This window comes from Ranitomeya variabilis, chromosome 6 (assembly GCF_051348905.1).
Source record: "Ranitomeya variabilis isolate aRanVar5 chromosome 6, aRanVar5.hap1, whole genome shotgun sequence".
NCBI lineage: Eukaryota > Metazoa > Chordata > Amphibia > Anura > Dendrobatidae > Ranitomeya > Ranitomeya variabilis.
In genome coordinates this window covers 571137304-571198251 of record NC_135237.1, presented here as the reverse complement: position 1 = coordinate 571198251, position 60948 = coordinate 571137304, and the positions used below count along the sequence as shown (strand labels likewise).

Here is a 60948-nt window from a genome sequence, read left to right as displayed (position 1 = left end):
AGCAGCAATCCGGTACCACTCCTCCCAACCTTCCCGTATCCCTCTGGGGAGTCCCGATTTTGAGAGTGCCCCGCGGTCCCGCACTACAGAGCTGCATTCCTCCACCCGCAGAGAGCCGCACACCACATATATGGCTGTCGCTGCTCTGTGCGCATAGGACCTGTGATGAGGTCACAGGAAGGGAGGAGTCACATGATCAAGGGCCTCCGTGTATTGCAGGACTCTGCCGTGCTGTCATGGTACTGGATGAGGGTAAGCTTATGTGTGGGGTCAGCAGGGGTTTACAGTGTGGATGTAGCAGAGCCGGGTGTGTATGAGGTGCACGGAGCGGAGCCATGTGTGTGAGGTGTACGGAGCGGAGCCGTGTGTGTATGAGGTGTACGGAGCGGAGCGGGTGTCTAGGAGGTGTACGGAGCGGAGCTGTGCGTGTATGAGGTGTACGGAGCGGAGCCAGGTGTGTACAAAGTGTATGGAGTGGAGCCGTGTGTGCAAGATGCACGGAGCGGAGCCGGGTGTGTACGAGGTGCAAGGAGCGGAGGCATGTGTGCAAGGTGTACGGAGCGGAGCCGGGTGTGTACGAAGTGTACGAAGCAGAGCCGTGTGTGCAAGGTGTACCAAGCGGAACCGGGTTTGCGAGGTGTACGGCGCGGAACCGGGTGTGCACGAGGTGTATGGAACGGAGCCGTGTGTGCAAGGTGTACGGAGCGGAGCTGGGTGAGTACGAGGTGTACAGACTGGAGGTGTGTGTATGAGGTGTACGGAGCAGAGCCATGTGTGTACGAGGTGTGCAGAGCGGAGCTGTGTGTGTACGAGGTGTACGGAGTGGAGCCGGGTTGTGTATGATGTACAGAGCGGAGCCATGTGTGTACAAGGTGTACGGAGTGGAGCCGTGTGTGGAAGGTGTACGGAGTGGAGCCGTGTGTGGAAGGTGTACGGCGCGGAGCAGCGTGTGTAGGAGTGACTGTATGTGGCCATTATACTGTACGCAATATCATGTGTGGCCATTATACAGTATGGAGCATCATGTGGGGCCATTATACATTATTGAGCATTGTGTGGCCATTATACAGTATGGAGCATCATGTGGGGCCATCATACAGTATGGAGCACTGTGTGGCCATTATACAGTATTGAGCATCATGTGTGGCCATTATATAGTATGGAGCATCATGTGGGGACATTATACAGTATGCAGCATCATGTGGGCCCATTATACAGTATGCACCATCATGTGTGGCCATTATACAGTATGGAGCATCATGTGGGGACATTATACAGTATGGAGCATCATGTGGGGACATTATACAGTATGGAGCACTGTGTGGCCATATTTTTTGTTTATATTTGTTTATGAAACTGTGAACAGCAGTGCTAAATGGGTGTGGTTGGCATGTGGATATGGGTGTGACTAGTTGTGAAATGGGTGTGGTCAGAGGCGTGGCCTAAAATTTGCCGCAGCGTGCTATGCGCGCTGCAACCTTTGTCCCTCTTTCCCTTCTTCAAAACTTGGGAGGTATGGTTTTACTGCGCCCCTACTTGTATATGTTTGAGGAAAAGGAAAAAATTTGAATCCCACCCCTGCTGTACTTGGATGACATCCGATGTTCCACACGCACCCTGATCTGAAGATCGGAGCTGCTCGCAGCATGCCTAATGGGCACGAGAGAAAAGCTGCGATCGCCGGCACTGCCCCGTAGTGTGACACTGGTCCGAGCGCTGTCCGATAACACACACAGCACTCATCTGCTGATACACCATTGTGAACGCGCACCTAGGCCTCATTCAGACGTCAGGGACTCGGGTACATTTTCTGTCGGTGGTGTTTTTGATGGACAGAATGTGTCTTCATTATAATCCGTGGGGTGATGTCACATATCAGGGGGGTTTTTGTGATCCACACTAAATCATGGAGACATGTCCGATTCTGATCCAAGTCACACATGGAGGGGATCACTCACAATGTGTGGAGGCTTCTCATCCATGGTGGGGATCACTCACAATGTGCGGGGGCTTCTCATCCATGGAGGGGGTCACTCACAATGTGTGGGGGCTTCTCATCCATGGAGGGGATCACTCACAATGTGTGGGGGCTTCTCATCCATGGTGGGGATCACTCACAATGTGCGGGGGCTTCTCATCCATGGAGGGGATCACTCACAATGTGTGGAGGCTTCTCATACATGGAGGGGATCACTCACAATGTGCGGGGGCTTCTCATCCATGGAGGGGATCACTCACAATGTGTGCAGGCTTCTCATCCATGGAGGGGATCACTCACAATGTGTGGGGGCTTCTCATCCATGGTGGGGATCACTCACAATGTGCGGGGGCTTCTCATCCATGGAGGGATCACTCACAATGTGCGGGGGCTTCTCATCCATGGAGGGGATCACTCACAATGTGTGGGGGCTTCTCATCCATGGAGGGGTCACTCACAATGTGTGGGGGCTTCTCATCCATGGAGAGGGTCACTCACAGTGTGTGGAGGCTTCTCATCCATGGAGAGGGTCACTCACAGTGTGCGGGGGCTTCTCATCCATGGAGGGGATCACTCACAATGTGTGGAGGCTTCTCATCCATGGAGGGGATCACTCACAATGTGTGGGGTCTTCTCATCCATGGAGGGGATCATTCACAATGTGTGGGGTCTTCTCATCCATGGAGGGGATCACTCACAATGTGTGGGGGCTTCTCATCCATGGAGGGGGTCACTCACAATGTGTGGGGGCTTCTCATCCATGGAGGGGATCACTCACAATGTGTGGGGGCTTCTCATCCATGGAGGGGATCACTCACAATGTGTGGGGGCTTCTCATCCATGGAGGGGATCACTCACAATGTGTGGAGGCTTCTCATACATGGAGGGGCTCACTCACAATGTGTGGGGGCTTCTCATCCATGGAGGGGATCACTCACAATGTGCGGGGGCTTCTCATCCATGGAGGGGGTCACTCACAATGTGTGGAGGCTTCTCATCCATGGAGGGGGTCACTCACAATGTCTGGAGGCTTCTCATCCATGGAGGGGGTCACTCACAATGTGTGGAGGCTTCTCATCCATGGAGGGGGTCACTCACAGTGTGTGGGGGCTTCTCATCCATGGAGGGGTTACTCACAATGTGTGGGGGCTTCTCATCCATGGAGGGGGTCACTCACAGTGTGCGGGGGCTTCTCATCCATGGAGGGGATCACTCACAATGTGTGGACGCTTCTCATCCATGGAGGGGATCACTCACAATGTGTGGGGTCTTCTCATCCATGGAGGGGATCATTCACAATGTGTGGGGTCTTCTCATCCATGGAGGGGATCACTCACAATGTGTGGGGGCTTCTCATCCATGGAGGGGGTCACTCACAATGTGTGGGGGCTTCTCATCCATGGAGGGGATCACTCACAATGTGCGGGGGCTTCTCATCCATGGAGGGGGTCACTCACAATGTGTGGGGGCTTCTCATCCATGGAGGGGATCACTCACAATGTGTGGGGGCTTCTCATCCATGGAGGGGGTCACTCACAATGTGTGGGGGCTTCTCATCCATGGGGGGGTCACTCACAATGTGCGGGGGCTTCTCATCCATGGAGGGGATCACTCACAATGTGTGGGGGCTTCTCATCCATGGAGGGGATCACTCACAATGTGTGGGGGCTTCTCATCCATGGAGGGGTCACTCACAATGTGTGGGGGCTTCTCATCCATGGAGGGGATCACTCACAATGTGTGGGGGCTTCTCATCCATGGAGGGGATCACTCACAATGTGTGGGGGCTTTTCATCCATGGAGGGGTATCACTCACAATGTGTGGGGGCTTCTCATCCATGGAGGGGGTCACTCACAATGTGTGGGGGCTTCTCATCCATGGAGGGGATCACTGACAATGTGTGGGGGCTTCTCATCCATGGAGGGGATCACTCACAATGTGTATGGGCTTCTCATCCATGGAGGGGATCACTGACAATGTGTGGAGGCTTCTCATCCATGGAGGGGGTCACTCACAATGTGTGGGGGCTTCTCATCCATGGAGGGGGTCACTCACAATGTGTGGGGGCTTCTCATCCATGGAGGGGATCACTCACAATGTGTGGGGGCTTCTCATCCATGGAGGGGGTCACTCACAATGTGTGGGGGCTTCTCATCCATGGAGGGGGTCACTCACAATGTGTGGGGGCTTCTCATCCATGGAGGGGATCACTCACAATGTGTGGGGGCTTTTCATCCATGGAGGGGGTCACTCACAATGTGTGGGGGCTTCTCATCCATGGAGGGGATCACTCACAATGTGTGGGGGCTTCTCATCCATGGAGGGGATCACTGACAATGTGTGGGGTCTTCTCATCCATGGAGGGGATCACTCACAATGTGTGGGGGCTTCTCATCCATGGAGGGGATCACTGACAATGTGTGGGGGCTTCTCATCCATGGAGGGGATCACTGACAATGTGTGGAGGCTTCTCATCCATGGAGGGGGTCACTCACAATGTGTGGGGGCTTCTCATCCATGGAGGGGATCACTCACAATGTGTGGGGGCTTCTCATCCATGGAGGGGATCACTGACAATGTGTGGGGTCTTCTCATCCATGGAGGGGATCACTCACAATGTGTGGGGGCTTCTCATCCATGGAGGGGATCACTCACAATGTGTGGGGGCTTCTCATCCATGGAGGGGATCACTCACAATGTGCGGGGGCTTCTCATCCATGGAGGGGATCACTGACAATGTGTGGGGGCTTCTCATCCATGGAGGGGTCACTCACAATGTGTGGGGGCTTCTCATCCATGGAGGGGATCACTCACAATGTGCGGGGGCTTCTCATCCATGGAGGGGATCACTCACAATGTGTGGGGGCTTCTCATCCATGGAGGGGTCACTCACAATGTGTGGGGGCTTCTCATCCATGGAGGGGATCACTCACAATGTGTGGGGGCTTCTCATCCATGGAGGGGATCACTCACAATGTGTGGGGGCTTCTCATCCATGGAGGGGACCACTCACAATGTGTGGGGGCTTTTCATCCATGGAGGGGTATCACTCACAATGTGTGGGGGCTTCTCATCCATGGAGGGGGTCACTCACAATGTGTGGGGGCTTCTCATCCATGGAGGGGATCACTGACAATGTGTGGGGGCTTCTCATCCATGGAGGGGATCACTCACAATGTGTGGGGGCTTCTCATCCATGGAGGGGATCACTGACAATGTGTGGAGGCTTCTCATCCATGGAGGGGATCACTCACAATGTGTGGGGGCTTCTCATCCATGGAGGGGATCACTCACAATGTGTGGGGGCTTCTCATCCATGGAGGGGATCACTCACAATGTGTGGGGGCTTCTCATCCATGGAGGGGTCACTCACAATGTGTGGGGGCTTCTCATCCATGGAGGGGATCACTCACAATGTGTGGGGGCTTCTCATCCATGGAGGGGATCACTCACAATGTGTGGGGGCTTCTCATCCATGGAGGGGATCACTCACAATGTGTGGGGGCTTTTCATCCATGGAGGGGTATCACTCACAATGTGTGGGGGCTTCTCATCCATGGAGGGGGTCACTCACAATGTGTGGGGGCTTCTCATCCATGGAGGGGATCACTGACAATGTGTGGGGGCTTCTCATCCATGGAGGGGATCACTCACAATGTGTGGGGGCTTCTCATCCATGGAGGGGATCACTGACAATGTGTGGAGGCTTCTCATCCATGGAGGGGGTCACTCACAATGTGTGGGGGCTTCTCATCCATGGAGGGGATCACTCACAATGTGTGGGGGCTTCTCATCCATGGAGGGGGTCACTCACAATGTGTGGGGGCTTCTCATCCATGGAGGGGGTCACTCACAATGTGTGGGGGCTTCTCATCCATGGAGGGGGTCACTCACAATGTGTGGGGGCTTCTCATCCATGGAGGGGATCACTCACAATGTGTGGGGGCTTTTCATCCATGGAGGGGATCACTCACAATGTGTGGGGGCTTCTCATCCATGGAGGGGATCACTCACAATGTGTGGAGGCTTCTCATCCATGGAGGGGATCACTGACAATGTGTGGGGGCTTCTCATCCATGGAGGGGGTCACTCACAATGTGTGGGGGCTTCTCATCCATAGAGGGGATCACTCACAATGTGTGGGGGCTGGAGGGGATCACTCACAATGTGTGGGGGCTTCTCATCCATGGAGGGGATCACTCACAATGTGTGGGGGCTTCTCATCCATGGAGGGGATCACTCACAATGTGTGGGGGCTTCTCATCCATGGAGGGGTCACTCACAATGTGTGGGGGCTTCTCATCCATGGAGGGGATCACTCACAATGTGTGGGGGCTTCTCATCCATGGAGGGGATCACTCACAATGTGTGGGGGCTTCTCATCCATGGAGGGGATCACTCACAATGTGTGGGGGCTTTTCATCCATGGAGGGGTATCACTCACAATGTGTGGGGGCTTCTCATCCATGGAGGGGGTCACTCACAATGTGTGGGGGCTTCTCATCCATGGAGGGGATCACTGACAATGTGTGGGGGCTTCTCATCCATGGAGGGGATCACTCACAATGTGTGGGGGCTTCTCATCCATGGAGGGGATCACTGACAATGTGTGGAGGCTTCTCATCCATGGAGGGGGTCACTCACAATGTGTGGGGGCTTCTCATCCATGGAGGGGATCACTCACAATGTGTGGGGGCTTCTCATCCATGGAGGGGATCACTCACAATGTGTGGGGGCTTCTCATCCATGGAGGGGGTCACTCACAATGTGTGGGGGCTTCTCATCCATGGAGGGGGTCACTCACAATGTGTGGGGGCTTCTCATCCATGGAGGGGATCACTCACAATGTGTGGGGGCTTCTCATCCATGGAGGGGGTCACTCACAATGTGTGGAGGCTTCTCATCCATGGAGGGGATCACTCACAATGTGTGGGGGCTTCTCATCCATGGAGGGGATCACTCACAATGTGTGGGGGCTTCTCATCCATGGAGGGGATCACTCACAATGTGTGGGGGCTTCTCATCCATGGAGGGGACCACTCACAATGTGTGGGGGCTTTTCATCCATGGAGGGGTATCACTCACAATGTGTGGGGGCTTCTCATCCATGGAGGGGGTCACTCACAATGTGTGGGGGCTTCTCATCCATGGAGGGGATCACTCACAATGTGTGGAGGCTTCTCATCCATGGAGGGGGTCACTCACAATGTGTGGGGGCTTCTCATCCATGGAGGGGTATCACTGACAATGTGTGGAGGCTTCTCATCCATGGAGGGGATCACTCACAATGTGTGGGGGCTTCTCATCCATGGAGGGGATCACTCACAATGTGTGGGGGCTTCTCATCCATGGAGGGGATCACTCACAATGTGTGGGGGCTTCTCATCCATGGAGGGGTCACTCACAATGTGTGGGGGCTTCTCATCCATGGAGGGGATCACTCACAATGTGTGGGGGCTTCTCATCCATGGAGGGGATCACTGACAATGTGTGGGGGCTTCTCATCCATGGAGGGGATCACTCACAATGTGTGGGGGCTTCTCATCCATGGAGGGGATCACTGACAATGTGTGGAGGCTTCTCATCCATGGAGGGGGTCACTCACAATGTGTGGGGGCTTCTCATCCATGGAGGGGATCACTCACAATGTGTGGGGGCTTCTCATCCATGGAGGGGGTCACTCACAATGTGTGGAGGCTTCTCATCCATGGAGGGGATCACTCACAATGTGTGGGGGCTTCTCATCCATGGAGGGGGTCACTCACAATGTGCGGGGGCTTCTCATCCATGGAGGGGATCACTCACAATGTGTGGGGGCTTCTCATCCATGGAGGGGATCACTCACAATGTGTGGGGGCTTCTCATCCATGGAGGGGATCACTCACATTGTGTGGAGGCTTCTCATCCATGGAGGGGATCACTCACAATGTGTGGGGGCTTCTCATCCATGGAGGGGATCACTCACAATGTGCGGGGGCTTCTCATCCATGGAGGGGATCACTCACAATGTGTGGAGGCTTCTCATCCATGGAGGGGGTCACTCACAATGTGTGGAGGCTTCTCATCCATGGAGGGGATCACTCACAATGTGTGGGGGCTTCTCATCCATGGAGGGGATCACTCACAATGTGTGGGGGCTTCTCATCCATGGAGGGGGCCACTCACAATGTGTGGGGGCTTCTCATCCATGGAGGGGGTCACTCACAATGTGTGGGGGCTTCTCATCCATGGAGGGGATCACTCACAATGTGTGGGGGCTTCTCATCCATGGAGGGGATCACTCACAATGTGTGGGGGCTTCTCATCCATGGAGGGGGTCACTCACAATGTGTGGGGGCTTCTCATCCATGGAGGGGATCACTCACAATGTGTGGGGGCTTCTCATCCATGGAGGGGATCACTCACAATGTGTGGGGGCTTCTCATCCATGGAGGGGGTCACTCACAATGTGTGGAGGCTTCTCATCCATGGAGGGGATCACTCACAATGTGTGGGGGCTTCTCATCCATGGAGGGGATCACTCACAATGTGTGGGGGCTTCTCATCCATGGAGGGGGTCACTCACAATGTGTGGGGGCTTCTCATCCATGGAGGGGGTCACTCACAATGTGTGGGGGCTTCTCATCCATGGAGGGGATCACTCACAATGTGTGGGGGCTTCTCATCCATGGAGGGGTCACTCACAATGTGTGGGGGCTTCTCATCCATGGAGGGGGTCACTCACAATGTGTGGGGGCTTCTCATCCATGGAGGGGGTCACTCACTATGTGTGGGGGCTTCTCATCCCCTCTCCCATCATCTAGGACTTGGTGGTGATGACGCTTTTCCCATGGTGGAAACCAAGTCACAGGGGAAAACTGACCACCTGCCACAAAACCCAGAACTTGTGATGACTCCGCGCTCTGATCGGACAGGAACAAGCCGCTGTCCAGGCTGAAGTGAAGTGATGGTATTCAGCTCCCTCCTCCACCTCCTCTACTCCACAGCTGAGCTCCGCCCTCTCACATGACTGATCACGTGGTGATGACGTCATCACAGGTCCTTCAGCTCTTATATCAGAAGGGTAGTAGCGAAAAGAAATAGTCTAGAAGACAAAGGAAGAACACGTGACAGTCTGCAGTCACGTGATCCCGGCTGTGTACCAGGTCCTTCCTTCCAAAGAGAAACAGAGCGCCGGAGACCGGAGAGGAAAGGTAACGCCGGCCTGAGAGTGAGGAGAGACGGACACTGCGCAGCCGCGGGGGAACTTCCCTATCATCGCCCGCTCCTGTATATGCGTCCACACAGAGATATTCTCCTAGTGAAGCCCAATAGTACAGTATGGTACCGCTGTCATGGCCCCCATATTGTCACCGCGCACAGTATGATGCCCCCATATTGTCACCGCACACAGTATGATGCCCCCATATTGTCACCGCACACAGTATGATGCCCCCATATTGTCACCACACACAGTATGATGCCCCCATATTGTCACCGCGCACAGTATGATGCCCCCATATTGTCACCACACACAGTATGATGCCCCCATATTGTCACCGCACACAGTATGATGCCCCCATATTGTCACCACACACAGTATGATGCCCCCATATTGTCACCACACACAGTATGATGCCCCCATATTGTCACCACACACAGTATGATGCCCCCATATTGTCACCGCACACAGTATGATGCCCCCATATTGTCACCGCACACAGTATGATGCCCCCATATTGTCACCACACACAGTATGATGCCCCCATATTGTCACCGCACACAGTATGATGCCCCCATATTGTCACCGCGCACAGTATGATGCCCCCATATTGTCACCACGCACAGTATGATGCCCCCATATTGTCACCACACACAGTATGATGCCCCCATATTGTCACCGCACACAGTATGATGCCCCCATATTGTCACCGCACACAGTATGATGCCCCCATATTGTCACCACGCACAGTATGATGCCCCCATATTGTCACCACACACAGTATGATGCCCCCATATTGTCACCGTGCACAGTATGATGCCCCCATATTGTCACCGTACACAGTATGATGCCCCATATTGTCACCGTACACAGTATGATGCCCCCATATTGTCACCGCGCACAGTATGATGCCCCCATATTGTCACCGCGCACAGTATGATGCCACCATATTGGCTCCACACACGGTATGATGCCCCCATATTGTCACCGTACACAGTATGATGCCCCCATATTGTCACCGCACACAGTATGATGCCCCCATATTGTCACCGCGCACAGTATGATGCCCCCATATTGGCTCCACACACAGTATGATGCCCCTATATTGGCTCGCGCACATGACATGATGCCCCCATATTGTCACCGTACACAGTATGATGCCCCCATATTTGCACCGTACATAGTATGATGCCCCCATATTGTCACCGTACACAGTATAATGCCCCCATATTCTCACCGCACACAGTATGATGCCCCCATATTCTCACCGCACACAGTATAATGCCCCCATATTGTCACCGCACACAGTATGATGCCCCCATATTGTCACCGCACACAGTATGATGCCCCCATATTCTCACCGCGCACAGTATGATGCCCCCATATTGTCACCGCACACAGTATAATGCCCCCATATTCTCACCGCACACAGTATGATGCCCCCATATTCTCACCGCGCACAGTATGATGCCCCCATATTGTCACCGCACACAGTATAATGCCCCCATATTCTCACCGCACACAGTATGATGCCCCCATATTGTCACCGCACACAGTATAATGCCACCATATTGTCACCGTACACAGTATGATGCCCCCATATTGTGACCGCACACAGTATGATGCCCCCATATTCTCACCGCACACAGTATAATGCCCCCATATTGTCACCGCACACAGTATGATGCCCCCATATTTGCACCGCGCAGAGTATGATGCCCCCATATTGGCCTGCGCACACGGTATGATGCCCCCATATTTGCACTATACACAGTATGATGCCCCCATATTTGCACCGTACACAGTATGATGTCCTCATATTGGCCCATGCACATGACATAATGCCCCCATATTGTCACTGCACACAGTATGATGCCCCCATATTGTAACCGCACACAGTATGATGCCCCCATATTGTCACCGCACACAGTATGATGCCCCCATATTGGCCCGCGCAAACGGTATGATGCCCCCATATTTGCACTGTACACAGTATGATGCCCTCATATCTGCACCGTACACAGTATGATGCCCCCATATTGGCCCGCGCACACAGTATGATGTCCCCATATATGCACATGACATGATGCCCCCATATTTGCACCGTACATAGTATGATGCCCACATATTGTCACCGCGCACAGTATGATGCCCCCATATTGTCACCGTACACAGTATGATGCCCCCATATTTGCATCGTACATAGTATGATGCCCCCATATTGTCACCGTACACAGTATGATGCCCTCATATTTGCATCGTACATAGTATGATGCCCCCATATTGTCACCGTACACAGTATGATGCCCCCATATTTGCATCGTACATAGTATGATGCCCCCATATTGTCACCGCACACAGTATGATGCCCCCATATTCTCACCGCACACAGTATAATGCCCCATATTGTCACCGTACACAGTATGATGCCCCCATATTGGCCCGCGCACATGGCATGATGTGTTGATACTAGAGGAGGTCTGGACTCTGCAGTTATGGGGTCAGCAGAGCGATGGTGACTTTTCTGTGCTCTACTTCTCAGCCCCCTGCTCTATAATGTTACGGGGTCTCCAATTGGTGACTGGGTTGCTCCGGTTCCTTCTACTTCTCAATAATATCACTCACAGGAGATGGGGGAGATTCAGGGGGAAAGAAATGTCACAAAATGACTTGTCACAAACTCTCTGTACAACATGTAAGGAGCCGCCTTTCAGTCACGATGAGCTGGGAGGGCAGAATTTCCCAGGAAATCCCTTCTGAGTTCTTCATCCTACTCACATCATCAATGAGCAGCTATGAGATAGATGTTTTCTCTGAAAACCACATTGTGTCAGAGGGTTCACAATCACTACACTAATGGAGCAGGTCTCTGGCTCTCGCTGCCTGTGGTTTGTCGGGTTAGCTGTAACTAGCCTGCCCGTTAGAACACTTCCCCACAGTGCCGGGCCACCTTGTAATGATTTCCTCTGTAGAGTTTCCTCTCCGTGCCCCCTGTTTACTTGTGCAGGTTATTCCACCTCTTCTCTGGCCAGAACTCACCCGAATGCCTCCAGAGAACATCCATTTGTGTCCTGGCTGTCAGGTACCTGAGGACTTCTCCCCAGGAGCTGAACCAGACTGGTGTTATTAGATTATTTGCTTTCTCTACATTTTTCATGACTGTATTGGACCCACCTTTCTAGGTGTGAGGATAAATTGCCCTTTTTCGCTTTCGCTAGGATTATCATATTCTGTACATGTCAGAATCTAGGAACAAGACGTCCCGCTCCGTTTCAGTTGCTACGTCTTCTGCTTGTACTAACTACAATTCTATATTTCAGTATTCTCAATCTGATCCCCTCTGCTCTGCCTGTCCGGTTCAGGGACAAACATGTATGGAACTGCCTCCTCAGAACCTGTCCCCACACCCTGTGAACGTTGGACTAGATCTCCTCTTGCCTTACCGAAGTGTCCTGTGACATGATGGGACTTCTGTGCAATGTTCCAATTCCAAGCAGTATTCCTTTAGGTTGTCAATGTAACCTCAGTCTGAAGAACAATTATTATAGTAGGTGACAGACAACGTCCCAGACTGACGCTCCTCACCTTCACTGTCCACCTGACACAGTCATCTCTCCCTCATCCCCTCCATCCCTCTTACTCCAAGTCAGGTTGAGTTTTTTTCAGACTTTAAGATCTTTGATTTTGATTCTGACCTTGATACTGAGCAGATTTTCACATAGTTTCCATGGTAGATGGCCTTATCGTGACGGTCTGGCAACGCTCCCTATCGAGATCCTTGGACCATTCTCTAGCAGTAATGTCCTCTCTTTTCTTCGGATTTAAGAATCTCTCAAAGTCTTTCCTAATGATTCTGATTCCAAACAGTGGAAGCACCCTGACACTTCTCATACTCCAGCCTCCAAACTAGACTATTCATTTTTTAAGTTCTTCTACCAAATCATCATTTTTGTAGTTTGGCCATGAGGCCTGAATTGGCATCTACCTGGGTCAGAAAAGCGACCATTGAATGGACATGTTCTTTGCATAAGGGTTCCAGTATGCCCCAGAATAAACCTAAGCACTCATATCCTCCCAAGAAATGTAACCTTTAGCTTCAGTTTTTTTCAGGGTTTCTTTAGCCCCTGTCATGCAGGAAAACTAACTCAACAGGACACAGAGGGAACTGATGAAGCTTCAAGCCACATTTTTCTTGGCCTCCATATTATCAACCCCCCAAATATTAAAATTCACCCCTGTCTAAAGATTATTTCCTATCTAACATCTGCATGAAGTGGAAAAAGTCATGCGCATGTGTGGACCCCTCCACCCAGATGGTTGGCTGCCTTTTCTGGTGGTTTGGGGTATCTCAGTTAACCAAATAAATGCTGTCGCAGAGGTGTAGACAGCAGTTTTATTTGACGTTTATGTCATAGCTGGTGGATATATCATAAATCCTCTATGGAACATGCTCCTCTAATGCATGCGGTGAAGGCTCTGTAGTTCACAAATAATGCCAGAGCATCTCTTATTTCATAATCGCTAGGTCCCTTCAGGTCATTCACTTGTCTTATATATTCCCATCCAAAACAGTCCTGTTCCTGAATAACTCATGAACGATGGACAAGGACCGGAATGAGATTACCAGAAGAATATTAAGTGTCACCCTGGAGATCATCTACCTGTTGACTGGAGAGGTGAACGTCTCTATATTTCTATGGTTTTTATTGTATTGTTTTAATTTTAACCTATGAAAGGGAATATACGTAATATACAGTTAGGTCCATATATATTTGGACATACAACATTTTTCTAATTTTGGTTATAGACATTACCACAATGAATTTTAAACAAAACAATTCAGATGCAGTTGAAGTTCAGACTTTCAGCTTTCATTTGAGGGTATCCACATTAAAATTGGATGAAGGGTTTAGGAGTTTCAGCTCCTTAACGTGCCACCCTGTTTTTAAAGGGACCAAAAGTAATTGGACAGATTCAATAATTTAAAATAAAATGTTCATTTTTAGTGCTTGGTTGAAAACCCTTTGTTGGCAATGACGGCCTGAAGTCTTGAACTCATGGACATCACCAGACGCTGTGTTTCCTCCTTTTTGATGCTCGGCCAGGCCTTCACTGCGGTGGTTTTCATTTGCTGTTTGTTTGTGGCCTTTCTGTGTGAAGTTTAGTCTTTAACAAGTGAAATGCTGCTCAATTGGGTTGAGATCAGGTGACTGACTTGGCCATTCCAGAATATTCCACTTCTTTGCTTTAATAAACTCCTGAGTTGCTTTGGCTTCATGTTTTGGGTCATTGTCCTTCTGTAGTATGAAATGACGACCAATCAGTTTGGCGGCATTTGGCTGGATCTGAGCACACCGTATGGCGGCTCTGAAGACCTCAGAATTCATTCCTGTGTCACATCATCCATAAACACTAGTGACCCAGTGCCACTGGCAGCCATGCATGCCCAAGCCATCACACTGCCTCCGCCGTGTTTTACAGATGATGTGGTATGCTTTGGATCATGAGCTGTACCACGCCTTCGCCATACTTTTCTCTTTCCATCATTCTGGTAGAGGTTGATCTTGGTTTCATCTGTCCAAAGAATGTTCTTCCTGAACTGTGCCGGCTTTTTTAGATGTTTTTTAGCCTTTTTCTTCTTGATGCTTATGAGTGGCTGCACCGTGCAGTGATCCCTCTGTAGTTACTTTCATGCAGTCTTCTCTTTATGGTAGATTTGGATATTGATGCGCCGACCTCCTGGAGAGTGTTGGTCACTTGGTTGGCTGTTGTGAAGGGGTTTCTCTTCACCATGGAGATTATTCTGCGATCACCCACCACTGTTGTCTTCCGTGGGTGCCCAGGTCTTTTTGCATTGATGAGTTCACCAGTGCTTTCTTTCTTTCTCAGGATATACCAAACTGTAGATTTTGCCACTCCTAATATTGTAGCAATTTCTCGGATGGTTTTTTTCTGTTTTCGCAGCTTAAGGATGGCTTGTTTCACCTGCATGGAGAGCTCCTTTACCGCATGTTTACTTGACAGCAAAACCTTCCGAATGCAAGCACCACACCTCAAATCAACTCCAGGCCTTTAATCTGCTTAATTGAGAATGACGTAACGAAGGGATTGCCTACACCTGTCCATGAAATAGCATTGGAGTCAATTGTCCAATTACTTTTGGTCCCTTTAAAAACAGGGTGGCACATGTTAAGGAGCTGAAACTCCTAAACCCTTCATCCAATTTTAATGTGGATACCCTCAAATGAAAGCTGAAAGTCTGAACTTCAACTGCATCTGAATTGTTTTGTTTAAAATTCATTGTGGTAATGTCTATAACCAAAATTAGAAAAATGTTGTCTCTGTCCAAATATATATATGGACCTAACTGTATAATAGGAACTATCAGGTACAATCCAGTGTCCTGTACAATGACTTCCGGATCTTCTAAGTGGCATAAATGAAGGTAACCACAGAAAAATGTGAAGAGTTTAATGTAACAACAATAATGATGTAGAGGAAATGAGAATGGCAAGAAGGCACCTGGTAATGAAGAGCAGAGAACCAGGAATCTAGCGCGTTAGGCCTAGTGAGTCTGGGATAGAGGAGGAGGGATTTGCAAATAATTTCACATTTAGTGGTATGGCATCATCATTATCTAGAGCAGGGGTTCACAAATTTCATTTCTGAGAAATGGTCCCAATTCTGTGCAAGGCTATAATTCTCTATGTGCCCCCTATTAAAGTAAAATAGCCATAGTACCCTATTATAAAGTACGAATGGCCCCAGTGCCCTCTTTTAAAGTAGTAGTTTATTAAATAATATTAACCCAGAAGTTCCGGCTGGAAAATAGTAATGATCCAAATGTCCATCAAGTAACATTGTTCCATGTTGCCATTATAAAGTAATAATATCTTCTTAATATCCCCTCACAAGTAATAATATCCCTGAATGTCACCCTCACAAGTAATAATACCCCCTGAATTTTCACTCATACGTAATAATATCCCCTGAATGTTCCCTCACAAGTAATAATTAGTGATGAGCGAATATACTCGTTACTCGAGATTTCCCGAGCACGCTCGGGTGACCTCCGAGTATTTTTTAGTGCTCGGAGATTTAATTTTCATCGCCACAGCTGAATGATTTACATCTGTTAGCCAGGATAAGTGCATGTGGGGGTTGCCTGGTTGCTAGGGAATCCTCACATGTAATCAAGCTGGCTAACAGATGTAACTCATTCAGCTGCGGCCATGAAAACTAAATCTCCGATCACTAAAAAATACTCGGAGGACACCTGAGCGTGCTCGGGAAATCGCGAGTAACGAGTATATTTGCTCATCACTTGTAATAATATCCCCTGAATGTCCTCCTCACAAGTAATAATATCCCCTCAATGTCCCCCTCACAAGTAATAGTATCCCCTGAGTGTCCCCCTCACGAGTAATAATATCCCTGAATGTCCCCCTCACAAGTAATATGATCCCCTGAATGTCCCCCTCACAAGTAATATCCTCTGAATGTCCCTCTTATGAGTAATAATATCCCCTGAATGTCCCCCTCACAAGTAATAATATCCCCTGATTGTCCCCCTCACAAGTAATAATATCCCCTGAATGTCCCCCTCACAAGTAATAATATCCCCTGAATGTCCCCCTCACAAGTAATATCCTCTGAATGTCCCTCTTATGAGTAATAATATCCCCTGAATGTCCCCTTCACAAGTATTAATATCCTCAAAATGCCCCCCTCAAAAGTAATAATATCCTTTGACTGTCCCCTCACAAGTAATAATATCCCCTGAATGTCCCTTCACAAGTAATAATATCCCCTGAATGTCCCCCCTTACAAGTAATAATATCCCCTAAATGTCCCCCTCACAAGTAATAATATCCCCTGAATGTCCCCCTCGCAAGTAATAATATCCCCTGAATGTCCTCCTCACAAGTAATAATATCCCCTGAATGTCCCCCTCACAAGTAATAATATCCCCTGAATGTCCCCCTCACAAGTAATAATATCCCCTGAATGTCCCCCTCACAAGTAATAATATCCCCTGAATGTCCCCCTCACAAGTAATAATGTCCCCTGAATGTCCCCCTCACAAGTAATAATATCCCCTGAATGTTCCCCTCACAAGTAATAATGTCCCCTGAATGTTCCCCTCACAAGTAATAAAGTCCCCTGAATGTCCCCCTCACAAGTAATAATATCCCCTGAATGTGCCTCTCACAAGTAATAATATCTCCTGAATGTCCCCCTCACAAGTAATAATATCCCTTGAATGTCCCCCTCACAAGTAATAATATCCCCTGAATGTCCACTCACAAGTAATAATATCCCCTGAATGTCCCACTCACAAGTAATAATATCCCCTGAATGTCCCCCTCACAAGTAATAATATCCCCTGAATGTCCCCCTCACAAGTAATAATATCCCCTGAATGTCCCCCCTTACAAGTAATAGTATCCCCTGAATATCCCCCCTTACAAGTAATAATATCCCCTGAATGTCCCCCTCACAAGTAATAATATCCCCTGAATGTCCCCTCACAAGTAATAATATCCCCTGAATGTCCCCCTGACAAGTAATAATATCCCCTGAATGTCCCCCTCACAAGTAATAATATCCCCTAAATGTCCCCCTCACAAGTAATAATATCCCCTGAATGTCCCCCTCACAAGTAATAATATCCCCTGAATGTCCCCCTTTACAAGTAAAAATAATATCCCCTGAATGTCCCCCCTTACAAGTAATAATAATATCCCCCAAATGTCCCTCTCACAAGTAATAATATCCCGTGAATGTCCCCCCTCACAAGTAATAATATCCCCTGAATTTCCCCCTCACAAGTAATAATATCCCCTGAATGTCCCCCTCACAAGTAATAATATCCCCTGAATGTCCCCCTCACAAGTAATAATATCCCCTGAATGTCCCCCTCACAAGTAATAATATCCCCTGAATGTCCCCCTCACAAGTAATAATATCCCCTGAATGTCCCCCTCACAAGTAATAATATCCCCTGAATGTCCGCCTCACAAGTAATAATATCCCCTGAATGTCACTCTCACAAGTAATAATATCTCCTGAATGTCCCCCTCACAAGTAATAATATCCCCTGAATGTCCCCCCTTACAAGTAATAATATCCCCTAAATGTCCCTCTCACAAGTAGTAATATCCCCTGAATGTCCCCCCTCACAAGTAATAATATCCCCTGAATGTCCCCCTTACAAGTAATAATATCCCCTGAATGTTCCCCTCACAAGTAATAATATCCCCTGAATGTCCCCCTCACAAGTAATAATATCCCCTGAATGTCCCCCTCACAAGTAATAATATCCCCTGAATGTCCCCCTCACAAGTAATAATATCCCCTGATTGTCCCCCTCACAAGTAAGAATGTCCCCCTCACAAGTAATAATATCCCCTAAATGTCCCTCTCACAAGTAGTAATATCCCCTGAATGTCCCCCCTCACAAGTAATAATATCCCCTGAATGTCCCCCTTACAAGTAATAATATCCCCTGAATGTCCCCCTCACAAGTAATAATATCCCCTGATTGTCCCCCTCACAAGTAAGAATGTCCCCCTCACAAGTAATAATATCCCCTAAATGTCCCTCTCACAAGTAGTAATATCCCCTGAATGTCCCCCCTCACAAGTAATAATATCCCCTGAATGTCCCCCCTCACAAGTAATAATATCCCCTGAATGTCCCCCTTACAAGTAATAATATCCCCTGAATGTTCCCCTCACAAGTAATAATATCCCCTGAATGTCCCTCTCACAAGTAGTAATATCCCCTGAATGTCCCCCCTCACAAGTAATAATATCCCCTGAATGTCCCCCTCACAAGTAATAATATCCCCTGAATGTCCCCCTCACAAGTAATAATATCCCCTGAATGTCCGCCTCACAAGTAATAATATCCCCTGAATGTCACTCTCACAAGTAATAATATCCCCTGAATGTCCCCCCTTACAAGTAATAATATCCCCTAAATGTCCCTCTCACAAGTAGTAATATCCCCTGAATGTCCCCCCTCACAAGTAATAATATCCCCTGAATGTCCCCCTTACAAGTAATAATATCCCCTGAATGTTCCCCTCACAAGTAATAATATCCCCTGAATGTCCCCCTCACAAGTAATAATATCCCCTGAATGTCCCCCTCACAAGTAATAATATCCCCTGAATGTCCCCCTCACAAGTAATAATATCCCCTGAATGTCTCCCTCACAAGTAATAATATCCCCTGAATGTCCCCCCTTACAAGTAATAATAATATCCCCTAAATGTCCCTCTCACAAGTAATAATATCCCCTGAATGTCCCCCCTCACAAGTAATATTATCCCCTGAATGTCCCCCTCACAAGTATTAATATCTCCTGAATGTCCCCCTCACAAGTAATAATATCCCCTGAATGTCCCCCCTTACAAGTAATAATAATATCCCCTGAATGTCCCCCCTTACAAGTAATAATAATATCCCCTAAATGTCCCTCTCACAGGTAATAATATCCCCTGAATGTCCTCCCTCACAAGTAATAATATCCCCTGAATGTCCCCCTCACAAGTAATAATATCCCCTGAATGTCCCCCTCACAAGTAATATCTCCTGAATGTCCCCCTCACAAGTAATAATATCCCCTGAATGTTCCCCTCACAAGTAACAATATCCCCTGAATGTCCCCCTCACAAGTAATAATGTTTCCTGAATGTCCTCCTCACAAGTAATAATATCCCCTGAATGTCCCCTTGACAAGTATTAATATCCTCTGAATGCCCCCCTCACAAGTAATAATATCCCCTGAATGTTCCCCTCACAAGTAATAATATCCCCTCAATGTCCCCCTCACAAGTAATAATATCCCCTCAATGTCCCCCTCACAAGTAATAATATCCCCTGAATGTCCCCCCTTACAAGTAATAATATCCCCTAAATGTCCCCCTCACAAGTAATAATATCCCCTGAATGTCCCCCTCACATGTAATAATATCCCCTGAATGTCCTCCCTTACAAGTAATAATAATATCCCCTAAATGTCCCCCTCACAAGTAATAATATCTCCTGAATGTCCCCCTCACAAGTAATAATATCCTCTGAATGTCCCCCCTTACAAGTAATAATAATATCCCCTAAATGTCCCTCTCACAAGTAATAATTTCCCCTGAATGTCCCCCCTCACAAGTAATAATATCCCCTGAATGTCTTCCTCACAAGTAATAATATCCCCTGAATGTCCCCCTCACAAGTAATATCTCCTGAATGTCCCCCTCACAAGTAATAATATCCCCTGAATGTCCCCCTCACAAGTAACAATATCCTCTGAATGTCCCCCTCACAAGTAATAATATTTCCTGAATGTCCTCCTCACAAGTAATAATATCCCCTGAATGTCCCCTTCACAAGTATTAATATCCTCTGAATGTCCCCCTCACAAGTAATAATATCCCCTGAATGTTCCCCTCACAAGTAATAATATCCCCTCAATGTCCCCCTCACAAGTATTAATATCCCCTGAATGTCCCCCCTTACAAGTAATAATATCCCCTAAATGTCCCCCTCACAAGTAATAATATCCCCTTAATGTCTCCCTCACAAGTATTAATATCCCCTGATTGTCCCCCTCACAAGTAATAATATCCCCTGAATGTCCTCCTCACAAGTAATAATATCCCCTGAATGTCCCCCTTACAAGTAATAATATCCCCTGAATGTTCCCCTCACAAGTAATAATATCCCCTGAATGTCCCCCTCACAAGTAATAATATCCCCTGAATGTCCCCCTTACAAGTAATAATATCCCCTGAATGTTCCCCTCACAAGTAATAATATCCCCTGAATGTCCCCCTCACAAGTAATAATATCCCCTGAATGTCCCCCTCACAAGTAATAATATCCCCTGAATGTCCCCCTCACAAGTAATAATATCCCCTGAATGTTCCCCTCACAAGTAATAATATCCCCTGAATGCCCCCCCTTACAAGTAATAATATCCCCTAAATGTCCCCCTCACAAGTAATAATATCCCCTGAATGTCCCCCTCGCAAGTAATAATATCCCCTGAATGTCCCCTCACAAGTAATAATATCCCCTGAATGTCCCCCTCACAAGTAATAATATCCCCTAAATGTCCCACTCACAAGTAATAATATCCCCTAAATGTCCCCCTCACAAGTAATAATATCCCCTGAATGTCCCCCTCACAAGTAATAATATCCCCTGAATGTCCCCTTCACAAGTATTAATATCCTCTGAATGCCCCCCTCACAAGTAATAATATCCCCTGAATGTTCCCCTCACAAGTAATAATATCCCCTCAATGTCCCCCTCACAAGTAATAATATCCCCTGAATGTCCCCCCTTACAAGTAATAATATCCCCTGGATGTTCCCCTCACAAGTAATAATATCCCCTGAATGTCCCCCTCACAAGTAATAATATCCCCTGAATGTCCCCCTCACAAGTAATAATATCCCCTGAATGTCCCCCTCACAAGTAATAATATCCCCTGAATGTTCCCCTCACAAGTAATAATATCCCCTGAATGTCCCCCTCACAAGTAATAATATCCCCTGAATGTCCCCTTCACAAGTATTAATATCCTCTGAATGCCCCCCTCACAAGTAATAATATCCCCTGAATGTTCCCCTCACAAGTAATAATATCCCCTCAATGTTCCCCTCACAAGTAATAATATCCCCTGAATGTCCCCCCTTACAAGTAATAATATCCCCTGAATGTCCCCCTCACAAGTAATAATATCCCCTGAATTTCCCCCTCACAAGTAATAATATCCCCTGAATGTCCCCCTCACAAGTAATAATATCCCCTGAATGTCCCCCTCACAAGTAATAATATCCCCTGAATGTCCCCCTCACAAGTAATAATATCCCCTGAATGTCCCCCTCACAAGTAATAATATCCCCTGAATGTCCCCCTCACAAGTAATAATATCCCCTGAATGTCCGCCTCACAAGTAATAATATCCCCTGAATGTCACTCTCACAAGTAATAATATCTCCTGAATGTCCCCCTCACAAGTAATAATATCCCCTGAATGTCCCCCCTTACAAGTAATAATATCCCCTAAATGTCCCTCTCACAAGTAGTAATATCCCCTGAATGTCCCCCCTCACAAGTAATAATATCCCCTGAATGTCCCCCTTACAAGTAATAATATCCCCTGAATGTTCCCCTCACAAGTAATAATATCCCCTGAATGTCCCCCTCACAAGTAATAATATCCCCTGAATGTCCCCCTCACAAGTAATAATATCCCCTGAATGTCCCCCTCACAAGTAATAATATCCCCTGATTGTCCCCCTCACAAGTAATAATATCCCCTGAATGTCCCCCTCACAAGTAATAATATCCCCTGAATGTCCCCCTCACAAGTAATAATATCCCCTGAATGTCCTCCCTTACAAGTAATAATAATATCCCCTAAATGTCCCCCTCACAAGTAATAATATCTCCTGAATGTCCCCCTCACAAGTAATAATATCCTCTGAATGTCCCCCCTTACAAGTAATAATAATATCCCCTAAATGTCCCTCTCACAAGTAATAATTTCCCCTGAATGTCCCCCCTCACAAGTAATAATATCCCCTGAATGTCCCCCTCACAAGTAATAATATCCCCTGAATGTCCCCCTCACAAGTAATAATATCCCCTGAATGTCCCCCTCACAAGTAATAATATCCCCTGAATGTCCCCCTCTCAAGTAATAATATCCCCTGAATGTTCCCCTCACAAGTAATAATATCCCCTGAATGCCCCCCCTTACAAGTAATAATATCCCCTAAATGTCCCCCTCACAAGTAATAATATCCCCTGAATGTCCCCCTCGCAAGTAATAATATCCCCTGAATGTCCCCTCACAAGTAATAATATCCCCTGAATGTCCCCCCTTACAAGTAATAATATCCCCTAAATGTCCCACTCACAAGTAACAATATCCTCTGAATGTCCCCCTCACAAGTAATAATATTTCCTGAATGTCCTCCTCACAAGTAATAATATCCCCTGAATGTCCCCTTCACAAGTATTAATATCCTCTGAATGTCCCCCTCACAAGTAATAATATCCCCTGAATGTTCCCCTCACAAGTAATAATATCCCCTCAATGTCCCCCTCACAAGTATTAATATCCCCTGAATGTCCCCCCTTACAAGTAATAATATCCCCTAAATGTCCCCCTCACAAGTAATAATATCCCCTTAATGTCCCCCTCACAAGTATTAATATCCCCTGATTGTCCCCCTCACAAGTAATAATATCCCCTGAATGTCCTCCTCACAAGTAATAATATCCCCTGAATGTCCCCCTTACAAGTAATAATATCCCCTGAATGTTCCCCTCACAAGTAATAATATCCCCTGAATGTCCCCCTCACAAGTAATAATATCCCCTGAATGTCCCCCTTACAAGTAATAATATCCCCTGAATGTTCCCCTCACAAGTAATAATATCCCCTGAATGTTCCCCTCACAAGTAATAATATCCCCTGAATGTCCCCCTCACAAGTAATAATATCCCCTGAATGTCCCCCTCACAAGTAATAATATCCCCTGAATGTCCCCCTCACAAGTAATAATATCCCCTGAATGTCCCCCTCACAAGTAATAATATCCCCTGAATGTTCCCCTCACAAGTAATAATATCCCCTGAATGCCCCCCTTACAAGTAATAATATCCCCTAAATGTCCCCCTCACAAGTAATAATATCCCCTGAATGTCCCCCTCGCAAGTAATAATATCCCCTGAATGTCCCCTCACAAGTAATAATATCCCCTGAATGTCCCCCCTTACAAGTAATAATATCCCCTAAATGTCCCACTCACAAGTAATAATATCCCCTAAATGTCCCCCTCACAAGTAATAATATCCCCTGAATGTCCCCCTCACAAGTAATAATATCCCCTGAATGTCCCCTTCACAAGTATTAATATCCTCTGAATGCCCCCCTCACAAGTAATAATATCCCCTGAATGTTCCCCTCACAAGTAATAATATCCCCTCAATGTCCCCCTCACAAGTAATAATATCCCCTGAATGTCCCCCCTTACAAGTAATAATATCCCCTGGATGTTCCCCTCACAAGTAATAATATCCCCTGAATGTCCCCCTCACAAGTAATAATATCCCCTGAATGTCCCCCTCACAAGTAATAATATCCCCTGAATGTCCCCCTCACAAGTAATAATATCCCCTGAATGTCCCCCTCACAAGTAATAATATCCCCTGAATGTCCCCCTCACAAGTAGTAATATCCCCTGAATGTCCCCTTCACAAGTATTAATATCCTCTGAATGCCCCCCTCACAAGTAATAATATCCCCTGAATGTTCCCCTCACAAGTAATAATATCCCCTCAATGTTCCCCTCACAAGTAATAATATCCCCTGAATGTCCCCCCTTACAAGTAATAATATCCCCTGGATGTTCCCCTCACAAGTAATAATATCCCCTGAATGTCCCCCTCACAAGTAATAATATCCCCTGAATGTCCCCCTCACAAGTAATAATATCCCCTGAATGTCCCCCTCACAAGTAATAATATCTCCTGAATGTCCCCCTCACAAGTATTAATATCCCCTGAATGTCCCCCCTTACAAGTAATAATATCCCCTGAATGTCCCCCCTTACAAGTAATAATATCCCCTGAATGTCCCCCTCACAAGTAATAATATCCCCTGAATGTCCCCTTCACAAGTAATAATATCCCCTGAATGTCCCCCTCACAAGTAATAATATCCCCTGAATGTCCCCCCTTACAAGTAATAATATCCCCTGAATGTCCCCCCTTACAAGTAATAATACCACCTGCAGGCACCAATACAATTACGTTGTTCTCACTAGAGCATACAGTTTAGAGCCAAACATTAGGGGCCACGAGTTTTGTGTTTCTCATGAGCCACTGGTTGGGGACCCCCAATCTGAAGGAAAGAAGATGTATACACTAACATGACGTAGATCTGGTTCTTTACAGTAATTGTGGTGAGATGTGATTTCTGCCAAAACAAGGTTATCGTGGTGAATTTGCTATAACTCTACTAAAGGTTCCGGCTCTCTGTATTGAGCGTAGTAATATGACGAGCTGCGGTGATTACATTCAAGGGGACTGGGCGTTTATCCAGGTTTATTCTAGTTGCCCATTTGGAGCTGGAAATAATTTTTTTTCCCCTAAGATGAGGAGACTTCGCTTGTCTTCATGTGGATCATCATTGTAGTAGAATAGGCTGAGATGGGCGGAAAAAGGTCTATTCTTTCAGCCTTACAAATTACAACATGTCACAATGACAATCAGCTGGAAATTGGTTTCTTCTGTAGGAGCATCAGCTGGAAACTGGCCAGGTTTCTTCTGTAGGAGCATCAGCTGGAAACTGGCCAGGTTTCTTCTGTAGGAGCATCAGCTGGAAACTGGCCAGGTTTCTTCTGTAGGAGCATCAGCTGGAAACTGGCCAGGTTTCTTCTGTAGGAGCATCAGCTGGAAACTGGCCAGGTTTCTTCTGTAGGAGCATCAGCTGGAAACTGGTCAGGTTTCTTCTGTAGGAGCATCAGCTGGAAAAGCATCAGCTGGAAACTGGTCAGGTTTCTTCTGTAGGAGCATCAGCTGGAAACTGGCCAGGTTTCTTCTGTAGGAGCATCAGCTGGAAACTGGCCAGGTTTCTTCTGTAGGAGCATCAGCTGGAAACTGGTCAGGTTTCTTCTGTAGGAGCATCAGCTGGAAAAGCATCAGCTGGAAACTGGTCAGGTTTCTTCTGTAGGAGCATCAGCTGGAAACTAAGCATCAGCTGGAAACTGTCCAGGTTTCTTCAGTAGGAGCATCAGCTGGGTCAGGTTTCTTCAGTAGGAGCATCAGCTGGAAACTGGCCAGGTTTCTTCAGTAGGAGCATCAGCTGGAAACTGGCCAGGTTTCTTCTGTAGGAGCCGGTCATCATGGTTTGATGGTGGCTGTAAATTCTTCATTGAGGCGTTTAAGGAAGTTGTGTAGTCTCCAAAGTCAAGATTGTCGGAAAAGTGAATATTCCCTCAGAGAACCTGGAGCATCGCATCACAATGTACTACAGTTATTGAAGTCTTGCACAATGTCGGTAAGGTTTTCGCAGAGATTTCCATGTCTACTATACAGATTGAAGAGAGGAATTTGTGCGGAAGGAGGCGGATTGTGTGACTTTAGAGAGTTCTGTGTGACCTTCTATAGAGCAGATCATGATATTTATCAGCGTCTCTGCTCACACAGGATTACACACTAGTAAAGAAGACAACAAGTGACTGTGTGACTCCCGGCAGCCGTGAGTCAGGAGGGTGGAGCAGGAGGCGGAGCCTCATCACAGATCCTCCCCCGATACATAAGAGGAGCAATAAGAAGATCCTGGAACTGACCAATAAGATGATTGAGCTGCTGACTGGAGAGGTGACTTGTGGGACATTTTACAGGGCGGCACTGGAGGATTCTGGGTAATGACACTATCATTGTCTGTCAGGTTCCTATAAGGTGTCAGGACGTCGCCGTCTATTTCTCCATGGAGGAGTGGGAGTATCTAGAAGGACACAAGGATCTGTACGAGGACGTCATGATGGAGGACGACCAGCCCCGCACATCACCAGGTGAGAGGAGACATAAATACAGGGATAGTAATGTACGCCAACCGTCCAGAATTGAGAGGTTTTCAAGGACCGCGTCCTTCTTAGAGAAGACAGTCACTATGTGCAATACGTGGGGGAAAGGAGATCGCAGCAAAATCCTCAGCACAGAAATGTTTCACCCGACGTTCAGTGGTTGGCGCTACAGTCATTGTACATTTACTCCACAATGTAGGAAAACGGACGCGGTCTCATGCTGCATTATATGTCTGAAATAAAGGCGTGTTACGGTATATAACATAATAAGTATATCCAGGGGCAGACATACCGCATGTGCCGCTGCTCCGGGGCCCAGAGGCTCCGGGGGGCCCCTGCAGGGCGGCTAATAATGAGGGCAATCTGGCCTGTTTAGCCGGCGCTGTGTCTTCTGCATGCACTGAACAGGTTGGCGGTGAGTGCTGATTGCAGCTGACAGGCCTCGATCACCGCTCCCTACCGCCGCAGACACCTCACCCCGGACCTCCGCTCCCCAGCACCTTCTCTTCCCAACAGCATCTGTCATTACCCACACTGTGTGCGATGACGGGGTGGGAAGTGGAGCCTGCAGCATACTCTGCGGGCTTCACAAAGATGGCCCCGATCTCCTCCCAAATGGACCTGGACAGCTCATCGGGCATTCCCAGGCCATAATTAGAGGCATGAAGAGCAGCCTCAATACAAGAGAGTCCATCGCTGTCTGACTGCAGGCTCTTATTATGAAGAAAGTTAAAAATGTGGTTGTGAATATACAGTGTTTAGCAGGTGTGTGTTTGTAGCAGAGTTGTGTGTGCATGTAACATAGCTGTGTGTGTCTAGCAGAGGTGTGTGGTTGTGTATATGTAGCAGAGCTGTGTGTATGTAGCAGAGCTGTGTGTCAAGCAGAGGTGTGTGGTTGTGTATATGTAGCAGAGCTGTGTGTGTGTATGTAGCAGAGCTGTGTGTGTGTATATGTAGCAGAGCTGTGTGCATGTAACATAGCTGTGTGTGTCTGAAGCAGAGGTGTGTGGTTGTGTATATGTAGCAGAGCTGTGTGTATGTAGCAGAGCTGTGTGTCTAGCAGAGGTGTGTGGTTGTGTATATGTAGCAGAGCTGTGTGTGTGTATGTAGCAGAGCTGTGTGTGTGTATATGTAGCAGAGCTGTGTGCATGTAACATAGCTGTGTGTGTCTGAAGCAGAGGTGTGTGGTTGTGTATATGTAGCAGAGCTGTGTGTATGTAGCAGAGCTGAGTGTGTGTATGTAGCAGAGCTGTGTGTGTGTGTATGTATATGTGTGCATTGCAGAGTGCACTGTTGTGAATTTGGTTTTTGGGCTCCCCCGGTGGTCACTGGTGGTACTGGACTTGTGTGCTTCACTTTCTCTGTTCACCTGTTTCCATCAGGATGTGGGAGTATCCTATTTAGCCTTGCTGCTCAGTTATTCTAGTGCCGGCCATCAATGTAACCAGAGCCTTTCTGTTGCATGTTCCTGCTTCTAGACTACTATCAGCTAAGTTGGACTCTTAGTCCTAAGTTTGTTTGCATTTTTGTTCCAGTTCACAGTTATGTTATGTTTCTGTAGCTGGAAGCTCTTGTGGGCCGAAATTACCACTCCGGTGTCATGAGTTGACACATGAGTCTTAAAGTAATTTCTGGATGGTATTTTAATAGGGTTTTCAGCTGACCGTGAAGTTCCCTATTGTATCTTCTTACTATCTAGTAAGCGGACCTCGCTTTGCTGAACCTACCTTCATACTGCGTATGTCTTTTCCTCTGAACTCACCGTCAATATATGTGGGGGGCTTCTGTCTCCTTTTTGGGGGAATTTCCCTAGAGGTAAGCCAGGTCTGTTTTTTCCTCTATTAGGGTTAGTTAGTTCTCCGGCTGGCGCTGGGCGTCTAGGGATAAAACGTAGGTACGTCACCCGGCCACTGTTAGTTGTGTGGTAGGTTTAGCTCACGGTCAGCTCGAGATTCCATCACCCAAGAGCTAGTCTGTTATTTAAGTTCTCTAACGTTCCCTTGCCATTGGGAACCATGACAGTATGGCCGGCCAAGGGTTAAAACCGTTGGCAGAAGAAAGGAGAGAAAAAGAAGTCTGCAGATTTTTATTTTTATTTTTTTCCTTCTGAGCTTACTCTATAGTTGACTCAGTTGCATTTCTGCTCTAATTGCAGCCTTTGCCTCTCTCTCTCCTTCTAATCCTTGAATGGCTCTGATCTCACCTGATTAAAATGGATCCTCAGAGTTTGGCTACAGGTTTGAATAATCTTGCTACGAAGGTTCAAAATTTACAGGATTTTGTTATTCATGCTCCTATATCTGAACCTAGAATTCCTATACCAGAATTTTTCTCCGGGGATAGATCTCGTTTCCTGAATTTCAAATATAATTGTAAATTATTTCTTTCCCTGAGATCTCGCTCCGCTGGAGATCCCGCACAGCAGGTTAGGATAGTAATTTCCTTGCTGCGGGGTGACCCTCAAGACTGGGCATTTGCATTGGCACCCGGGGATCCTGCGTTGCTCAATGTGGATGCGTTTTTTCTGGCTTTGGGGTTGCTTTATGAGGAACCTAACTTAGAGATTCAGGCTGAAAAGACCTTGATGGCCCTATCTCAAGGGCAAGATGAAGCTGAAATATACTGCCAAAAATTTCGTAAATGGTCTGTGCTTACTCAGTGGAATGAGTGCGCCCTGGCGGCGAATTTCAGAGAGGGTCTCTCTGATGCCATTAAAGATGTTATGGTGGGGTTCCCTGCACCTACAGGTCTGAATGAGTCCATGACAATGGCTATTCAGATTGATCGGCGTTTGCGGGAGCGCAATCCTGTGCACCATTTGGCGGTGTCTTCTGAGAAGGCTCCAGAAAATATGCAATGTGATAGAATTCTGTCCAGAAGCGAACGGCAGAATTTTAGGCGAAAAAATGGGTTGTGCTTCTATTGTGGTGATTCTACTCATGTTATATCAGCATGCTCTAAACGTACAAAAAAGGTTGATAAGTCTATTTCAATTGGCACTTTACAGTCTAAGTTTATTTTGTCTGTGACCTTGATTTGTTCATTATCGTCAATTACCGCGGATGCCTATGTCGACTCTGGCGCCGCTTTGAGTCTCATGGATTGGTCCTTTGCCAGGCGCTGTGTGTTTGATCTAGAGCCTCTGGAAGTTCCTATACCTCTGAAGGGTATTGACTCTACACCATTGGCTAGTAATAAACCACAATACTGGACACAAGTGACTATGCGTATGAATCCAGACCATCAGGAGACGATTCGCTTCCTTGTGTTGTACAATCTACATGATGTTTTGGTGCTCGGATTGCCATGGTTACAATCTCATAACCCAGTTCTTGACTGGAAAGCAATGTCTGTGTTAAGCTGGGGATGTCAGGGGGCCCATGGGGACGTACCTTTGGTTTCCATTTCGTCATCTATTCCCTCTGAGATTCCGGAATTTTTATCTGATTATCGTGATGTTTTTGAGGAGCCTAAGCTTGGTTCACTACCTCCTCACAGAGATTGCGATTGTACCATAGATCTGATTCCGGGCAGTAAATTTCCAAAGGGTCGTTTATTTAATCTATCTGTACCTGAACATGCTGCTATGCGAGAATATATTAAGGAGTCCCTGGAAAAGGGACATATTCGTCCTTCTTCATCTCCCTTAGGAGCCGGTTTTTTCTTTGTATCTAAAAAAGATGGCTCTTTGAGGCCGTGTATTGATTATCGACTCTTGAATAAAATCACAGTCAGATATCAGTATCCTCTGCCACTGCTGACTGATTTGTTTGCTCGAATAAAAGGGGCTAAGTGGTTCTCTAAGATTGATCTCCGTGGGGCGTATAATTTGGTGCGAATTAAGCAGGGGGATGAGTGGAAAACCGCATTTAATACGCCCGAGGGCCATTTTGAGTATTTAGTAATGCCTTTTGGTCTTTCAAATGCCCCTTCAGTCTTTCAGTCCTTTATGCATGACATTTTCCGGGAATATTTGGATAAATTCATGATCGTGTATCTGGATGATATTTTGATTTTTTCGGATGACTGGGATTCTCATGTCCAACAGGTCAGGAGGGTTTTTCAGGTTTTGCGGGCTAATTCCTTGTGTGTGAAGGGTTCTAAGTGTATTTTTGGGGTTCAAAAGATTTCTTTTTTGGGGTACATTTTTTCCCCCTCTTCCATTGAGATGGATCCTGTCAAGGTTCGGGCTATTTGTGATTGGACGCAACCTTCTTCGCTTAAGAGCCTTCAGAAATTTTTGGGCTTTGCTAATTTTTATCGTCGATTTATAACTGGTTTTTCTGATGTTGCTAAACCTTTGACTGATTTGACCAAAAAGGGTGCTGATGTTGCTGATTGGTCCCCTGCTGCTGTGGAGGCCTTTCGGGAGCTTAAGCGCCGCTTTTCTTCCGCCCCTGTGTTGCGTCAGCCTGATGTTACTCTTCCTTTTCAGGTTGAGGTCGATGCTTCCGAGATCGGAGCTGGGGCGGTCTTGTCGCAGAAAAGTTCCGATTGCTCCGTGATGAGACCTTGTGCGTTCTTTTCTCGAAAATTTTCGCCCGCCGAGCGAAATTATGATATTGGTAATCGGGAGCTTTTGGCTATGAAGTGGGCTTTTGAGGAGTGGCGTCATTGGCTTGAGGAGGCTAGACATCAGGTGGTGGTATTGACCGATCACAAGAATTTGATTTATCTTGAGTCTGCCAGGCGCCTGAATCCTAGACAGGCGCGCTGGTCGTTGTTTTTCTCTCGGTTTAATTTTGTGGTCTCATACTTACCAGGTTCTAAAAATGTGAAGGCGGATGCCCTTTCTAGGAGTTTTGAGCCTGATTTCCCTGGTAATTCTGAACCTACAGGTATCCTTAAGGATGGAGTGATATTGTCTGCTGTTTCCCCAGACCTGCGACGGGCTTTGCAGGAGTTTCAGGCGGATAGACCTGATCGTTGCCCGCCTGGTAGACTGTTTGTTCCTGATGATTGGACCAGTAGAGTCATCTCGGAGGTTCATTCTTCTGCGTTGGCAGGTCATCCCGGGATCTTTGGTACCAGGGATTTGGTGGCTAGGTCCTTCTGGTGGCCTTCTCTGTCTCGAGATGTACGAGTTTTTGTGCAGTCTTGTGATGTTTGTGCTCGGGCCAAACCTTGTTGTTCTCGGGCTAGCGGATTGTTGTTATCTTTGCCTATTCCAAAGAGGCCTTGGACTCACATCTCTATGGATTTTATTTCTGATCTCCCTGTTTCTCAGAAAATGTCTGTCATCTGGGTGGTGTGTGACCGTTTTTCAAAGATGGTTCATTTGGTGCCCTTGCCTAAGTTGCCGTCCTCTTCCGAGTTGGTTCCTCTGTTTTTTCAAAATGTGGTTCGCTTGCATGGTATTCCGGAGAATATCGTTTCTGACAGGGGGACCCAGTTCGTGTCTAGATTTTGGCGGGCGTTCTGTGCTAGGATGGGCATTGATTTGTCTTTTTCGTCTGCGTTCCATCCTCAGACTAATGGCCAGACTGAGCGAACTAATCAGACCTTGGAGACTTATTTGAGGTGTTTTGTGTCTGCGGATCAGGATGACTGGGTTGCCTTTTTGCCGTTGGCGGAGTTTGCCCTCAATAATCGGGCTAGTTCTGCCACTTTGGTTTCTCCTTTCTTTTGCAATTCGGGGTTTCATCCTCGCTTTTCTTCTGGTCAGGTGGAGTCTTCGGATTGTCCTGGAGTGGATACTGTGGTGGATAGGTTGCATCGGATTTGGGGACAGGTGGTGGACAATTTGGAGTTGTCCCAGGAGAAGACTCGGCTTTTTGCTAACCGCCGTCGTCGTGTTGGTCCTCGTCTTCGTGTTGGGGACTTGGTGTGGTTGTCTTCTCGTTTTGTCCCTATGAGGGTTTCTTCTCCTAAGTTTAAGCCTCGGTTCATCGGCCCGTATAAGATTTTGGAGATTCTTAACCCTGTGTCCTTTCGATTGGACCTCCCGGCATCTTTTTCTATCCATAATGTCTTCCATCGGTCATTATTGCGCAGGTATGAGGTACCGGTTGTGCCTTCCGTTGAGCCTCCCGCTCCGGTGTTGGTTGAGGGTGAATTGGAGTACGTTGTGGAGAAGATCTTGGACTCCCGTGTTTCCAGACGGAAACTTCAGTATCTGGTCAAGTGGAAGGGCTACGGTCAGGAGGATAATTCTTGGGTGACAGCCTCTGATGTTCATGCCTCTGATTTGGTCCGTGCCTTTCATAGGGCTCGTCCTGATCGCCCTGGTGGTTCTTGTGAGGGTTCGGTGCCCCCTCCTTGAGGGGGGGGGGGTACTGTTGTGAGTTTGGTTTTTGGGCTCCCCCGGTGGTCGCTGGTGGTACTGGACTTGTGTGCTTCACTTTCTCTGTTCACCTGTTTCCATCAGGATATGGGAGTATCCTATTTAGCCTTGCTGCTCAGTTATTCTAGTGCCGGCCATCAATGTAACCAGAGCCTTTCTGTTGCATGTTCCTGCTTCTAGACTACTATCAGCTAAGTTGGACTCTTAGTCCTAAGTTTGTTTGCATTTTTGTTCCAGTTCACAGTTATGTTATGTTTCTGTAGCTGGAAGCTCTTGTGGGCCGAAATTACCACTCCGGTGTCATGAGTTGACACATGAGTCTTAAAGTAATTTCTGGATGGTATTTTAATAGGGTTTTCAGCTGACCGTGAAGTTCCCTATTGTATCTTCTTGCTATCTAGTAAGCGGACCTCGCTTTGCTGAACCTACCTTCATACTGCGTATGTCTTTTCCTCTGAACTCACCGTCAATATATGTGGGGGGCTTCTGTCTCCTTTTTGGGGGAATTTCCCTAGAGGTAAGCCAGGTCTGTTTTTTCCTCTATTAGGGTTAGTTAGTTCTCCGGCTGCCGCTGGGCGTCTAGGGATAAAACGTAGGTACGTCACCCGGCCACTGTTAGTTGTGTGGTAGGTTTAGCTCACGGTCAGCTCGAGATTCCATCACCCAAGAGCTAGTCTGTTATTTAAGTTCTCTAACGTTCCCTTGCCATTGGGAACCATGACAGTGCACATAATGTGCTGTAAAGCTATATGTATATATTCCACGTGGTGCAGAGAATCACTAACAATAGATCTGTTACCTCCTCATTTTACACTGGTGCCTTAATATTGGTGGCATTGACTCCTCCACTTCTTTACAGTGCAGGGAAGTATTATTTAGTATAAAATATGTCTTTACAACGTTCTGCTTTCTAAACCTGGGGTACATGTCATAGTAAGGTGCATGCTATAGTCTGAAGAACATATCCCAATAATTTTATGAATGTAACAATGAGACCGGAGTAACACGAGCATATAACACGGCCGTGTGCTAAGTGATAAAAGATCGCATCCTGCTCGTCCCAGTGTTATTCTATGGGGCAGCTCAGATCTGCAGTTATTTTCTCATGCCGGATTAGCAGCATGCTGCGATCGACAGACTCGGCTCACATGCACCCATACAAGTCTATGGGTGTGTGTAAAACATCGGACTGAACTCAGATGTCATCCGAGTGCAGTCCGATATACGGCGAGTCAGGCCATGGAGGAGATGGAGAAATTACTTCCTCTGTCTCCTCTGCAGCTGTGCAGTGATTCTCTCATGCGAGCGGATCGGAGCACAGAGCACCGACACTTGGATCAGAGCTGGAGTGGATGTCATCAGCATATCGCATACACGCTAATGTGAACCCGGCCTAAAGCCTTAATATTCATGAAAAAAGGCACAAATCAAAAGAATGTGTGTAGGAAAATGAAGAGAACAAATAATGTGACATGAATGCACAGCGATGCTGTGGGCAAAAAGAATAACGTGAACAATTGTCAAGAAGAGGCAGCTGAGAGTGGGACACCAGGTCCTGAGTGGCAGCTGAGGTGTGGGACACCAGGTCCTGAGTGGCAGCTGAGGAGAGGGACACCAGGTCCTGAGTGGCAGCTGAGGAGCGGGACACCAGGTCCTGAGTGGCAGCTGAGGTGTGGGACACCAGGTCCTGAGTGGCAGCTGAGGTGTGGGACACCAGGTCCTGAGTGGCAGCTGAGGAGTGGAACACCAGGTCCTGAGTGGCAGCTGAGGAGTGGGACACCAGGTCCTGAGTGGCAGCTGAGGAGTGGGACACCAGGTCCTGAGTGGCAGCTGAGGAGTGGGACACCAGGTCCTGAGTGGCAGCTGAGGTGTGGGACACCAGGTCCTGAGTGGCAGCTGAGAGTGGGACACCAGGTCCTGAGTGGCAGCTGAGGAGTGGGACACCAGGTCCTTAGTGGCAGCTGAGGTGTGGGACACCAGGTCCTTAGTGGCAGCTGAGGTGTGGGACACCAGGTCCTGAGTGGCAGCTGAGGTGTTGGACACCAGGTCCTGAGTGGCAGCTGAGGAGTGGGACACCAGGTCCTGAGTGGCAGCCGAGGTGTTGGACACCAGGTCCTGAGTGGCAGCTGAGGAGTGGGACACCAGGTCCTGAGTGGCAGCTGAGGTGTGGGACACCAGGTCCTGAGTGGCAGCTGAGGAGTGGGACACCAGGTCCTGAGTGGCAGCTGAGGTGTGGGACACCAGGTCCTTAGTGGCAGCTGAGGTGTGGGACACCAGGTCCTGAGTGGCAGCTGAGGTGTGGGACACCAGGTCCTGAGTGACAGCTGAGGTGTGGGACACCAGGTCCTGAGTGGCAGCTGAGGAGCGGGACACCAGGTCCTGAGTGGCAGCTGAGGAGTGGGACACCAGGTCCTGAGTGGCAGCCGAGGTGTTGGACACCAGGTCCTGAGTGGCAGCTGAGGAGTGGGACACCAGGTCCTGAGTGGCAGCTATGAGAAATGCACCCGGATGCCACAGAACCTGTCACAAGGGCTTATAATTGCAGTAGAAATGAGAATAACTACAGACATGAGAAGGTTCTGGGAGCCCAAGGTTCACTGTTGTGTGTGGAGAGCGAAGGCTGGCCCATATGGTCCGATCCCACAGAAGAGCTACTTGCTGAAAAAGATGGCTATGATCGAAAGACATCTGTACATGCGGCTGTGCATGAGAATCAAGATGCTGACATGGCGTCCAAACTACTTAGTCCTCAATCCTAGAAATCCGTGGGATGTGCCGGAAGAACACGTCCGCTCCATGGTGGCTTCAATACACGGGTGCAAGATACCACAGGGCGGCTCAGAGGTCTCGTGGACGCGTCCGAAGAGGATAGCGTGGGTCAAATTATTCTTTTAATTAAGAAATGTTTATTTATATATACAGCATAACTGTCCCATAATAGGTCATGGACCTTGGAGAGACGATGGAGTTGTTCTGTAGCTTTCTGTCGATCTCGTAGGTTCCTGTTTGGAGGGAGTCAGGCTGTCAATAAATGTGAACATATAGTGTATGGTCACCACTGTACAATCCCTCTCTGAAAATGTAGAATTTATTTTTAAGGTTTTTGAAGCATAGATGTTTTTTGACCTGGCTGCTTCTCTAAATGCACAGATCTTTGAGCCTCTCCCACATGCTGACATTCAGTAGCTCCAGGCCTAGGATTTCCGTGCTCCTAACTATTAGTTTGATGTTTTAGCGAATCAATGACAAGAACCACATTTCTATTAATACCTGGATAATAAGATATAGAATTACAGGTATTGAATTGATACAGACGGATCTCCAGCCGTCATGGATTCTCGCACTGTGTGGTTGTGTCTCCCACAGATGGATCCAAGAGGAGAAACCCCCCAGAGAGATGTCCCCATCCTCTGTGTCCCCAGGACCGTCCTGAGGAGAGTCACAATGTGCTGGAGAATCAGGTAGATGACCCTAAAGTCTCATCACCGAGATCCGACCATAAGTAAATGGAACCAAGGTTCACTTTCCATCATTATCTTCTCTTTAGGCTGAAGATCTGATTGACATTAAGGTCGTGGTTATAGATGAAGACGAGGAGACAGAGGACAATGGCCCGTGTAAGGAGGGGGCTGTAAAACTAAACATGTTTCGAGGGTCACCGCAAATGATCATCACATGTAACTGTTTTATTTCCTGCAGCTGAACTCATTGAAAGAAGTCCCCCAGAGAGATGTCCCCGTCCTCAGTATTCCCCAGACCGCCCAGAGGAGAATCATCAGGTAGAAGGAGCTGAGCTCTGACCCAGTCTACTTCTATAGGGAAGTGTGGAGGCTCCTCTCCTTGTAGTCAGGGATTTGTTTGAGGTTACAGATGGTTACCACACTCTCGGAAAGGCTGTGGATTCTTTACGTTTCTTCTTCTACGTGCTGAAGTGTTTAATATAAAAAGGTACAGATCTTACAAAAGGAGACACAAAATCGAGGGAAGCAAAACAAGCACAGTTTTCTCAAATAAAAAAGGAGCGGAGACCGTGATAATAGAATCTCTCCACATTCTCCATTGAGTGGTTTCTCTTTGCCCGTACCACGGTCATCACACTTCTATGGATGATAGGCTTTTCCATCTCGCTGGCTTATTATATAGAAGTGTTACTTTGGGTTTATCAGGGTGAAGATCAGATGATTCTCAAAGTGAAGGTTGAAGAAGAAGAAGTAGGAGAGCTGACAAGGGGCAATCCACCGTGTAGGAGTGAAGCAGAAGAGGAAGCTCCGGTACGTGTTACCGCAGGTATGTAATAACTAGAAAGTAATCTTAGAGTTTAAGACGAGCTTCCACCTCGGTAAGAATGTCAGAAGGCTCTCGGCTGAGCAATCGGCATTTATGTGTCCCAGGCGAATCCCATCACGTTAATGAGCGAAGACTAAAATATAAAAGTTTCGGCTCTGACCTCCTTTTCGTTACATGGTCTTTCGGTTCTTGCCTCCGCAACCAATTTTCTTGTTTTTTACGTTTGTAATTTTTCCTCTCCTTCTTTTTGATTTTGATGTCACCATAGGAATGTGAGCTCTTGCTTTTTTTGCAGGACGAGTTGCCAGTTTGAAGGACATCATCCATTTTACCATACAGTGTACATAAAATGGGATAAAAAATTGACGTAGGATTTGTTTTTACGGTATTTATTGTATGGTAAGAATGGCAGTAGGATTCTCCAGGTCAGGACGATTATGGCGATATCAAACATGCCATAGATTTTTTTTTTATATTATGTAGTGAAAAAAAGTCAGAAGTTTGTTTAAAAAAAAAAAAAAAAAAATTAAAAACATTTTTTTCGGGACCTGTCACGTTTTTATTTTTTAGTTAACCGGGATGTGTGAAGGCTTCTTTTGTGTATTGTGAGCCGATGGTTTTACTGATGCCACCTTGGGGTACAAACGAAGTTTTGATTGCTTGTTATTGCATTTATTTTAAGGAGAAGCAGCAACTAAAAATGAAATGATGGCGTTTTGAATTTTTTTCTTTTTTGGCAGTTTTCCATATGGGTAAATTCATTTTATATTTGCTAGACCGAACGTTTATAAATATATTTATATTTTTTAATTCGGAAAAAGGAGGAGGTACGATTGAAATGTTTTAAAACGTGTTTTTTTTCAGTTTATTCTTTTAGTTTTCTTAGGGGACTTGAACCTGCGATTGTCTGATTGCTTATACTATGTAATGCAATTCAGGAGTGTTGCAGGACAAAGTGAGAATCTGTCTCCTATGAAGTCGGACTGTGGTTGTGACCGTGGCCTTCATTGGGTCCTTCGGGGACTATTGAACTCAGTTAAAAAAAAACCACAAATATTCAAATCACTCCCTTTTTCCACTATTAATGATGAAACAACTAAAAATACACATATTTGGTATCGCCACCTGTAGAAATGTCCGATCTATCAAAATATAAAATAAATCAATCTAATCGGTAAACAGCGAAACGTAAAAAAAAATTTAAACTCCAGAATAATGTTATTTGAGTTTCCACAATATTGCAATAACAGGCAATCAAAACATCATGTTTACCCCAGAATGGTGTCAATAAGAATTTCAGGTCAAACCTCGAAAAAGAAGCCCTCACCCAGAGCCAGATCCTGAAAAATGGAGACGCTACTGGTCCCGGAAAATGGCAACAGACGCAAAAACATTTTTCCATAGAAAATTTTGGATTTTTTTTTCACCACATAACAAACCTGTATAGGTTTTTTTTTATTTATCTGTGTCCTCGTACTGACCCTGAAACATGATGGCAGGTCAGTTTTAGGGTATGTGCACACGCTGCGGATTACTTTGCAGATTTTTCCAGACTGATTTTGGTAAATCTGCAGGTAAACCGCACTGCGGATTACCTGCGGAATTACCGTGGATTTACCGCATGTTTTTTTTGCAGATTTTGTGCGGATTCCTATTATGGAGCAGGTGTAAACCGCTGCGGAATCCGCACAAAGAATGAACATGCTGCGGAATAAACAACGCTACGTTTCCGCTCGTTTTTTTCCGCAGCATGTGCACTGCGGATTTTGTTTTCCATAGGTTTACATGGTGCTGTAAACTCAGGGAAAATTGCTGCGAATCCGCAACGTGTGCACATAGCCTAAGCATAACGAACAAGGTAAATAAAAATAACATTGTGGGATTGCACTTTATTTGCAATTTCACCGCACTTGGATTTTCTTTCCCATTTTCCAGTACAGTATGTGGTAAAACCAATGGTGTCGTTCAAAAGTAAAACTCGTCCTGCAAATAACAAGCCGTCACATGGCCATAGTGATGGAAAAATTAAAAAAAAAAGTTATGGCTCTGGTAAGTAGGGGAGGAAAAAAAACGATAAACAGAAAATCGCCCGCGGTTGAAGGCGTTAAACACAAAAACTTTTTAAGGCTGGAGTCAAACATGCAATGTTTGTGGCCATTTTTGGTGTTAAAGAGAGGCGTGAATTAAAAAAAAAAAAAAAAAAAGAAAGGATTTGAGCTACAGTTACACTGCAAGATTGTCTTAAAGGAGCGTCCCTAGGCGCGCTCACTTCACGATAATCTTACAGTTTAAGCGCGCTCCTGATGACTCGAAGAACAAGCACAGTGCTCATTCATTGGGTGAAATAATCGGTTTTCAGAAATTGTCATCATTCTTGGCAGCGTATCATCCTGTGTAAACAGGACATCTTTCCTTGTGGAGAGTGATATGCCTGACATGCCACTGTAAGGATACTAAAACGTCATGAAAAAAAATATATACAAATTGCCTCTTCAGAGATGAAGAAGACTTGAACTCTAGTGCCATTATTGGAGGTAGCAATCCTACAAGTCAATGTTGCTCTTTAATGAAACTTTCTATGACTTGGGATAAAAGTCAAGCTAGAATCTCAATTTGCAGACATGTTTCAGGGAGTTGCCCCTCTCATCAGCGCAAAGCATGAGATCTAATTTGGAGTTGAAATCCTCTTCGACTCTGAGTTGGTGATTTTCATATTTCATTTTCCAGGGGAGCATTGCATGGCCTATAAGACTCATTACCCTTGCATGTCACTCTGCACAACGAGAGATGTGACCCTTAAGACCCCAGTCAGAGGCATCTCGTAAAGCCAAGTCAGATCTCACACTTTGCACTAAGGAAGGGGCAACACCCCGAAACATGTATCTGCAAATTGAGGTTCCAATTTGGCTTTAAATTCATATGGCAAGACTCTTTAATGGGTTGTTATGGCCTTTTCGGATTGCTACTTTCATTAGGCGGCATTAGGGTTCAAGTCGTCTTCCTCTGTGAAGATGCAATTTGCATAATTCTAGCTTAATATGAATGTTATAAATTTGTCTACTTTTGGATTAAAAAAACAACAACACAATCCTGAAATCTACTTTTAATATTGACAGAAAATCCCACTAAGGACTGTAAAAGAAATGTTAGGTTATTACTAAATTATAAAGGAGAAGATGAAGATATCATGATGCAGCATTCCTCTGGAGAAAAACATACAACCTTACTGCCAGAACTTCACAGAACAAATTTATCATGTAATCTCCCTAATCATGCAGTATCTTCTCCTGACCAATCACAGATTATAAGAATTCACACAGTGGAGAAGCCATACACCTGTTCAAAATGCAGAAAGTGCTTTACAGATAAATCACATCTTGTTATACATGAGAGGAGTCACACAGGAGAGAAGCCGTATTCATGTTCTGAATGTGGGAAGTTTTTTACAACAAAATCAATTCTTGTTAATCATCAGAAAATTCACACAGGAGAAAAGCCGTACTCCTGTCCAGTATGTGGGAAATGCTTTATAAACAAATCACATCTTGCCAGACATGAGAAAGTTCACACGGGAGAAAAGCCGTATTCTTGTTCATTATGTGGGAAACGTTTTACAGAAAAGGCAAATCTTGTTTCACACGGGAGAATTCACACAGGAGAGAAGCCGTATTCATGTCCAGAATGTGGGAAATGTTTTACAGATAGAACAAGCCTTGTTACGCATGAGAGAAGTCACACCGGAGAGAAGCCATTTTCATGTAGAGTATGTGGGAAATGTTTTATAGATAAATCAAATCTTGTTAGACATGAGCGAACTCACACAGGAGAGAAGCCGTACTCCTGTTCACTATGTGGAAAATGCTTTACTGGTAGACCAAATCTTATTATACATGAAAGAATTCACAGAGGGGAGAAACCGTATTCATGTCCTCAATGTGGAAAGTGCTTTACAGATAAGTCAAGTGTAATTAAACATCGAAAATGTCACTCAGGAGTAAAGAAGTTTTGATGTTTTAACTTTCTGATAACGTTTTTTCAAGTAAATCGAATCTTTACATTTTATCAGGGAATGCAAATGAAGATGAATCATATAAAATCCTATAAAAACAAAAAAAATTAAATTTAGTTGACTTCAATGGTGATCGGGATCCATGGAGAAAATGTATTGAGGTATAAGGAAGAAACGAGCCTTGCTTTCTTTCTAAGCAGTGACGGTGAATTGGTATCATTAGTTTTGCTTCTACCGACTGTATTCAAAGTAAGGCATCCCACGTGAACTTTTTAACATAAAGTGAACATAAGTGAAGCTATCCATATTTGACCTTCATTTATACAGATTATAGAACTGGACAAAAGAAAAAAGAAAAACCTCACCTCGTCTTTTTGGTCATAGACATTTGTGTTTTATGTACTTTTTATGAGATTCATTAGAATCTACTTGTACTGGTGTATAGTGCTCTTCCTATAATTTTTGGCACTCTGCTTTATTCCACATTTATATTTTTCTGATTATTGTTTTTAATATATTTCTATAAACTATATTTTAATGAGACTTAGTTGGCACTTTATCTCTTCTGTTGGTATTTGGTTCTGTACATGGTGCGTCTCTGTCTACATGTATTCTATTAATTTTTCTCACACTTTGTTGGTACTAATTATACGAGGAATTAAGTAGATTGTTTGGGGTAGTGCATTCTAGAGAACTTGTGCAGCATGAGAAAAGTCTTGAAGATGGTATTGGGAGGTTCAGAGTAGGGAAGAGGTTAGTCTTAGATCTAAGGGATGTAGAGATGAGAAAGGAGATGTAGGGCAGCGCTGTGCGGAGCTTTATGGGTGAATATGATAGTTATATTGTATTACGAAGCACAGCATATGGGCAACCAGTCCAATCACTGTCACAGTTTAGACGCGTTTGAGTAGCGAGTGGATAGAAATGAGTCGGGTTGCTGCATTCATGATGGCTTAAAGCGGGGAATACCTAGAGAGAGGGAGCCCAAATAGCAGTGAGCTATAACAATCAAGACGATAATGAATCCGAGTAGCAGTAAGAGTTTCCGTGGTAACAAAAGGACAGATTTTGGCACAGGCGGACACAAACAGTATAGGGCCCCTGTGCAAGAACAGTATATGGGCCCTTTCCAGTCCAATATCGCATCATAATGCGAACTGGAGGTGTATAATTGGTGTCATCAGCAGAGAGATGGGACTGGAAAACAAATCTACTGATGGTTTGTCCAATAGGGGCAGTTTATAAGGAGAAGAGGAGGGGGCCTAGGACTGAGTCCTGAAGACCCCCGACGGTAACCGGAAGAGGAGCCAGCAAAAGATGAAGTGAAGGAACAGTCAGAGGTAGGAGGAGAACCAGGAGAGAACGGTGTCCTTGTGTCAGAACGGAGCACAGTGAGGAGGAGCTGGTGATCCATAGTGTGGAATGCTGCAGAGATCGGGGAAAATCGATAGGGGGCAGGGAACAATAGATGTAGCCGTTAGTAGATTTAGAGACTCTACTAAGGGCAATTTATTTACAATGTAGAGTCCTTAAACAAGATTGTAAAGGGCCAGGAAGAGAGTCATCAACGTTAGTGAACGAGACGAGAGAGTGGACCAAGCGTTTCAGGAGTTTAGAGATGAAGGGAGATTCAGATAGTCTCTCTGGAGTTCGGGAGAAGTTTGTGGTTTTTAGGGAGGCCTGCAAACTAAACTTTAGGCTTCGCCCTCATTCCTCGGGTACCGAGGAGCAGCCGAGGAGCAGCGAATGGGGATAGTCATCTCCCTTCTCCAGGGGGGACCCCCAGGCCTGGGCTTTTTCCCTTCCGTCTGGTTCTCATTAGCTCCTGATGGTTGAGGAATTTTTTAGTACTGTGGGACTCATTTATGATGATTCCAACCATGTCGCAATGGCTGAATCAAAATTATGTCAGCTTTAGCAGGGAGACCGGCCAGCAGAGGAGTTTCGCAGATGGTTCACAGACACCAGGTGGAATGATCCCATTCTCCGGAGTCAGTTTTGTCAAGGTCTTTCAGAGAGAGTAAAAGATTCTTTTGTCCTGTATGAGACCCCTGTGTCACGGGTGTGTGAGGTGTGACAGACAGTCGTTCTTGGTCCAGCTGTAGAAGGTCATTGCTCTTGGTGCTACAAACACCTTCTTGATCTTTTTATCTCTGTTATATAGTGATATCGTTCTACCTCTAGGACCTAGCAGTGATCTCCACCTTCTGTTGCTGAATGACACACCTGTCACTATAATGGGAATATGCCATGTTTGAGTATCACCCTAAAAATTCCATGGCTTCCAGACACACACTGTGGGCCTTTCCAACCCCCTCTTCCCACTCTGCGTGTGTGTGTGTGTGTGAATCCTAAACCCCTCATTTCACCCCTCCCTCAAGAATTTATATGGTTCTATGCTGCGGGAAGACGAGTCTCCCTACCCTACTCCCACCTGGTACTGGTTAAAACTGGTACAGAAGCATGGGCTTCTATTGTTCTTTGAAGGTTATATATATTGGCACCGATCAGGGCTAGAGATAAGAATTATATATTCTGGATGTCCATCGAGGGATCTATAAGTCCCTGAAACCGCTAGAAGCTAAATCCAACGTGTGCAAAGTGTGGGTTTCTTCGTAAGCGGTTCATGTAAGTACGCCGTGCTTACACTTAAAAGAATCGCCCCAACGTGGTGCACCTCGTGATCCTGGTGTATTTGGTATACAAGATTCATACAGCGAGCTAGGTATGAAAATGGTTGCCATAACACTAAGTAAAAGGGGAGGTTTCATCCTCTACGTGAGGTCACCACAGGGGGAGTGCCTTGGTTTTAGGCTAGGAAATAAGTAAGGGAAGCAAGGAGTCTTCAGTTTCTTTGTCCGGGGTCTAGCTGCTATACAGATTTGTGATACATCTAGATATATGCTCGCTCCTCCTCCACAGCACACGGTCGGCCATGAGATAAGATGACATAACGAAATGTAAGTGTTCTTTTCAACTTTAATCCCATTTTATTTGTAATTGTATTGTACATATGATATTTGTCTTTATAATCTCTTTTTATACCTCTGTAAACACTGCCTACCTTTTTTGGAGTAAAACATAAAATTAATAGCTTGTCTCTCCTTGCTCTATAACGAACTGTCGCGTCCTCTGAAGTGAATTACGCTACTAATTTGGGTTGGCTCCGGACCCGTTAATAATTGAGAAATCGGAGCTGGTGGCAGCATAATTTGTCTTGTGCAATTGGGAGTCTTTGCAGCGACTGGCGGCGTTGGTAATTATTGTTCCCGCCTGAGTTGGAGTAGTTACATTGACCTCGCTGCAGCGTGCCCAATAGCCAGTACATAGCAGGCAGCCTTTCTGGCGACTGATTACCCTAGGTGCAGTACCCTGACTGACCTGAGGGTAATGGGGGCGCCAGAAAGTTGCAAGTTCCAAACCGGAATTGTGAAGTGGGATATAGATAAATCCCCTTCAGAAAGAACCAGGGGCAAGTGGTGGGGATGATAAAGGTATCCTCCCTGTGAACCATGACATATTGGTGGCAGCACGGTGGGATTCCTGACATTGGTGGCAGGCTTACCCCCTCTCCAGCTGGTGGTGACTGGCTTCCGCACTTCCGATCTACGGTTGGCCTCATAGGCATCGGCAATCTGCGCTGCTTTCGTCACGTCTTTGGGTTCTCGGTCCATCACACACTGTCGCACTTCAGCTGGGCAAAGATGTAAGAACTGGTCTTTGATCATCAGGTCCCGCAGCTGGGCAAAGGTGGTCACTGACAGTCCTTGGGTCCACTGGTCAAAGTGGGTCCCGAGTCCATACACCACATCGCCGTAGCTGTCGTGTGGGCCACGTTGGAGGTTCTGGAACTTTCTACGGTAAACCTCAGGAGTCAAATGGTACTTTGTTATCAGGGCCTGCTTGATGGCCTCATAGTCGTCATCTTGGCCTGGCGGGAAAGAAGCAAACGCCTCCAGAGCTTTGCCTCTTAGCTCTGGGGTCAGGTATCAGGCCCATTCGTGCCCAGGCAGATGGTACTGTTTGCAAGTCCCCGTCCTTTTCCATCACAGGAAAGTGCTCTGGCCGGGGTTTAGGGGTCTGAGCGCTGTTGGGCTCGCCGCTGGACTGGGACGACCTCGGCCCCTGGAGTCAGGCTAACTCCAGCTGGTGCTCCCGCTCCGCTTGCCGCTCGTCTCGTGGTATTGCTGGATCAGCTGCAGACGTCTATCACGGTTGTCGGCGGGAGTTGTTCCATGGCCGCCAGCAGGTTGGGGTCCAATCCGCCCTGGTTGCAAGTAGGGCCAGCATTCAGTGGTTGGACCTCTGCTGCAGCACCATTTTCGCTTGTGCTGGCTTCTGTAGCCACTGGGCTCTGAGGCCGGGCTTGGTCTGTTTCAAATTGCACCAGTTCCGTGACCAATTGAGCCTTGGTTTTGCCCTGGGGGGGTCTAGGCTGTGGTAGATGCATACTCCAACAAGTGTCCTTCTGCTGGGTGTACCAGGCTTCTCTTTACGGCCAACATTGCCAAATAAAAGATGGGATAGAAAAACAGAGAAATGGAGGGGTAATCGCAAATAAATACAATTGACTCTGGACTAATAAACACTGAGCTTGTTCTCCAAAACTTTTTTGCGCCAAGTCCTCACAAGAACTGTGCAAGTTTTAAGTGAGAGGAATGATTGCTCAAACCATGTCACTAATGCTCTATTATCCCACCGCTGCCACCAATATATCAGGAATCCCACCGTGCTGCCACCAATAAGTCACGGTTCACGGGGAGGATACCTTTATCACCCCCATCGCTCACACCAATTTGTCATGAATCAAGGTTGTTTGGTTGCCCCTGGTCCTTTCTGAAGGAGATTTATCTATATCCCACTTCCCAGTTCCAGTTTGGAACTTGCAAATCTCTAGCGCCCCTCTTACCCTCAGGTCAGTCAGGGTACTGCACCTAGGGTAATTAGTCGCTAGAAAGGCTGCCTGCTATGTACTGGCTATTGGGCACGCTGCAGCGAGGGTGATATAACTACTCCCACTCAGGCGGAAGCAATAATTATCAATGCCGCTGGTCACTGCAAAGACTCCCAATTGCACAGGACAAATTATGCTGCCGTCAGCTCCGATTTCTCAATTATTAACGGGTCCGGAGCCAACCCAAATTAGTAGTGTAATTCACTTCAGAGGATGCGACAGTTCGTTATAGAGCAAGGAGACAAGCTAGTAATTTTATATTTTACTCCAAAAAAGGTAGGCAGTGTTTACAGAGGTATAAAAAGATATTATAAAGAAGACAAATATCATATGTACAGTACAATTGCAAATAAAATGGCATTAAAGTTGAAGAGAACACTTACATTTCGTTATGGCATCTTATTTCATGGATGGCTGTGTGCTGTGGATAAGGGGCGAGCATATATCTAGATGCATCACAAGTCTGTATAGCAGCTAGACCCTGGACAAAGACACTGAAGACTCCTTGCTTCCCTTACTTATTTCCTAGCCTTAAACCAAGGCACTCCCCCTGTGGTGACCTCACGTAGAGGCTGAAACCTCCCCTTTTGCTTAGTGTTATGGCAACCATTTTTCTACCTAGCTCGCTGTATGAATCTCCTCTACGAAATATACCAGGATCACAGGGTGCACCACGTCGGGGCAATTCTTTATTAAGTGTAAACACGGTGTACTTACATGAACCGCTTACGGAGAAAACCGCACTTTGCACTTGTTGGGTTTAGCTTCTAGTGGTTTAAGGGAGTTATAGATCCCTCGATGGACCTCCGGACTATATAATTCTTATATCTCTAGCCCTGATCGGTGCCAATATATATAACCTTCAAAGAACAATAGAATCCCATGCTTCTGTACCAGTTTTAACCCCTTCACCCCCGCAGCTGTTTTCGTTTTTCGCTCCCCTTCTTTCAGAGCCATACATTTTTTTATTTTTCCGTCAATATGGCCATGTGAGGGCTTATTTTTTGCGGGACGAGTTGTACTTTTGAACAATACCATTGGTTTTACCATGTCCTGTAACAGAAAACGGGAAAAAAATTCCAAGTGCGATGAAATTGCAAAAAAAAAGTGCAATCCCAGACTTGTTTTTTGATTGGCTTTTTTGCTATGTTCACTAAATGCTAGAACTGACCTGCCATTATGATTCTCCAGGTCATTACGAGGTCATAGACACCAAACTTGTCTAGGTTCTCTTTTATCTAAGTGGTAAAAAAAAATTCCAATACCCGTAGCGTCTCCATTTTTCGTGATCTGGGATCGGGTGAGGGCTTAATTTTTGCGTGCCGAGCTGGCGTTTTTAATTATACCACTTTAGTGCAGATACGTTCTTTTGATTGCCCGTTGTTGCATTTTAAAGCAATCTCGCAGAGACCAAAAAAACGTAATTGTGGTGTTGATTTTTTCTCGCAATGCCGTTAAGCGATCAGGTTAATCCTTTTTTTTATTGATAGATCGGGTGATTCTGAACATGGCGATACCAAATATGTGTAGGTTTTTTTTGTTTTTTTTTTGTTTGTTTTTTTGATTGGGGCGAAAGGGGGGTGATTTGAACTTTTATTTATTTTTATTTTTTTAAACACATTTTTTTTTAATTTTGGCATGCTTCAATAGCCTCCATAGGAGGCTAGAAGCATGCACTACTCGATCACCTCAATGCAGCAGAATTACAGCATTGCTATGAGCGCCGACCACAGGGTGGCGCTCATAGCAATCTGCCATCAACAACCATAGAGGTCTCGAGGAGACCTCTTGTTGTGATGGCAACTCACCGATGACCCCAGATCACGTGACGGGGTCAGCGGTGCGAGTACTTCTGGCCGCGCTGCCGGCAGCGCTTGTTAAATGCCAATGTCAGAGTTTGACAGCGGCATTTACCTAGTTAATAAGCACGGGCAGATCGCGATTCCACTCGCGTCCATTGCGGGCACATGTCAGCTGTTCAAAACGCGGCTTTGGGGTGGGCTCACCGCCGGAGCCCACCTCAAAGCGGGGGATAGTGCCAGCTAACGTACTATTCTGTCAGCTGGCAGAAAATGGTTAACCAGTACCAGGTGGGAGGGGGGAATGAGTAGGGTAGGGAGACTATTGTGATCGCTTTTTGGGCTCCCCTAGTGGTGGCTGGTGGTACTGGAGACTTGTGTGTTCTTTTCTGCCTCGCTCACCTGCTTCCATCAGTTTTGGGAGTTCCCTATTTAGCCTTGCTCTCCAGTCACTTCCTTGCCGGTCATCATTGTAACCTGAGTCTTTCAGTTGCATGTTCCTGCTACTAGTCTGCTGATCAGCTAAGTGGACTCTTGTCCTTATTGTTTTGTATTTTTGTCCAGTTTACAGTTTTGTCATTTCCTGTTACTGGAAGCTCTTGTGGACTGAAATTGCCACTCCTGTGTGATGAGTTGACACAGGAGTTTTAAAGTAATTTCAGGATGGGTTTTTGAAAGGGTTTTTCAGCTGACCGTGAAGTCCTCTTTTGTATCCTTCCTCTATCTAGTAAGTGGACCTCGTTTTGCTAAATCTACCTTCATACTGTGTATGTCTTTTCCTCTGAACTCACCGTTAATATACGTGGGGGCTACTATCATCTTTGGGGAATTTCTCTAGAGGTAAGCCAGGTCTGTTCCTTCCTCTTCCAGGCGTAGTTAGTTCTCCGGCTGGCGCGTGGCATTTAGGCAGCCGTAGGAATGCTCCCTGGCTACTGTTAGTTGTGTGGTAGATTTAGGTCACGGTCAGCTTGAGTTTCCATCACCAGAGAGCTAGTCTGTAATTTTTGTGTTTCTGATGTTCCCATGCCATTGGGGAATCATGACAGTATGACCGGCCATTGTTAAAGTAATTGGCAGAAGAAAGGAGAGTAAAAGAAGTCTGTAGACTTTTTTTTTTTTTTTTTTTTCCTCTCATGTTTGCTACTTAGTTGGCTCAGTTGTATTTCTGCTCTATTTACAGCCTTGCCTTTCTCGCCTTCTAATCCTTGAATGGCTCTGATCTCTCCGGTTTAAGGATGGACTCTCAGAGTTTGGCTGCAGGTTTAAATAATCTTGCTACGAAGGTTCAGAATTTACAAGATTATGTTATACGTACTCCTATTTCTGAACCTAAGATTCCTACACCAGAGGTATTTTCCGGAGATAGATCTCGGTTTCTGAATTTCAAATGTAATTGTAAATTATTCCTTTCTCTCAGACCTCACTCCTCTGGAGATCCTGTTCAGCAGGTTAAGATTGTGATTTCTTTGCTGCGAGGTGACCCTCAAAATTGGACATTTTCATTGACACCAGGGGATCCTGCGTTGCTCAATGTGGATGCGTTTTTTCTGGCTTTAGGGTTGCTGTATGAGGAACCTAATTTGGAGATTCAAGCTGAAAAAGCTTTAATAGCCCTGTCTCAAGGGCAAGATGAAGCTGAAATATACTGCCAAAAATTTCGTAAATGGTCTGTGCTTACTCAGTGGAATGAGTGTGCCCTAGCGGCAATTTTCAGAGAGGGCCTTTCTGATGCCGTTAAGGATGTCATGGTGGGGTTCCCTGCACCTACAGGTCTGAATGAGTCCATCACAATGGCGATTCAGATTGATCGGCGTTTGCGGGAGCGCAAACCCGTGCACCATTTGGCGGTATCTTCTGAAGGGACGCCAGAGAAAATGCAATGTGACAGAATTCTGTCAAGAAGCGAGCGGCAGAATTATAGGCGCAAAAATGGCTTGTGCTTCTACTGTGGTGATTCCGCGCATGTTATATCAGCATGCTCTAAACGTACTAGGAAGGTTGACAAGTCTGTTTCTATTGGCACTTTACAGTCTAAATTTCTTCTGTCTGTAACTCTGATTTGTTCATTATCAGTTATTACCGTGGATGCCTATGTGGACTCTGGCGCCGCTCTGAGTCTCATGGATTGGTCCTTCGCCAGGCGCTGTGGGTTTGATTTGGAGCCTCTGGAAGTTCCTATACCTCTGAAGGGTATTGATTCTACACCTCTGGCTTGTAATAGACCACAGTTCTGGACGCAAGTGACTATGCGTATGACTCCAGACCATCAGGAGATGATTCGCTTCCTCGTGTTGCATAATTTACATGATGTGTTAGTGCTTGGATTACCATGGTTACAATCTCATAACCCAGTACTGGACTGGAAAACTATGTCTGTGTTAAGCTGGGGATGTCGGGGGGCTCATGGGGACATACCTTTGGGTTCTATCTCGTCATCTATTCCCTCTGAGATTCCGGCATTTTTGTCGGATTTTGGGGATATTTTTGAAGAGCCTAAAATTGGTTCTCTCCCTCCCCACAGAGAGTGTGATTGCGCCATAGATCTGATTCCAGGCGGTAAATTTCCAAAGGGTCGTTTGTTTAACCTATCTGTACCTGAGCATGCTGCCATGCGAGAGTATGTTAAGGAGTCCCTGGAAAAGGGACATATTCGTCCTTCTTCATCACCTTTAGGAGCTGGGTTTTTCTTTGTCTCTAAAAAGGATGGCTCGCTGAGGCCTTGTATTGATTATCGACTCCTGAATAAAATTACTGTCAAATATCAGTATCCGTTGCCGCTGCTTACTGATTTGTTTGCTCGCATAAGGGGGGCTAAGTGGTTCTCCAAGATTGATCTCCGTGGGGCGTATAATTTGGTGCGAATTAAGCAAGGGGATGAGTGGAAAACCGCATTTAATACGCCTGAGGGCCACTTTGAGTATTTAGTAATGCCTTTCGGCCTTTCTAATGCACCTTCAGTTTTTCAGTCCTTTATGCATGATATTTTCCGTGAATATCTGGATAAATTTATGATTGTGTATTTGGACGATATTTTGATTTTTTCTGAGGACTGGGAGTCTCATGTTCAGCAGGTCAGGAGGGTTTTTCAGGTCTTGCGGGAGAATTCTCTGTGTGTAAAGGGTTCTAAGTGTGTTTTTGGGGTTCAAAAGATTTCCTTTTTGGGGTACATTTTTTCCCCTTCTTCTGTTGAGATGGACCCTGTCAAGGTTCGGGCTATTTGTGACTGGACGCAGCCTACTTCTCTAAAGGGTCTTCAGAAGTTCTTGGGCTTTGCTAATTTTTATCGTCGATTTATAGCTGGTTTTTCTGGTGTTGCTAAGCCTCTTACGGATTTGACTAAGAAGGGTGCTGATGTGGCCAATTGGTCCTCTGCCGCTGTGGAGGCCTTTCGGGAACTTAAGCGCCGCTTTTCGTCTGCCCCTGTGTTGCGCCAGCCCGATGTCTCTCTCCCCTTTCAGGTTGAGGTCGATGCTTCCGAGATCGGAGCGGGGGCGGTTTTGTCGCAGAAAAGTTCCGATTGCTCAGTGATGAGACCTTGTGCGTTCTTTTCTCGAAAATTTTCTGCCGCCGAAAGAAATTATGATGTCGGTAATCGGGAGCTTTTGGCTATGAAGTGGGCTTTTGAGGAGTGGCGTCATTGGCTTGAGGGTGCTAGACATCAGGTGGTGGTTTTGACTGATCACAAGAATCTGATTTATCTTGAGTCTGCCAGGCGCCTGAATCCTAGACAGGCGCGCTGGTCGTTGTTTTTCTCTCGGTTTAATTTTGTGGTCTCATATCTACCAGGTTCTAAGAATGTGAAGGCGGATGCCCTTTCTAGGAGTTTTGAGCCTGATTCCCCTGGTGATTCGGAACCTACAGGTATCCTTAAGGATGGGGTGATATTATCCGCTATTTCCCCAGATCTGCGACGTGCTTTGCAAGAGTTTCAGGCGGATAGACCTGATCGCTGTCCACCTGGTAGACTGTTTGTTCCTGATGATTGGACCAGTAGAGTCATCTCGGAGGTTCATTCTTCTACGCTGGCGGGTCATCCTGGAATTTTTGGTACCAGGGATTTGGTGGCTAGATCCTTCTGGTGGCCATCTCTGTCTCGAGATGTGCGTGTTTTTGTGCAGTCTTGTGATGTGTGTGCTCGGGCCAAGCCTTGTTGTTCTAGGGCTAGCGGGTTGTTGTTGCCCTTGCCTATTCCGAAGAGGCCTTGGACGCACATCTCGATGGACTTTATTTCTGATCTTCCTGTCTCTCAGAGGATGTCTGTTATCTGGGTGGTGTGTGACCGTTTTTCTAAGATGGTTCATTTGGTGCCATTGCCGAAGTTGCCTTCCTCGTCTGAGTTGGTTCCTTTGTTTTTTCAAAATGTGGTTCGCTTGCATGGTATTCCTGAAAATATCGTTTCTGATAGGGGTACCCAGTTCGTTTCTAGATTTTGGCGGGCATTCTGTGCCAGGTTGGGCATTGATTTGTCTTTTTCGTCTGCCTTCCATCCTCAGACTAATGGCCAGACGGAGCGAACTAATCAGACTTTGGAGACGTATTTGAGGTGTTTTGTGTCTGCGGATCAGGATGATTGGGTTGCCTTTTTGCCGTTGGCGGAGTTTGCTCTTAATAATCGGGCTAGTTCGGCCACTTTGGTTTCCCCTTTCTTTTGCAATTCGGGGTTTCATCCCCGTTTTTCTTCTGGTCAGGTGGAGTCTTCGGATTGTCCTGGAGTGGATGCTGTGGTGGATCGGTTGTATCGGATTTGGGAACAAGTGGTGGACAATTTGAATTTGTCCCAGGAGAGGACTCAGCGGTTTGCTAACCGCCAGCGTCGGGTTGGTCCTCGCCTTCGTGTTGGGGACTTGGTGTGGTTGTCTTCCCGTTTTGTCCCAATGAGGGTTTCTTCTCCTAAATTTAAGCCTCGGTTTATCGGTCCCTATAGGATTTTGGAGATTATTAACCCTGTTTCCTTTCGTTTGGACCTCCCGGCATCTTTCGCTATCCATAATGTGTTCCATCGGTCGTTGTTGCGGAGATACGAGGTGCCGGTGGTTCCTTCTGCTGGGCCTCCTGCTCCTGTGCTGGTTGAGGGTGAATTGGAGTACGTTATAGAGAGAATCTTGGACTCCCGTATTTCCAGGCGGAGACTCCAGTACCTGGTTAAATGGAAGGGCTATGGTCAGGAAGATAATTCTTGGGTAACTGCCTCTGATGTTCATGCCTCGGATTTGGTTTGTGCCTTTCATAGGGCTCATCCAGGTCGCCCTGGCGGTTCTTGTGAGGGTTCGGTGCCCCCTCCTTAAGGGGGGGGTACTGTTGTGATCCCTTTTTGGGCTCCCCTAGTGGTGGCTGGTGGTACTGGAGACTTGTGTGTTCTTTTCTGCCTCGCTCACCTGCTTCCATCAGTTTTGGGAGTTCCCTATTTAGCCTTGCTCTCCAGTCACTTCCTTGCCGGTCATCATTGTAACCTGAGTCATTCAGTTGCATGTTCCTGCTACTAGTCTGCTGATCAGCTAAGTGGACTCTTGTCCTTATTGTTTTGTATTTTTGTCCAGTTTACAGTTTTGTCATTTCCTGTTACTGGAAGCTCTTGTGGACTGAAATTGCCACTCCTGTGTGATGAGTTGACACAGGAGTTTTAAAGTAATTTCAGGATGGGTTTTTGAAAGGGTTTTTCAGCTGACCGTGAAGTCCTCTTTTGTATCCTTCCTCTATCTAGTAAGTGGACCTCGTTTTGCTAAATCTACCTTCATACTGTGTATGTCTTTTCCTCTGAACTCACCGTTAATATACGTGGGGGCTACTATCATCTTGGGGAATTTCACTAGAGGTAAGCCAGGTCTGTTCCTTCCTCTTCCAGGCGTAGTTAGTTCTCCGGCTGGCGCGTGGCATTTAGGCAGCCGTAGGAATGCTCCCTGGCTACTGTTAGTTGTGTGGTAGATTTAGGTCACGGTCAGCTTGAGTTTCCATCACCAGAGAGCTAGTCTGTAATTTTTGTGTTTCTGATGTTCCCATGCCATTGGGGAATCATGACAGGAGACTGGTTTGCCCGCAGCCTAGAACCATATAAATTCTTGAGGGAGGGGTGAAATGAGGGGTTTAGGATTCACACACACACACACACACAGACAGAGTGGGAAGAGGGGGGTCGGAAAGGCCCACAGCGTGTGTCTGGAAGCCATGGAACTTTTAGGGTGATACTCAAACATGGCATATTCCCATTATCGTGACAACACCCTTGCTGGATGTTTATATACCTTTTAGTCTCTTCAGAAAGGTGCTGGTGTTAGCTCTCTCTTCCTGTCCTGGTTTGAATTGCTAGTAGTCGACTAGTATCTTCTTGGAGTTCTCTTGGAGGATTGTTGGTGTGATTTCTCATGTATTAAATGTATTTCCTCATTTGTTTACCCGTGTTGTCTTTAGTTGTAGTGGGGGCTGACTAGCACTGGCCCCATCCCCCCTTCTAGGGACTATCGCTAGAGGCACTCAGAGATTAGCCTCCTGCTTGGCGATAGGTGTGGAACCTATTTAGGGACGTTGAGGGAGTCGGAATTGTCAGATCTGGCTAGGGGTCTCCACTTCCCCCTTTCCTAGTGTTTGGGCTTCTCCTCCCTCTTTCCGTTGTGGTGCACTCTCGTTGCTGATATCTGTCTGAACATACACCGCCCCGGCGGCCATTTTTCCCAGATGCCACCGCATTGCAGTAATGGATGTGCGGGGGGGGCTCTGGGATTTCACAAAATGACGGCGGAGCCCCCCGCACCACAGAGCACAGCCAAACCTGCCGCACAAGCTTGGGATGGGATTTCCCGGAGGCCACTGCATCACAGCAATGGATGTGCGGGGGCACCGGGCTTTCAGAAAATGTCGGTGGAGCCCACGCACCATGATCACTGCTGAACCTGCCACACCAGTCTGGGATGGGAGTCATATCGCTGGACCACCGAACACCCCCCCTATGATCACACTCCACCAGCACTGCCGATTTCCCCCCCCTGGTAAGCTGAATTCAGACTGCAAGGCTATATGCACAAGTTCAGGATTTCTTGCAGAAATTTCCTGAGCAAAACCGGACATTTTCTGCAAGAAATCCACATGCGTTTTTTTTGTATTTTTGATGCGTTTTTTTCCGGAGCTTCCTAATGCATTAAATAGCGGGAAAAATGAAAAATCCACAAAATTAATGAGCATGCTGCGTTTTTTACCACAATGCGTTATTTTTCCGGAAAAAAACGTATAATGTGCACAAAAATTGCGGAATGCATTCTAAATGATGGGATGCATTTGTATGCGTTTTTTATGCGTTTTTATATCGTTTTTATAGTAAAAAAAAAAAACCACAACGTGTGCACAGCCTAAGAAGGACCCCCATTTGATACATTCTTTTTTTTTTTTTCCATTTTCCTTCTGAAAATTTGTGATGCGTCTTATGGTGCGGTGCATCTTATAGTCTGAAAAATACTGTAGTTTTTGCATCACCATATGTTGAGAGCTATATTTTATCCATATTTTGGTCCACAGAGTCATGTGAGGTCTTGTTTTTTGCGGGACGAGTTGACGCTTTTATTGGTATCATTTTCGGGCACATGACATTTTTTGATCGCTGTCTATTCCGATTTTTGGAAGGCACAATGAACATAAAACAACAATTCAGGAATTGCTTTTGTTTTTTATATCGTTCCTTGTGTGGTAAAATTGATGAAGCAGTTTTATTCATCGGGTCAGAACGATTACAGCGATATCTCATTTATATCATATTTCATGTTTTGGTGCTTTTACACAATAAAAACTTACATAGAAAAAAATATTTTTGCATCACTTTATTCTGAGAGCTATAACTTTTTTTATTTTTCCACTGATGGCACTGTGTGGCGGTTTGTTTGTTGTGGGATAAGATGACGTTTTCAGCGGTACCATGGTTATTTACATCCGTCTTTTTGATCTCTCTTTATTGCACATTTGGTTCGGTGGTATGATGATAAAGCTTCGTTTTTTGCCTCTGTTTTTTTTTTTTTTTTTTTTTTTCATGGTGTTCACTGAAGTTTATAGGTCGGGTCATTACGGACGTGGCAATACCAAGTAAGTGTACTTTTATTGTGTTTTTTTATTTTTATTTACATAAATGTATTTATTGGGGAAATATATATTTTTTTCTTCATTTAGGAATTTTTTAAATAAATATTTTCACACATTCTAATTTTTTTTTTTTTCTTTATTACATTGTCCCAGAAAGGGACATTGCTATATAATGTCAGATAGTTGATCTGACACTTTGCACTGCTTAGTATTAGATCAGCAATCTGACACGCAGGGAAGGAGGCGCCTCAGGTCCTGTTCTCAGCAGGCGCTCGCAAGCCACCTCCCTGTAGGACCCGTAAGGACCCCGCGGCCATCTTGGGTCTCCATGGAAACCATCAGTACATCGTGATCGCATCGCGATGTTCTGGTGGGAGCTCCCTCCCTGCGTGATGCTTCTCTACTCCACTGTCACTACTGACAGCGGCATCAGAGGGGTTAAATGCCTGCGACCGGTGGTAGCACCAATCATGGGCATTGCTGCGGGCTGTCAGCTGTCACATACAACTGAGAAACACACGATTGCTGTGGCGCTCACCGTGAGGCCGTGCGATCGGTGCACTGTACTAGTCTTCTGTTTGCAGGAACGCACCTCCCGCAGAGCAGTAGTAGTACGGTGCATGTCGTGAAGGGGTTAAAGGCTCGTTCGCACGACCATATTTTTGGTCTGAGTGCCAGAAGAGTGAAGAAACAGACCGCACTCGGACCAATGTTATTCTATGGGGCCGTGCACAGGAAGTATTTCGTCACTGCCTGAATCGGAGCGAGAACCTGACGGCAGCGTGCACGAGAGTCTTCTGTAAATTCGATGAGACTCATCCATTCAGGTCAACAGCTGCCGCACGGAGACACAGACGGCGCCTGATGGTTCTGGAAACATTGCGATTCTGTAACACCGGAAACTGTAAATGATGAATAGCGGCCGTAACAAACGCACTGCCCACAGACGACAAGCGGAAAAATCCTCCCACCGTTCTGGATGAAACTGCGATATTTTTTCTACACTCGTGGAGCCTGCCCTAATCATGAGCGCAGTTCCATCCTCGGCACAATGTCACCGCGATCGAGAATAACTGGTAAAGGGATTGTGACCAGCATTATGGGCAGAACTGGCCACACAATTATTACGCTACTGGCTCCAAAAATCGGGATCACTTTTCACCAAAAAACGTTCTTTCTTGCTTTGATCCGCATTAATTACGAGTCATTTCTCAATGTTCAGTACGGTGTGTGATCTATCGGAAAGATGACAGAGGGGCTCCGTGTACAGTAGACCCCCGGGAGTCACAGTGTTACATTATTAAAACAAAGAAAGCAAACGATCATAGAAGGAGATCAAATCTAAGGTTATACTCCGGCCCCGTACACTTTGTCTCCAGACTCCCCCTTACGTGGGACTGCACAGCTTAGCACTACCATGTTTCTCATGACTGCCCTGTGTCCTCCAGAAGGATCACCCGATGGAAATCTGACATAGTGGATCCTCCTCTACCTCAGCATAATCTATTGGATGAGAGTCGAGAGGTCTCCATACCCTTAGTGCCTCCTTCACACGTCCTGATATTTCTGGTGCTGGAGATGTCCGTGTGTTATACGTGTGGCCACCGTGTGCCGCATCAGTATCGCACGTACCGGCGCCTGAGAAAGGCCGGAACGTGCTGTTCTCAGGCGCCAGGTGCTGAAGACGGCTCACATCATCGTCTCCTGCTCTCCCTGTGATCAGCGCTAGCCGGGGACAATGCTGAGAGTAGTGGTCAGCCCCCGCTGTCTACATCAAGTGTAAAATGAAGAATAAAGTAAAAAAAACACATTGTATTCATCTTAACAGCAGCCCTTTTCCATGTTTGTGTTTTTGTTTTTCGCTCCCTTCCTATTTTTCCATCAATTTGGTCATGTGAGGGCTTATTTTTTGCGGGACGAGTTGTACTTCTGAATGACATCATTGGTTTTACCATGTCGTGTACTAGAAAACGGGAAACAAATTCCAAGTGCGGTGAAATTGCAAAAAAAACACTTGTTTTTTTGTTTGGCTTTTTGCTAGGTTCACTAAATGCTAAAACTAACCTGCCATTATGATTCTTCAGATCATTACGAGTTCATAGACACCAAACATGTCTAGGTTATTTTTTATCTAGGTGGTGAAAAAAAATTCCAAACTTTACTACAAAAAAAAGCGCAATTTTCCAAAACCCGTAGCGTCTCCATTTTTCACAATCTGGGGTCGGGTGAGGGCTTATTTTTTGCGTGCTGAGCTGGTGTTTTTAACATTTTGGTGCAGATACGTTCTTTTGATTGCCCGTTATTGCATTTTAATGCAATGTCGTGGTGACCAAAAAAACGTAATTCTGGCGTTTCGAATTTTTTTTCTTGTTACGCCGTTTAGCGATCAGGTTAATTTTTTTTTATTGATAGATCGGGCGATTCTGAACACGGCGATACCAAATATGTGTAGGTTTGATATTTTTTATTTTTTTTATTTTATTTTGAATGGGGTGAAAGGGGGGTGATTTATTCTTTCATATTTTTTTAAAATTTGTATTCATATTTTTTAAAAACATTTTTTTTCTTTACTTTTGGTATGCTTCAATAGCCTCCATGGAGGCTAGAAGCATCCACTACTCGATCGGCTCCGCTACATAGGGGCGATCTGAGCATCGCTCCTATGTAGCAGAATTCCTGCATTGCTACGAGATCCGACCACAGGGGGGCGCGCACAGCAATCCGGCATCAACAACCATAGAGGTCTCCAGGAGACTTCTGGTTATCATGCCGACACATCGCTGATCTCAGATCACGTGACGGGGGTCGGCGATGCGCTCATTTCCAGCCTGATGGCCGGAAGCGGTAGATAAATGCCGCTGTCAGCGTTTGACAACGGTATTTAACTAGTTAATAGCGGCGGGTGAATCACAATTCCACCCGCCGCTATTGCGGACGCATGTCAGCTGTTGAAAACATGTCCATGTCCCGGCTTTGAGGGGGGCTCAGCGCCGGAGCCTGCATCAAAGGAAGAGATGCGACCTCCGCAGTACTAGTATGGCGGAGGTCGTGAAGGGGTTAAACCCCTGAAGCCACTGTCCCCTGTAAATGAAGAAAAATAAAAAACAACATCCCTCACCTGTCCGACGTTTTAAGAAGCCAGTGTCCCACGCCGTAATCCATCTGTGTGAAATTTGCTCATCATCATGAGTGGTGTCCTGAGGCGGTGGCAGACAATGACTCGCTGCACCATGGCTTCTCACTGAGGTCAGCAGAGGTCACGGATCCGCTCTCGCTGCAGAGTCGTCTCGATCCTCACAATAAAGGGATCCACGTAGTGTTCAGGAGACTGAAGCTCCCGCCATGACTTCCTGCTCTTATCTGCTGTCAGTCATTCACGATCGGTTTCACTGTTTATCCGTTATAATGTGATCAGTGTTTTTTGTCAGAAAACATTTCCTCGGCGTTAAAGGGAACCTGTCACCCCCAAAATCGAAGAAGAGCTAAGCCCACCGGCATCAGGGCCTTCTCTACAGCATTCTGGCGACTGAACGCTTCAACAGGTCCACATGTCGCTTGAAATCACCGTGAAGGGTGTAATAAAGGACTGAATATTTGCTTTCCATCTGGTGAGTGCCGCTGCTTTTCATCGATCTTGGATGTGTATATACAGGAGCATCTCACAATATTAGAATATCAAAAAGTGAATTTATTTCAGATCTTCAATACAAAAAGTGAACCTCAACTATTCTATAGTCATTACACACAGAGTGATCTATTTCACGTGTTTATTTCTGTTAATGTCGATGATTATGGCTTCCAGCCAATGAAAACCCAAAATACATTATCTCAGTAAATTAGAATACTTTATAACACCACATTGAAAAATGATTGTAAAATCTGAAATGTTCCCTACTGAAATGTATGTTCAGTAATTGCACTCAATACTTGGTCAGGGCTCCTTTTGCATCAATTACTGCATCAATGCGGCGTGGCATGGAGGCGATCAGCCTGTGGCACTGCTGAGGGGTTATGGAAGCCCAGGTGGCTTTGATTGCAGCCTTCAGCTCATCTGCATTGTTGGATCTGGTGTCTCTCATCTTCCTCTTGACAATGCTCCATAGATTCTCTATGGGGTTAAGGTCAGGAGAGTTTGCTGCCAATCAAGCCCAGTGATACTGTTGTTTTTACACCAGGTATTGGTACTTTTGGCCGTGTGGACAGGGGCCAAGTCCTGCTGGAGAATGACATTTCCATCTCCATAAAGCTTGTAGGCAGAGGGAAGCATGAGGTGCTCTACAGTGTCCTGGTAGACGGCTGCGCTGACTTTGGTCTTGATAAAACCCAATGGACAGGGCCGTATTTGCCACTAGGCACCTGAGGGCAGGTACCTAGGGCGGCACAATGCGGGGGGGGGGGGGGGTGCGGCACCTGAGCAGGTTGTTTTTTTTTTTTTGTTTTTTTTAATAAAGTCCGGGCCAGGGTCACCTATTAGGGGGGAGAGATGAGCCCTGCAAGATGGGAGCGGCAGTGTCCGGGGAGCAAATAAGCCATGCATGGAGGGGGCCAGGGGGGAGAGATGAGGCCTGCAAGATGGGAGCTGCAGGGTCCGGGGAGCAAATGAGCCATGCATGGAGGCGGCCAGGGGGGAGAGATGAGGCCTGCAAGATGGGAGCTGCAGGGTCCGGGGAGCAAATGAGCCATGCATGGAGGCGGCCAGGGGGGAGAGATGAGCCCTCCAAGATGGGAGCGGCGGGGTCCGGGGAGTCAATGAGCCATGCATGG

General features: G+C 46.4%; 1 protein-coding gene across 2 annotated transcripts; it reads left to right on the top strand.

Annotated features, from left to right (window-relative positions):
• The first annotated feature begins 8956 nt into the window (after nt 1-8956).
• On the top strand, nt 8957-41916 carry LOC143783128 (uncharacterized). Of its 2 annotated transcripts, none has more exons than XM_077271425.1 (9): nt 8957-9172; nt 13753-13856; nt 26415-26588; nt 26659-26782; nt 36444-36538; nt 36625-36694; nt 36777-36856; nt 37244-37364; nt 40481-41916. In XM_077271425.1, exons 2-9 carry the CDS (start codon nt 13779-13781, stop codon nt 41371-41373), a joined length of 1635 nt encoding a protein of 544 aa, XP_077127540.1. In that variant the 5' UTR covers nt 8957-9172; nt 13753-13778; the 3' UTR covers nt 41374-41916. The 2 variants fall into 2 exon arrangements, with proteins under 2 accessions (XP_077127540.1, XP_077127541.1); XM_077271426.1 differs by having other exon boundaries at nt 9014-9189.
• The last annotated feature ends 19032 nt before the right edge of the window (nt 41917-60948 follow it).

What these genes read in the sequence shown, in the direction of transcription:
- LOC143783128 (XM_077271425.1), top strand. Translation starts at nt 13,779, where the DNA reads ATGGACAAGGACCGGAATGAGATTACCAGAAGAATATTAAGTGTCACC. An exon ending in TCTACCTGTTGACTGGAGAG is followed by an intron (nt 13,857 to 26,414) that starts GTGAACGTCTCT and finishes CTGCTCACACAG; the next exon opens with GATTACACACTAGTAAAGAA. An exon ending in TCCGGTACGTGTTACCGCAG is followed by an intron (nt 37,365 to 40,480) that starts GTATGTAATAAC and finishes TAATATTGACAG; the next exon opens with AAAATCCCACTAAGGACTGT.